This window comes from Gymnoscopelus microlampas (assembly GCF_963454915.1).
Source record: "Gymnoscopelus microlampas genome assembly, chromosome: 23".
Taxonomy (NCBI): Eukaryota; Metazoa; Chordata; class Actinopteri; order Myctophiformes; family Myctophidae; genus Gymnoscopelus; species Gymnoscopelus microlampas.
In genome coordinates, this window is record NC_139960.1 from 36,162,819 (window position 1) to 36,234,907 (window position 72,089).

The 72,089-nt window shown below is 41.6% G+C and overlaps 1 protein-coding gene across 2 annotated transcripts; it reads right to left on the bottom strand.

Annotated features, from left to right (window-relative positions):
- Positions 1-2,203: 2,203 nt before the first annotated feature.
- On the bottom strand, positions 2,204-15,814 carry LOC311039545 (mixed lineage kinase domain-like protein). 2 transcript variants are annotated; one of them, XM_084049489.1, is made up of 12 exons: positions 15,731-15,814; positions 15,598-15,654; positions 7,754-8,203; positions 7,391-7,495; positions 6,824-7,001; positions 6,242-6,342; positions 5,514-5,637; positions 4,974-5,058; positions 4,388-4,530; positions 4,163-4,212; positions 3,919-4,065; positions 2,204-3,201 (listed from the first exon to the last, which is right to left on the bottom strand). In XM_084049489.1, exons 3-12 carry the CDS (start codon positions 8,199-8,201, stop codon positions 3,152-3,154), a joined length of 1,431 nt encoding a protein of 476 aa, XP_083905615.1. In that variant the 5' UTR covers positions 8,202-8,203; positions 15,598-15,654; positions 15,731-15,814; the 3' UTR covers positions 2,204-3,151. The 2 variants fall into 2 exon arrangements, with proteins under 2 accessions (XP_083905615.1, XP_083905614.1); XM_084049488.1 differs by having other exon boundaries at positions 5,514-5,640.
- Positions 15,815-72,089: the final 56,275 nt, after the last annotated feature.

Genomic DNA, 72,089 nt, shown 5'->3' on the forward strand with positions numbered 1-72,089 from the left:
AAATGGTGGGAGATCTAAAGGTCAGAGGTCAAAAGTCAGAGTGTGAAAGTTGTTCAGCATGAGGAGATGCATGTCTGTCAAGGTCTTGCCTTAAGTCATTCGCGTCCCGAACCTGTGGGTCTGGGGTGCCTGGAGGCCGGGGTTTCTGCCGAGGGCAGGACCTGTGGCCTTGGGCAAGCGATTGGGTATGGGTTGTCACAAATTGGGGCTCCCCCGGGGGACGTGTATGTGTCCCATAGTAAGCAGTTGCTGTTAGCTACGCTATAATAACCCAGGGTTACGTATGTAACCCCGGTTTTATTAGTAGCGTAAGCAACTGCTTACATTTTGAACCCCCTCTGTGTGCGTTGAGCGTGCATAGTGGAAGGTTTCAGAGGAAGCACCCATGTGACGCAGCGGTACTTATACCGCTACCGGTTTCCGGTTTGCGTCACACGACCCTATCCAATGGACATTGGAGTTGTCGGGAGTCCTGTGTGTTGCTCTGTGCATCGCTAAGGGGCGATGATATCCCATAGTAAGCAGTTGCTTACGCTACTAATAAAACCGGGATTACATACGTAACCTTGGGTTTTCAATGATCTTGGATGATCTTCAAAATAGTGTTTGCACTTTCTCCCTTTTTGGTCCGTGCATCTACATAAACGTTCATATTTCAAATATAAAGTGCTTACCTCATGGACACGGATGTTACAATTATGTATGGGCCCTCAAAAGTACCCGTATCTTCCGTATTGTTCAATAAAAAGCATTTTTATTCGATTGGTGGTCATTTTCTCATAGAGTTATAATGTATCTGAGTGCAATACACCTCCCAACCGATAGGGCCATGTATTGAAAGCATATACGAAAATACGAAGAAAATGGCCAACGATCAGATTAAAATGCTTTTTATTGAACAAAACGGAAGATACGGGTACTTCTGAGGGCCCGTACATATTTTGTAACATCCGTAACCATAGGGTAATGGTTTATATTTGAAATCTGAAAGTTTAAGTAGATGTACGGGCAAAAATGGAAGAAAGTGCAAAAACCAGGTTGAAGTTCATCCATGACGGTCGTGACAGACGGCCGTCGTGTATCCATAGCTGCCCCTTATGCTGGAGTATGTTGGCCATAATAATCTGTTATTGTTTCTGATTATGAATTCATTAAGGATCCATTCTTTTATGCTTAGGCCTACCTGGAGGTTAATACTCTGAATTGTGTTTGTTTTTGTTTTTTTTGTTTTGTGTTAGTGTTTTATCATTTCTCAGAGTACTTCACCCATAAAATGACTTATTTTCTATCTATTACACACCCCATGAAGCCTTGAATTCATGGAGAGTTTTTTGTTTTTGTTACATTCCTAAGCCAATAATTTGATGACCGGCAGAGTCTCCAGTAGGAGTCTCCTACTGACCGATGACCCTGGCATCAAATTCTTGGCATAGGAATGCAACAAAAAACAAAAAAAGCACCATGAATTCAAGGCTTGGGTGTGTAATTGAAAATAATACTTTTTTGGGGTGAATGTTTCTTTTTTTCTAAATCAAACGTGTATACATTATCGTTGGAAAACCCTGGAAATGCTACATCTCAAGGGGTTATTATTATTCGTAATAAAGAATTTCAATCATCATCATCGTGTTCTCAATCTCGTCATCTTCTACCTACCCTGCTGTGTGTTCACCCCGCCCTCTAGTGGTTCTAAATTGTCATCGTAATAGTAATGTAAGCATTTGCACTAAGAATTGCTTTGTATATTTGTAGCAATTATAGCTGAACCTGCTTTGATGTACACAGTGGTTCAATGTGTCACATGTACTTACTGTACCTACATACTAATAATAATAATGATTATTGAACTGCTTAAACTGCTTAGGCCACAGTTGAGATTTAAAGCAAATTTCAGTATCCCTCTTCCAATGTAATAAAATGTGTATCACTTTTACTCTTTATTACTTTTGTTGAGGTGCGTGCGTGTTTGTGTGTGCGTCTTTGTGTTCAGAACTGAAGCCATTCAGTTGCATCTGCTTTGATCTACAAAGAGGCAACACACTATCAGGCTTATGTGGAGATGGACCCCTCACAACCTGCAGTTAGTTTTCTTAAAGTTTTCATCATAATTGCCTGTCAAAGCAAATAGGACCCTGGATGACAAGCTCTATTGATCCTTGTTTATAATGGTAAAGCTGTCAGAGAGCACTCACAACTCACGTGGTCATATTGCACCATTGTTTAATAACCAGGTTCATTTACACAATGATATCAACAACAGATATACAGCGAAGAGTCATGTTATACAGTACCTCCTAAACACACTGATACGACTACTTCTCATCCTTAAGCCCATGACCCACATCATTCCAACACACTTTGCTAGTTTGGGAGGCAGAGCAGAGGCAGCTCCACTGATCACGTCCAACCCAGATTTGGCTCTAACAAGGGTTTGAATTCGTTCTCCTGCTATGCCACCAAAATGTGGAATGCCCTACCAAAAGTGGTGAAGGAGTGTAAAACCCTACTCTCCTTCAAAACTGCCCTAAAAGAGTACCTACAAGTGGCTGCAATTGGAAACTGGCCCCTGCAAAAGTCCAAACCTAAATATCACTGGGATTGGTATTTAAGACAGTCAAAGTCAATACCCTCATACCTGTCTAACTACTTCTCCAAAGTGAGTGACACACCCACAGCCACAACACTAGAGGGAGCGACCATGATATGATCTGGTACCACACAAAGTTACAATGTGGAATGCCCTGACACCATCCAATAAAGGATGGGAAACACTGGTTTCTTTCAAAACTGGCCTGAGAATTCTTACATTTCAGACTAATAAAGTATTCAATCAATCAATCAATCAATCAATAATCATGTCCTGAACATAATAAACCCCTGCTCATTGTTCTCCATAAAAATCATATTATTAAATTGATGGTCAGCCACATCTAAACATCTATTTTGATGGGCCGTGTCCATGGAGAGAAAAGGCTTTATCTCCCACGTGTACAAAAAGGCAGGAATTGTAAACTTACACTAACATTAAGACTTCATATTTTTGGAGGTTGAACAGTGACAAGACTTTTAGGTCCTAAACTGTAACACATGGTACAATATACATCCATGCATAAACACCATGCTGTTCCTTCTTCTGAGAACACCTGCTGGCTTACTCCTCCTCCAACTGCTCCACCACCTGGCGCAGCTTGTCCACCAGCACTGTAGAATAGAGAGAAATATCATTTATTTTGTGGGAGGTTTACAACTACACCAAAAGGCATGAGTTGAAATGACCAAAGGGGTACAGCACCAGTGGCCAATGAGGTTAGGGTTAGAGGAACACAAGAACGCTCGCCCTGGGTCAAATCTGGCGACCTCGTAACAGTCACCATCAGGTATTCCTAAACGTAACCTCAGTAAAACAAATACAAGAATACAAGAACCGCTGAGGACGATCGGTCCGTGGAAAAAATGGGGGGGAGTGTTTTGGGGCGAGTGTTCCGGTTACCAGTTGGAGAGATAAAACCGGTGTTATTGATGTGAAACAATAAAATAAACTGTAATTTAATGCATTTTGAAACAGTTTGCATTTCCGGTCTGGAGTGAGTAGACAAACCGGGATGAGACTCTTCACCCCATTGGAATAGTTTGCCCAGTCTACTCTAAATAGTAATTGGACTGCTTTACAACGTATTTCACATTCACACATTGATACCAGAGGAAACCATGCAAGACACCAACCTACTCATTGGGAGCAGTTAGGGGTTCAGTGTCTTGCTCAAGGACACTTCGACACGTAGCCAGGAGGAGCCAGGGGTTGAACCTGGAACCTTCAGATTCCAAGACGCCCGCTCTACCTCCAGAGCCACTGCCGCCCCACAACTCTACACTGTCTTCCCTGGGATAACACTCAACCTGGGTCTAAAAGAAGCTTACCTCCAGCTGTTGGCCTTTGGAAAGGGTTGTACCCACGACAGGCATTGATCAGTTCTCTCAGCTTTTTAGGACAGTCCTCAGGAAGTGGTTCTAGCACTCGCTTCTCCGCACACACTCTCTTAAAGATGTGGAGATCTGTGGTACAATCTGTTATGAGAGACATGTGTTATAATACATACAAAGTGTAAAGAAAGTGTGCAAGAAAGGTACAGTCTGCGTTAACCACTGTTTTCAGGACACATACCGTCAAAGGGTTTCTTGCGCGTTGCGATTTCCCACAGGACCATTCCGAGACTGGGAAAAGAAAAGAAAAATACAGTGTGGTTTGGTTCATTAATTCATTTCAGTTATTGGCTCTAGGTCCAATTAGAATTAATTGGTTATCCTCTGAACTTTATTGTATTCATGCATTTTATTTGTTTGTATGTTTTATACTATGTTATTATTCTTATTACTGTAGAGGACTGACCTGTAAATCTCACATATCTTGCAGTATGGATGGTTGACACTGTCCAGCTCTTCAGGTGATCGGTAGCGCAGGCTGCACTTCTTTGGGCCCTTAGGGCTCCTTCTCAAGGACGTCTCTGTTTGTGCCAGCTCCAAACCACCCAGCTAGTGACAAAACAGACAGCCAACCAATGAATGATAATACTAAAATATAATAATTACCTTAGGAAATAGAGAAAAAGGTGTTGGTAGCAGTGACTGATGTCCATAAAACAATATTTTTGAAAAATGTGTTTGGAAGTGTTGCATTTGTTGCATTTTTAGCCTCCTTCTGGTTGTTTATGTTCAGTTAGCAAAACGTTTTTTTAATGGTAGTGGATAGAGAGAGAGGATATTTGTCCAGCCAAGCACAACAGCAACCAATGGGCGTGAAGAGACTTGACAAAGGGACAATTAGCCGAAAGAATAAGATTACAATTGTTACATTTGAAAGATTATATACATGCAGTGAGCTGTGAACAAAATCAATCAAGGCTAAATTAATCATTTTTAGTAATTTCATACCAACTTAATATAAAATATATGCTTTATATTTAACTCCGTCATACCTTAACTCTGTAGCCTTCAGCTACGATGAACTTGTCGCTGGTGATGCTCCCATGGACTTTCCCTTTTTGTTCTGCCTGATGTAATCTAAGAGGAAGCAATAGTAGTCAGTGTGTCATTTATCAGAATCAACTTGTAAGAGATTCAACAGAAGTCAAAAGCTTTATTAGAATGACATATCATCTCTGTCGGGTGGCTCATACTGTATGCCCAAAACAATTACTTTTCAGGATTCAAATTAAAAAATAGCAAAAGTAGCAGATCTACAAGCTCAAAATGTGCTATTTTCTTTTGTGTTTGACGCTCTCTAGTGTGATCAAATAGGGCATTAATACGGAAAAAACACAAAAAGTAAAAATATGGAGACAGGAGGTTTCTACCTGACAGCAACAATATGATTGTGCCAGTGCATGATTTGATCACCTAAATCACTAAAGATTTAGCACCAACATTCAAGTCAGATTTTTACTTATTGAACTCATTCTGAATCTAATTGGTTTGTTTTTCTCTTCTCTACCAAAGACTTTCCACTGAGAACTCACCTGTAGATGCCCTGTGCAGCATCCAAACACATGCGAGCCTTCCTGACCCAAGGTAGTTTACACTTCAAGTTGTCCAAAACCTCTCTCAGACTTCCCTTGGCACAGTACTCCATGACTATCTGTCCTGCTGGCAGGGAAAAGGAAATCTCATAGGACAGTGGTTCTAAACCTTTTTAGGCTGCGACCCCCAAAAAGAATCACAATTGAACTGGGGACCCCACCCTGATAAGCACTTGGAATTGTAGGAGTTGAGGCATTACATTTAGTCTGACTCGGTTCCCACAGATAAATATTGTGAAAATAACAGATCCACAAGCTCACAATGCCTCGCACAGCGAGGCGTTGTGAGCTTGTAGATCGTATTGTGAAAATAGCAGATCTACAATCTCACAATGCCTCGCAAAGTGAGGCGTTGTGAGGCAATTTTTGCCTCTTTCTTATATTACTTGACAATTTATCCAATGTTTGACCAGTTTTTAGTTTGTTGATGCATCGATGATTCATTTAATTTATTTTTTATTTTTTATTAAAAAGGTCTTAAAAGTCCTTAAATTGTCACTTTACTGTCATCTGGGGACCCCCTCAAAATCATGACCCTGGGGGTCCTGACCCACAGGTGGAGAACCACTGATAGGAGACAGGCACAAAGTAGAAAAATGAAAGCAGATGATGACGTGGTTTCAATAATGCTTCTCAACAAGTAAAGCACAATTATAAAAATGACTCACCACCGCCACCCTCAAAACAGACTCCAAACATCCGCAGTATGTGTGGCGATTCATAGTTCATCATGGTTGCGATCTCCCTCTCGAATATCTTCATCACCTCACTTTTATGGAAATAATACAATACATAGATTAACACCCAGCCAGACCCACTCTCTCCCCACACTGTACCTGATTGACAGTAATGTTAATCTATTTTGTTCATTTACAGCAGTGGTTCTCAAACTTTTTCATGCCAAGGACCCCCAAATTGATATGTATTTGGCCGCGGACCTCCTTCTGAAAATAATTTGTGCCAGGGACCCCAAGAAGAGAAGAAGTGTGTAAAAAAAAACATTATTCAAACTTTTCCAAACATCTCCGATATATTTCAAATCATTTAAAAAATGTCCAAAAATATTTATATCATTTATTTTAAGCCTAGAATCAAGCCATCCAGGCTCCTGGTGAATAATGACCATAAAACATTTTATTCTGTGAAAAATAAAGGGTATTTAAATGAGCAATTAACTTCACAGAATCATATATTGTATTATTATTATTATAGTATAACAATTTGATCAATTAAAAACGTGTGCCACAAACCCTGGTATAGTGATCTGTGGACAGAGGTATATTTTGATGGCCACAGGATATTTCATGTATTCTCCCTTGTAGACTTCACAGATGTCAGTTTTCATGATGGGCGTTTTGGGATGATCAAAGATCAGGTCCCTAGGGACGATCTTTCGGATGCCTTCAGGAATGATCTCAGTCTTCTGAACTGATGATGGCAAAACCACCAATGAGATTAAAGAAGAAAACAAAAACATCAGACAGCTGTCAGTGAAACTAAATCCCTTAAAAAAACATTGATAGCGCAGTCTAAAGTCACTGAGGGATACTGCTGTGAACATATGACATGACAAAACTGCATTCTATATTTACCACAGTGACTGGGGATTCGTTTTTCCTTAATTGTTTTATTCAAATTGAAAAAGTCGATATGCAAAGCATAATGTGAAATGTCTAACAAATAAATAACCCTTCCTCTGAAGTCTGGGATGGAAATCATCCAGATGTATTATGGGTGAAATACAAAGTGGTATAGTTCACAAACCATGCACTATATTGAATGATATGTGGCAACTGACCTTCAAGTTGTTTACTTACGCATTTCAATCATTTGTTTCATGTCTGGCTTAGCATCCGGTTTCAATGACATAGCATCCAGTTTCCCCTCCACAGTATCCTTTTGGTCCACCACATATTGTAGCACTGTGAAATACATCTGATATTAAAGCCAATCACACAATCAACATTAACTTCATAAAGGCATACCTACGTACAGCTTACATTTTAGACATTAGACACTGGTTCAGTAGAACCAGTGTCTACACTATTGACTATACAGTCAACACTGGTAGACTAATAATAATAAAAATAATAATAATCATTAGACCTATTCCAAATTGAAATTCAGTTTTCAGCTCCCATACAACGCAAAAAAGAAAGACAAGACCCCCCTCCTCTCACATTTCTTGGTCTCTTCATGATCCTTCTTCCTGGCTGCCTCGTACTCTTTCCGTTGAGAATCTGCATCAAACAGCTTAGGATCCATCTGCACCTGCAGATTCAGGGACAGCACCTGGAACGCGTTGATGAGACGGTCATTAAGGCTCTCAAACTCGTCCCCGTAGTTGTAGGTGTTCCAGAACCGCCAGATGATACTGTTTGTATCAGCGTTGTATATTTTGACGACATCCGCAGCAGACTTGAGTGTGAGCGTGAGCTCCTTGAGGGCCGTGTACATCTTGGAGTCGGGAGAGATCTGGGCCCTTTTTCCCTGGATGGCCCTCAGCACTGGCTCCAGCCCTTTCACACGGTCTTTCAGACGTGTGCATCGTGTCTTGTTGGCCTTGACCTCCTCGCAGAGAGCGTAGAGTGTAGTCGCTATGTCAAAGATGTCGTCTATGAAATCCATGACTGAAGGGAGAAAGGGGGACAGATAGGTTGAACTGCAATAGACTGAATCAAAATGTTACACGCACAAGCAACATTTTCACCATGTTTAAAAGGATCCCTGGCTAATAAGCCAAACATGCCTTACATGCGTTCCATAAATTCCATAGGGCTAGACCACACATGGGCAAATGATCATCAACTTGCGACGGGCATTGCCCATATTGAGTGAAAGATGAACAGTTTCTAAAATATTTAAAAGGGATAGTTCACCCCCAAAATGACTCGATCGATTAGTCCCCCCATGGAGACTTGAATTCATGGATATTTTTACGTTTTTATCGCGTTCCTAAGCCAATCATTTGATGACCGGCAGCGGTTCCGGTAGGGTGTCTTCTACCGGAACCGCCTACCGGTCTGCTGGTCATAAAATGATTGGCTTAGGAATGCGATCAAAACAAAAACATATCCATGAATTCAAGTCTCCATGGGGGGACTAATCGATAAAGAAAAAGTAATCTTTTGGGTGAACTATCCCTTAAAGGGGAATACCATTCATTTTCAACATTGAACTATGTCTTTAATACACCTTAGAGCTATTGTGTGGAAATAAGAAAAAAGTCATGATTGAGGTCATGTGATCAGTGACATACGCACAGTGTACTTTTGGCTCCGCCCTCTAGCCTCTCTGCACTCACTAGAATGGTGAATCTCACTTCCAGCTGAAGCAGTGCGCATGTAGTAGTTTATAATGGTATTATGGTTACATATCACATTTAGCAAGACATAGTACTTGTAGATAATAGATATCAATTGGCTGAAAATGCTCTAATAAGTCTTAACTTTATATTCAAGACACACTGTTTCAGCTTGAAGTCAGATTCCCCATTCCTATGAATGCAGCAGCATAGAGGGCGGAGCCAAAAGTAAACCGTGCGTATGTCACTGATCACATGACCTCAATCAATTCTCCAGTTCTAGAGGGGGGGGGGGACTTTTTTCTTATTTCCACACAACAGCTCTAAGGTGTATTAAAGACATAGTTCAATGTTGAAAATGAGCGGTATTCCCTTTAATGTGTTTTTTTCCCTTCTTATTAGCCAGGGATCCTTTTAAACATGTTCTTCAGGTACACCTTCAGGTACACCTTGGGAAAACTGAATCCATTCTCTTTGGGACCAAACATTCCCTCAGACAGATGGATGTAAATGATTTCAAGGTCAAAGTCGATGGCACAATTATCTCTAGCAAAGAAGAGATTACCTATTTGGGTTGTATTCTCGACAAATACCTGTCAGGTGAAAGCATGGGGACAAAGGTGCTCAAAATAGTAAACCAGAGAACCAAATTTATGGGCAGAGTTTCCTCTTTTGTCAACCCTCAGGCCCTCAGGACCCTCTCAGGGGCCCTGATTCAACCACATTTTGACTATGCTAGCACCTCCTGGTACTCCAACACCTCAGTGTCACTGAAGACTAAGCTTCAAACCTCCCAAAACAAACTGATTCGGCTACTCCTCGGATTGGGGCCCATGACCCACCTTTCTCCCACCCATTTTGCCAGCCTAGGCTGGCTCAGGGTGGAAGACAGGGTTAAACAACTAAAAATGGGAATGGCCTTCAAAATTGTAAATGAAAATTTGCCCGATATGCCCCCTATTCCCGCATATCTGAGTAAATACCTCCAAAAGGTTAGTGACACCCACAGTCACAATACCAGAGGGAGTGCAAACAACAATTTGGTACCACCCACCCATAAAACAAACATGGGCAAATTCTCCTTCTACAGCACTGCCACCCAGGTTTGGAATGGTCTAACCCCATCCCTCAAAAAATGCAGTTCGCTGGGCTCATTTAAAAGAGCCTTAAAAAATCACCTTTCAGGAGGCCAAAAGAGGAGGTAGTACCATTTTCCCGTTAGACAGCCGACCCCCCCCCCCCTGTTCTTGTACATATCTTTCCCCCCTTTTTTTATTCCATTGGTTGTACATAGTGTTGTATATATATATATATATATATATATATATATATATATATATATATATATATATATATATATATATATATATATATATATGTATATGTGTGTGTGTATATATATATATATATATATATATATATATATATATATATATATATATATATATATATATATATATATATATATTTTTTGCTGTTTTATTTTTTATTTCTTTGTGTAATGATATTCGAACTGTGGTGCCACTATATATGTCTATGAATTGAATACCAAGGCCCTCATTGGAAACAAGTCCGCAAGGACTTTTATGAACGGACCTGTCAGACAAAGTATTTTAAATGTAAATGTGTTGTTTTACATTCTTTTGCCTAATAAAATATTCAATCAATCAATCAATGTATTATGATGTCATAGTTATACACTAGTAAGGATACACATGCTGTCTAACTCGTCTAACTTCAATACTGCAACATGACAACAAAGCGTCTACTCTAACACCAAATGCTACCTCGTGTCCATCGTCACCTACACTTCTGCATGTATACACATTTGTCATTGCTACATGCACGCTCCTGAAGGGTGCTTTTTCCTAGTGTAAAGAACAATGAAATGGTGAAACTTGTGGTTTAGAGCGGCAGCTCCTAAACGGGTCAGCTTTGGCGAATGTGCTTTCAAAGGACTCTGCTGTGCAGTACTTTTAGTGTAGTCACAAATGGAGGTTCCGTGACCATCCTTTGCAGTGGCGTGCACAGACATTTTGAGGGGCAGGTGCTCAAGTAAATTATACTTTTTTTTGTTGACTTGGTCTGCTCTTTTTTCCCTCTACACCTATACCTCTTTGCCAAAAATAGCCGATCTACAAGCCCACAACGCCTCGCAGCGCGAGGCGTTGTGGGCTTGTAGATCTGCTATTTTTGGCTAAAGTTCTCCTCAGAAAAGGGATGCTAGGTTTCGAGTGGTTATGGTAAAAAGAAAAATCATATCACATAAAGATTTGGCGGACCCCCTGTAGTAACTCTGAGGACCCCCTAGGGGTCCCGGACCCCCTGTTGAAGACCCCTGCTGTAAACTGAAATATTTTTTTTTTCTTCTTTTTTCAAAAGGGCACTTCTGGTCAAGAGGGCAAAGGGCAGGTGCTCTAGCACCACCTAGAGTCTATCTGTGCACGTCCCTGATCCTTTGGCAAGGATGGTTTGACGATTGATTTGACCTCTATGGACCCTTTAAAAAAGATTTAGCCCCCAGGTCCCTCCCAAAAATCCCGGCATTTTTTGCTAGACAGCCAAATTCAAAATGGCGCCCGGCGCCATCTCTAACAATTAACTTTTGATCTGGATGACCTAGAATCATGTATGAAGGCACTTTTCCATACAAGTCAACCATGAGGATTCCAAATCTGACACAATTTTAATTGTAAGACCTCGTTTTGACTGCGAAATTCAAGATGGCCGACATCCAGTAGAGTAAAAACGTATACCCAGGGGGCAAAGGGGGGTATGCTGCATTTGCCCTGCCATAAAAGGTTGGCCACCAGAAATAATATCTATGACCCAGTAGGATCACAACCTATATGGACAACAAGGTCACCTTGCTGCTGGAAATCCAATATAGCCGCCTCAATATTATCAGAAAATAGCTTTGGCAATAACTTTTGAACCAGATGGGCTAGAAATAAAAACTTGGTGTCTATTTCATGGTTTCAGAGCATGAGAGACTCAATGGAATACTTATCTTTATGATTGGGTGTGTCTGGACCTTTCATTTGCATATTTCCAAGATGGACGCCACGCGAAAATGAGTTTTACTATGACTTTTACAGTGACAGCTGGCTGTTATGGCAAAAAGTCTGCTTTTTAAGTAATATGAACACATTTGGTCAGTTTGAGCTTTAATTTATATGTTGTCAATATGGCAGACCCACACCATGAGTCTGGTCAGAGTCGTGTAATCCGGGATGCAGAGATGGTAGTCAAGGCAGCAGTGGAGACTAACCCATTTACAGTGAGCACATCATCCATGATCAACATATCTACAGGACAGTGTGCTGATTCCACAGTCAAGGACGACTTGATGAGTGTGAAAGAACTGGGTCTGAAGACACTGTGTGAGTCACTGTCCAGTGAACAGAAGAAGACAAGCATAATGAAGCTTAACACTTTCTACACTCAAAACACAAAATCTAAAAAATCTAAGGGGAAAACCTCAGCACCTGGCAAGAGCAATGAAATTACTGCCCTCCTGCGCATGACCCAAATCATAGCCAGTGGTGGAGAACTCAACCTTGTTGACTTTATAGGCAACCACGAGTGCAGTGACTTCCCTCTTCCAGGAAGATGGCAGGATGAGAACAGGTACCAAGGCAGTTAAGGTCCTGAAAGAGGAGACCAAAGTTGCATGCATCCCTGACCTGCCTACAGAAGACATAAAAACAGCAGTAGTTATTGATGCCATGTATGCCATGCGCCATTGGTCGTTCCTGAAAGGTGAAGCATTTGGAACAATCGCTGAACGATACCAACGTCTGCTGTTGAATGATGTGCCTGCTGGCACAGAGATCATTCACTTCTGTTTTGACCGGTACAGTGGACCTAGTCTTAAGACAGCTGAGCAAGAACACAGATATGCTTGACCAAAACCTACCAAAGAATATGAAGTCAGTATGCATTACACAACTCCAGATCCTCAGGAGTTTTTTGCTGTGTCAGCTAACAAGGCAAACCTATTGAGTTTCCTCTGTGACGAATGGTGTGAAAATGAGAAACTTAAGTCGGCCCTTGGTCCAACACATCTTTACCTGGGTGGGGGGTTTAAAGAAGAGACAAGGAGTGTGGTGATCAAGGAGGGGTCTATTGAAGATGTCCCTGCACTAGAATCCACACAACAGGAGGCTGATACAAGAATAATACTCCACACCCTGTACAGTGTCCAGAATGACAAAGTTGACAGAGTTGTCATCCATGCCAATGACACAGACATCATCATCATGTGCCTTTACTATGCAGCAACCCATCTCAGATGCCTTCCAGAGCTGTGGGTGAGAACAGAGCAAAATTCATACCTTCCTATCCATCAAATGGTATCAGCACTGGGGCTCCCACAGTGTCGTGCCCTGCCCTTTATCCATAGTTTAAGTGGCAGAGATACTGTACCACCAGCTATCCCTTCTTCACTGGGAAGAAGGCATGGTTCAAGGCCATCATGCGTCTCGATCTCTGCACTTGAGGAGTTTGGTGAAAACTCTTATGATTCCCTCTCAGATGACGTCCATCAATAAGGCACGAGACCTCACAATTGCTGTATATAGATCCAAAGCGGACCACCAGGAGGATTTTGACCTGAGTAAGCTTAGAGTGTACAAGTTCCTCAATAATAGATCAACCCTCTTAAAGCTCCTCCCCCGACAGAGAATGCCTTTGACATGCACCTGAGAAGAGCTGTTCTAGCAACCATAATAGATAAATGTGCACATATCGCCAAGCCGGATATTCCTTCTTTCACAGAGTATGGATGGTCTCTCAGTGCTAGCAATGCAGTCCCCCTTGCATCTACCGAGCCAGCCTGGCCTGTGTCAATGAACAAGGCAATATCATGCAGCTGTATCAAAGGCTGCCAAAAAAAACTGTTCCCGTGCAAAGAAGGCAATTCCATGCTACTTAGGATGCCGTTGCCAGGGACTAGAGACATGATGCGGCAAGATCAGTGCAACACATGACAACAGTGACAGTGAATTGCATTGTACCATAGTATCATTGGCTTGGCACCATAGAGGTAAAAATGAACCTTTTGTAGGCAACCTCAACTCCGCCTTTACTCTATTTGTCACTAAGTAGTCTATCTTTTGTTATGTTACTTGAATGCATACCACTATGTTAATTTGTATAGCCCTAAAGTTGAAGTTTTTGGCAAGTCTTGGAGTGTGCATGTGTCTGTTTATATTGTATTTAATTTATTAAAATGATACATGAGATATATTGTGGGCTTTTTCTCCGATTTTTCTCTGCAATCATCCCCACAACTATAGATCTATAAATCAATAAATCTGAGGGAAAAGTTAATACCATACATTATTTATGACTGCAGCCATATTGACAACATATAAATTAAAGCTCAAACTGACCAAATGTGTTCATATTGCTTAAAAAGCAGACTTTTTGCCATAACAGCCAGCTGTCACTGTAAAAGTCATAGTAAAACTAATTTTCGCGTGGCGTCCATCTTGGAAATATGCAAATGAAAGGTCCAGACACACCCAATCATAAAGATAAGTATTCCATTGAGTTTCTCATGCTCTGAAACCATGAAATAGACACCAAGTTTTTATTTCTAGCCCATCTGGTTCAAAAGTTATTGCCAAAGCTATTTTCTGATAATATTGAGGCGGCCATATTGGATTTCCAGCAGCAAGTTGACCTTGTTGTCCATATAGGTTGTGATCCTACTGGGTCATAGATATTATTTCTGGTGGCCAACCTTTTATGGCAGGGCAAATGCAGCATACCCCCCTTTGCCCCCTGGGTATACGTTTTTACTCTACTGGATGTCGGCCATCTTGAATTTCGGAGTCAAAACGAGGTCTTACAATTAAAATTGTGTCAGATCTGGAATCCTCATGTTTGACTTGTATGGAAAAGTGCCTTCATACATGATTCTAGGTCATCCAGATCAAAAGTTAATTTTTAGAGATGGCGCCGGGCGCCATTTTGAATTTGGCTGTCTAGCAAAAAATGCCGGGATTTTTGGGAGGGACCTGGGGGCTAAATCTTTTTTAAAGGGTCCATAGAGGTCAAATCAATCGTCAAACCATCCTTGCCAAAGGATGGTCACGGAACCTCCATTTGTGACTCCACTATTTAGACATTCACATTCAAGCACCGAAGGCTGGTTTGTACTTAGTGCTTGTGCACCAGTGACGACAAGCTGTGAGCAAGTTTTTTTTTAAGGGTTATAGGTTTCTTCAGGTCATAATACCAGTACCACAACAATCTATGTTGTTTTTTCTCTTTCTTTTGTCTTTCTTCGGACTGCCCCCACGGGCTATAGTGTAATAACTGGCCCTACAAATACCCAACCTCTGAATCTCTGAAATCTAGACAAGACAAACTGGTCCTGTTGTCTCCCTGCTGTCAAACTATGTCAAAAATTACTTCTTAATAAACTGGATCATGATTCTATGTCTCTAGTAAAGCAGTTCATTTGAAAAGACTTAATACAATACTACACTTTTCATCTTTATGAATATCCTACAGCAGTAATACCTCTGGGTATCTTGTATTGTTGAATGCCACAGATGGCCCTGACTGAAAAATACTGTTAATGTAACTCAGAGAGTGTAAAAGGGAACTGACACTTATACAAAGCAAAATCCTCTACACTCTCACTGTTAAATGAACAGTGAGAGTTCATTTATATTGATACAGACACAGTGCACATATCATACTTACTGCAGCCAGACTCAGTGCTGTAGCAGGCCTACAGTCTGCTCTGTACTGTAGAGAGAACTGTGGAACTTAACAACTACTTAGCAACAAACTGATTTCAATAAAACACATTAAAGAACTTAAAGAGCTCATTTACCTGTAGTGAGTGTGGATGCAGGACGCCTGTTCACACCGAGGACACTGAACTGAAACTAGACTACAGCGTGTTTTTACAAGACTCTGCTCCTCCTATTTTCTCTACTTCCTCTCTGCCTGACAGTGCGCCCAGGAAGGAACAATGATTATTCTGATAAGTTTATATGGATACAAAAGCCTTGCCCTGGTAATCAAGACAAGACAGAGGGTGTCAATGCCTCTGAACCAAGGAACAAAAGGTTTATCAGAATGACTGTTGTGACTCACATCTCACCTTGACTCTCTAGTGTAGCACAATGGCCAGGAACTCTGAATTGATTGCATTACAGCTGAGCCCACACAAAGTTGGGTGACATCTCTGCCTAGCTTACAGTACTTGGTCAAACTCAGTTCTAAATACAAACCTTCAAGTGTTTTACCAATTAAATGGAATATCATGGAAATACATGTTCTCATGTTTGAAATGCTAATTTTAGTCCTGGATATACCATAATTATAACTCGTCGTTGTCTGTCAAAGAGCCCAGTTGGGGCAGCTAACAAACGCAGTGACTGGGCGCGTCCTCTCCATCGCTAACATCTTCTGCTATGCGCTCTGTGTGGGAGGCATGCGATAATCCGATGCCTTTTCTCCGACTATGTGGCATCCGCGTGCGGTTAGGGTTAGGGTGCGGGTTTGGTTCGGGTTTAGTATTGAAACGTCGGAGCGCTGCGCTGTCGGAGGAATGCGCTGTCGGACTAACGTACTGCACCCCATCCGTGGTCTTGTCAATACTTCAAAGCAAATGATCCACAGTGTGTATGTCAGTGGGGGGAAGGACCTTTCACCATCGATGGACTCAGGGCACTCCATGAAGTGTGTCCTTAAGGGTCCATTTGGTTATAAGAACAGAAGACATCATAATGCATCTTTCTGTGTTCTTAACTGTCATATTGGGCGATAAGGCTACACAACACGTCAATTCTCTGAAATGTCAGCCTACAAACCTCATATCCTGAATAAGGATTTTTGTCTCCGTGGGTAGAGCTACAGTGAAGGGGGAGGACACAGAGGGAGCTAATAACGAGCCAGAGGTTGGTACGTCTGGTGAACAAACGCATGTTACAAATGACAAACCACCAGTGGTGGAAGAAGTACTCACATTTTGTACTTAAGTAAAAGTACCAATACCACAATGTAGACATACAAAAGTCAGGTATAAAAAAATACTTGAGTAAAAGTACAAAAAGTATTTGCATTAAAATGTATTCAAGTACTGAAAGTAAAAGTACTGGATTCTTAATATATAGGACTAGTTGTTAAAGATCCCTAAATATTCAGCACAACAATTGAATGAGGTTGGAGATGTCCACTTGGGTGGGGTGGAATTTGGCAATAATCACTTGGTGCCACCAGTACGACACATCGTCAGTTGTGTTCCCCGACCTCATTGGGTGTTTCAGCCATTTATCACAATACACCCTCTGCCGAGGTTGGCCCACCACAGGCTGATCAGGCCTGGGTGTGTGTCGCACGGTGGCACCACGTGTTCTTTTAGCAGCCCATGATGCGTCCCTACGTTTCAGCCACAGCCACTGCTCCGTTCTGCTGCAGTGGCAAGTTCTTTGATTGCCTTCCGTTGGGCCTGTCCTCTGATCCCTACTTCCTTCAGGAGCCTTGTGGTGGAACTGGCTACAACAGGGGCGCTGGAAGTCATTTATTCGAAGGGGGGCTGGGCTGGGATGGTTATGTTCACATGGGAGGCATGCGTTAATCCGACAGACCTTTTCTCCGACTATGTGGCATCCGCGTGCGGTTAGGGTTAGGGTGCGGGTTTGGTTCGGGTTTAGTATTGAAACGTCGGAGCGCTGCGCTGTCGGAGAAATGCGCTGTCGGACTAACGTACTGCACCCTGTTCACATAACCATCTAATGCAAAATGTATTGTTAGACTTGTAACATTTAAGATATCCTCCAGCATATAGTGTTTTTTAAACACTACACATGTTTTAATGTAAACATTTCAAAAATGAAAACAGAAAATGTTTTCAAACATGTTTAAAAATAATTTCAGAATAATAGTAAAAAAAAGTCCTTACATTTAAGCGGATCTACAAGCTCACAGCGCAGCACATATAGCAACGCGTTGTGATCTTGTAGAGCTGCTATTTTCACTATTTCTAAAATAGGACTTGAGTGACTATATGTATTGTGTCTAATACTCACAGGCTTTTAAATCCAATTCCAACCACCAATTCCAACAGGCATTTGCAGTTATTTCACCCCCTCTATCTGCACACCTTCCTGTCAATGAGCTTGTAAATGTTTTAACAGTACCTGTACACAAATCCTCGACTCAATTTCCCCTTTTAAAACTAAATATGTAAAACCTAAGGCCCTTTTGTGGCAAAATGAAGAGACTAGAGATATAAAAAAGCTGTGCAGACAGGCAGAACGTAAGTGGAAGAAAGACAAGCTCAACTCCTCTTATATCATTCTGAGAGAGCTGATGTCCAGCTATCAGTCCGCCGTTATGAGGGCTAGAAGTGGTTATTTTTCGAAACTTATTGCTGACCACTCCCACAATCCCAGGATACTGTTTCAATCCATTGAATCTATTATAAACCCACCACCATCTCAGTCATTAGAAGCTTCTCCAAAAACATTTGAAGAATTTCTACAGCACTTTATGAATAAAATTGAGGTAATTAGACAGGGGTTGTCTCCGAGTCTGAGTGATCAGGTCGATAACCAGCAGCCACTTTTTCAACTCTCCTCCTTTGAACCCGTTGAATTGAAACACTCACGGAAACCATCTCTCACATGAAATCCTCATCTTGCCCACTAGATATTTTGCCTTATCTCTTTTATGAATTTTAATTCAATTTTTGAATCAGGTTTCCGGGCACAGCACAGCACTGAAACAGCACTTTTAAAGGTCACAAATGATCTTTTAATGGCTGCGGATGTCGGTCACTGCTCAGTTTTATTTTTACTAGACCTGAGCTTGGATTTTGACACGGTGGACCACCGTTTGTTATTGGACCGCCTGAAAAATTGGGTTGGCATTAATGACGTAGCGCTCGAGTGGTTTCGCTCATATCTGACTGGTAGAGAATTCTCGTAATTGGGGAGGCCTCCTCATCACGGGAGCGGTGACACCGGTGGCCTCATCCCGGCAGTGGTGGCCTAGTGGTTAGAGGGGCGGCCTTGATACCGGAAGGTCCCTAGTTCGATTCCCCAATTCATCACATCAATCATGAATCACCGCTGAATAGCCCTTGAGCAAGGCTTCCATGCAGGGTCTGGCTGTAAATAAGTAGTAAATTAGTCCAACACCCTGGGTAAACAACAAACTTTGCTTTACTTTGCTTTGCTTTGCCGGGCTCCCCTAAAATGTGGCGTTCCCCAGGGGTCAATTTTGGGTCCCTTACTTTTCACTACTTATATGCTTCCTATTGGCGATTTTATTCGCACACACGGTATACATTTTCACTGCTATGCGGATAACACCCATCTTTACATCCCCCTCAAACCCGGTGTCACTGGAAACATGTCCCACCTTCTGTCATGTCTGTCTGATATTAAACTCTGGATGTCCCAAAATTTTCTCCAGCTAAATGAAACAAAATCTTTTGGCCCTCAAAACGCCACCCACCCTTTCCACTCCAGACTTGGAACACTGTCCTCAAATGTAACCCTGGCTGCCCGTAACCTAGGCATGATGTTTGATTCCAACCTCTCCTTCAACCTACAGGTAACAAAAACTGTCCAATCATGTTACTTTCAATTAAGGAATATAGCCAAAATTAAATAATTTCTGTCAGTCGCGGACCTTGCAATAGTCATTCATGCCTTCATTTCGTCAAGATTAGACTACTGCAATTCCTTATACTCCGGCCTGAGCAAAAAAGTTTTATCCCGTCTACAACTAGTTCAAAACTCTGCCGCTAGGCTTTTAACTAATACTAGGAGGCGTGACAATATCACTCCTATATTGGCGGCTCTCCATTGGCTACCTGTCAGTGCAAGAAGCGATTTTAAGATTTTACTTATTACTTTCAAAGCCCTACATGGGCAGGCTCCCAAATATATCTGTGATATGTTGGAGCCCTAAAAGCCGGAGCGTAACTTAAGATCCTCAGGCAAGGCTCTGTTGGTCGCTCCTACAGCAAACCTTGTTACCCGGGGTGAGCGGGCTTTTTCAATCCGGGCCCCTGGGCTATGGAACGTCCTCCCCGAGAAGCTGAGGCCGGCACAATCGGTGGTTTCTTTTAAATCTCTCCTGAAAACACACTTGTATGCTAAATGTTTTTCTTAAGTTTATTTGTTTTTAATTTTTATTGCTGTATATTGTTGTTGTGTTATGTTGTTACTATTGCTTGGTTGCTTTTATTACTTGTTTTGACATGTCTGTAAAGCACTTTGGAACTTTGTTTAGAAAAGCGCTATACAAATGAAATCATTATCATTATTATCATTATCATTAATACGGTTGGGGACCACTGTACTGTAAGAAACAATAATAAAAATGTTTCAAAGTAAAAGAGCCGTACAGTCGTCATAGAAATGATGACGCACGACACACGTGTATGAGTCAGGAGATTTGTGATGCTATGACACAGTGACCTGTATCTTGCGTCATGACCCACATTTTACCAGTGGTGGAAGGATTCACATATTTTGCTTAAGTAAAAGTAGAATAACCACAATATAAAAATACTCTGTTACAAGTAAAAGGCCTGTGTTCAAAATGTTACTTGAGTAAAAGTATAAAAGTATTGGATTCAATACAGACAGGCAGACAGGCAGGTACGTGTACACACACACACACACACGCACGCACGCACGCATACACGCACACGCACACACACACACACACACACACACCCTACCCTGGAAAGGATAGAAAAGTTTGCAGTGCTAAAGTCATTATTCAAGGTGGAGAATACATACGCCCTGTTTCCAGATGAATCCCACTCCCTGAAATCACTGAAGAAACCAAATGAACGTATTTGCTGCACAAATCCAGGGGGCGGCTGTCAGAAACTGCAAGCTTCATCTCCCCCTCCGCTCCAAGAGGAGGCGCCACAATGGGGTTCAGTGGTACCTGTGGTGGTGACCTCACTTCCTCCCACTATAAAAGCAGGACTGGATTCCCGTTCTCCCCTTGTCCTTTGTCTCCAAACACATGCAGCCGGCCTGTGTGTGTGTGTGCGCCGTGTGCTGCTGATGTACTGATGTTTGCCATGCGTCTGTTAAAGCTGCTATAATGTAAGTTCCAGTGTTTGACTTCTAGTGATGTGGGTTATATTTAACCCATTGAGAAATGAAGCCGATTCTACATGTCTCCTGAATCTCAACAGTATTCTGAAAAACGTATGTTTCTATATCAGTGGTGCTCAATCCTTTTCATGTTTTTGGCCGCGGACCCCCATCAAAATATTTTGTTCCAGGGACCCCCCAGAGGCAAAGAGTTAAAAATGTTCGCTTTAAAAATATATATATTCAGAAGATTTGCACACATTTTCACGATCAAAAAAAAAATGCGGATCTACAAGCTCATAGCGCGGCACTCGGTGCCGCGCTATGAGCTTGTATATCGGCTATTTTTTAATAGCCCAAAGTGTAAAATAATGCTTTTTTAGCTCAAATCTAAAAATAACACAGTTCCAGGTCTTAATGGGTTAAGAATTGATGAACTTGAGTTATAAGGATATTTAGACGTGTTTAATATTATGAAGTAAATACTTGGCCAATTATTATTTTGCTGATTTACAATACCTTCATGTATAATATGATTTAAAGGCCATATTTGTGTTTCATATTTTATCTGGCATGATATTATAACTTGTTTCTTTGTCTTTGTTTAGAACCATGGCAATCATCATGAAACTCAATGTCGACACTATATCCGGCTAAATAAACTGGATATTTGATTGCAACCTTTGTTTCCTGGTGGTTTGTGGCTCCAGTTTGAACTTTAAATCCACACACACACACACACACACACACACACACACACACACACACACACACACACACACACACACACACACACACACACACACACACACACACACACACACACACACACAAAACGACTGATCTACAATTTGAGTAAATGTACTTTAAGAACTTAAAAGTAACTTAAGTGAGTTCAAATATTTAAAAGATGTTTCTGCCAATATAAAGTTATTTTAGAGCAGTCTTAGGCTAATACTAGCTTAATGAAATGAACTCATGAAAGGCACCACTCTCTTCACACTGGGTGTGATTTTTTTTAACTCATGTTGCTATAATCAGTGGTTCTCAAATATGTTTCATGTCAAGGACCCCCAAAATGACATGTATTTCTCCGTGGACCCCCTCATCTCAAAATATTTTGTTCCAGGGACCCCCAGAAGCAAAGATTTGAGTTAAAAATGTATATGTATCTTCAAGGATTTGCACAGATTTTCACGTATTATTTTGCAAAAATATCAGATCTACAAGCTCATAGCGCGGCACTCGGTGCCACGCTATGAGCTTGTAGATCTGCTATTTTTGCATAGCCAAAGAAATGTTAAAATGACACAGATGCGTTCCTGGATTGAATGGGTTCAAATGGAGGTTGATGGTGGTGGGTGCACTCGGTGCCGCGTTATGAGCTTGCTATTTTTTGAATAGCCAAAGAAATCGAAGGTGACACAGATGCGTTCCAGGTATAATGGGTTAAGTCTGTCTAAGGAGTTTTCCTTCATTTTTATGCAGTGAGTGAGTCTTTTTCTGCCAGTTTTCCAGTATATTCACTATAAATGTTGAGATAGAGCAGTGGTCCTTAAAGTGGGGTTCAGGGACCCTTAGGGTTCTTTGAGGGGGGTCCAAATGGATCCTTGCATCTCCTAAACCTGAGCATACATATAATGTAACCAAGCTTGGTTACATCTGTACATTCTCAGAGTTATGGGGGTCTTTGAAATTAAATAATGTGAGAACCATGGGATAGAGAGGAACATGCCTGCAGTGAGCAGGTATCAACATTTAACCTCTTGAATGAAATACATTTGCCTCTTTGTTCTTGTCCAATGTGTGAAGAGAAAAACAATTCAACCAAATACAATAGATGAAAAACATACCTAACATGTATCCCCCCTCATACTGTATGTGTGTGTATGTGTGTGTCATACTGTATGTGTGTGTATGTGTGTGTCATACTGTATGTGTGTGTATGTGTGTCATACTGTATGTGTGTGTATGTCATACTGTATGTGCGTGTCCAGCATTTTATTTTACATTGACAGCAAAACTGATTGATTTGATTTTCTGTATGACATACATTTAACAGAATCTACAAAGTTGCACACTGTATGCGAGAGATTCATTGCAAGAGATTGGACATGATTCACGTTGACACTTTGTAGCCTGTAATTTGTTAACAGATTATGTCATTGTGACACACACAAGACAAGAATATGATAAATAATCACTTACTTCCACAGTCCACACCCTCTTCTTCTGAAGAACCTGTAGAATGCGTTTCACTTTGCAGGTTGCAGATCCGCTCTGGGTCTACAGCAGATATTGCAGCAGATACGGAAACATTGAGTACATGTACATCAGTGGGTTCAATACCATTTTCGGGTTTCTGATCCAAACAGGGATGACATAGCTTCCACTACCACCATCAAAAGGATAAAGTGAAACTGGATAGGTCACACCCTTATAGGAACGACACAAATAACATCACGTCCTTGTCCTGAATACAAATTGTCACTTTATCGCCACATAATATTCACATTCTGTGTGACTCAAGTTTGCAAAATATGCACATAAGATATGTAAAAAAGAATGGGCTGATTGCCATGCCACTTGTATTCATACTCCCAGGAACATTGACTGACCCCATGACCCCTTTCCTCTAGCGCCAGCCTTATGCGCCAAATCTCCATGTTTTCTGTGATTTAAACACACTTAAGCTTTTTAATCATGACACTTTACTTCACTGTGAAGCTTTTGGGGCTCCTACGATGGCAATGTCAGTAGGTTCAAACCACATTGGTTTGGTTGGGTGAGAAGGAACAGCACTGCCTCAGCATTAGAGAGGGGTTAAAACTATTTTAAATGGCCTTTATATCTTTTAATGCCTTTATACCTTATATAAAGCACTTTGAATTGCTTGTGTTCTAAATAACCTCAAGGGACTATAGCTTCAAGGACCACTAGAGCAACCCATTCATTAAATTGTAACTAGAAAATGACTTCAGCCAGCCATAGACATAGCTCTGTTGTCTGGCTCTGATACCAACACCACTCAGTGCTTGATCAATAGACCCCTTAACAGACGACGTCACACTGATAAGAACCAGTATGCACGTGCAGGCCGCCACCAAATGAAACCCATTCTGTCAGGTCTCACTAGGACGCGCCTCACCAGCCAACACACAAGAGGAGGTTGAATGAACTGAAACCAGAGAAACCCTGAAACAATATGGAATATCCCTTAGGAATATGGCCTACCCCACAGAGCATTACATTTTGCTGTGTGCTATGAGTTTCCAGGGGGTTTGAGGAAAATGAGATGCTGCATCTCGAGGGGCTTATCCTCTAGTGAAACGTTAAAATAAATACATGAGTATGTGATGATGAGTTCTGTTCTGTGGATCATCATTGTCCTGTTGATCCTAAAATACACGTGGACATTCTTACCAAGAGTTCATTGCTATTGTAAAACGGTGGCTGAAACGATTATGATCTTAATGACTCTACTGAGTCTGGATTACTTGCTCTAACGAGCTGTCTGGATGACAGTGTGTGCTGCTTTTTAACCACTTAAACCAGGGGTCTTCAACAGGGGGTCCGGGGCCCCTAAAGGGTCCTCAGAGTTACTACAGGGGGTCCGCCAAATCTTATGTGTGTTTTTACATTAACCACTTGAACCTTAGCATCCCTTTTCTGAGGAGAACTTTAGCCAAAAATAGCAGATCTACAAGCTCACAACGCTTTTTTTGCCAAAGAGTTATAGGTGTAGAGGGAAAAAAGAGCAGCAAAAGTTTATATGAAACACAATTGCATTCAGGGCCCTGTTTCGTTCAACACTTTGCCAAAAATAAAACCGATCTACAAGCTAGAGACACGTTGTGAGCTTGTAGATCGGTTGTTTTTGTCAAACGTTTGCCCAACAATAGGGACACTAGGGTTCATGTGGTTAACAGTAGCACAGCAATTCCCAACCTGTGGGCCCCCAAATAATTGTCAAAACGACTCCTAGTGTTTTCATTGTGATACCAATAAATAGGAACTTGAAGTATTGATCCAAGCCGTAACTCCATCAATTGATTGATCATTAAAACGCTCTGAAAATGCACACGGCCCACCAGTAACCAAATGGCTGCCGTGTGCGGTGGTCCGATGCGGTGGTCCGATGGGTGGGCCACGAACGCTTTTCGAGATTTTCAAGTGGGCCCATATCCATAAAGAGGTTGGGAACCACTTCTGTAGCAGATTTCTAAATAAAACCCCATTTACTCCTGGGTTAACTCTGTAATGAAAGCCTATGAAAACTCATCGGAACCATTCCCGTTTATGAAGCCATTTTCTGTCTTTTCCACTAGAATGAATCCAGGTCTGTATCACCATGCAGCCCCAAGTGTGCTTACTGTTCAGACCTGAAATTATAGGTTTGTTATCAAAATAATCCTGTCCTGTTGAACTGCTGTGGTGCCTTCCCTAGTAGTTTTATATTATATCTCTGCTGTCCGGCAGAAACCTGTGGAGATATATATAGGAACCAATGTGTGTAGCTACGGGGGAACACATTAGGTGAGACACCCATTCATTTATACTTGTGATTCATTCCAGTTGTCAATAAAGCTACCTAAAAGGATACACGACCGTCTCATCTATATTAGTTATAAAGTATACTAATAGAGCCTGTTACATGGTGTCAGAAGTGCCGAGTCCCGTCACAGTGATTGTCGGAGGCCGTTAAGAAGAACGTTTGTTGAGTGCAGAAACGGACGTTTATATAGAAAGCCTGGTCGGCGTTGCTAAGCTGATATGCTAACTAGCAGTTAGAAACTGTAGTAGTAGTAGTATAGCAGATAGCTACCGAGTTGGGTAAAAAGAGACTGAGTGCTATTGAAGACAGCATCGCGTGGTCCTGCTTGCCTGGAAGAAGATTTTTTTTTGAAAAAGAAAACTTTTAAAAATCTAAAAGTAAAAAAACAAAAAAAACAAAAAAAAAAACGAGTTAAACAGCACAGAGAGAAGATGATGGATTCCCTGTTCTCCATAAGTCCACCAGAAAACTTTGATTTCTCAGACTTTCCAAGCTGGCCCAATTGGATCCGCAGGTTTGAGAGGTTCAGGGTTGCTGCTGGACTGGACCAAAAGGATGAAGACTATCAAGTAAATTCATTAGTTTACACCATGGGTGATAAAGCTGATGACATTCTGTGCACACTGGGCTTGAGTGATGCAGACAAAAAGGAATACAGTAAAGTAAAAGCAGCTTTTGATAAATATTTTGTTTGCAAACATAATGTGATCTATGAACGATGCAGATTTAACAAAAGATGCCAAGAACCAGGTGAATCGGCTGAATCGTTCATTTCTGCAGTTTATAAACTAGCAGAACACTGCCAATATGGTGCACTGCAGGAGGACATGATCAGAGACAGGTTGGTGGTCGGCATAAGACACCAGGGCCTGTCAGAGAGTCTGCAGATGGACAGTGAGTTAACGCTGGCAAAAACTGTCCTAAAAATGAGGCAACACGAAGAGATTAAGAAACAGCAGCCCACTGTACGTGAGACACGGGAGGCATGCGTTAATCCGACAGACCTTTTCTCCGACTATGTGGCATCCGCGTGCGGTTAGGGTTAGGGTGCGGGTTTGGTTCGGGTTTACTGTTTAATGTCGGAGCACTGAGACACATAGCCAAGACCAGAGAGAAGCTAATGTGGATATGATGAAGTTCAAGAAAAAGTTTCAAAAACAACCTCAAACAGGGAAAAATGCCCACTTCAAGGGTCAAAAGGACTATGAAAAAGGGCAGAAGAGCTGTGGTCGATGCGGCAAAGCACCACCACATTCCCTGAATGACTGTGCTGCAAGAGATGCAGAGTGCCGTAAATGCCACAAGAAAGGCCACTATGCAGCCCTCTGTAAAACAAGGCCAAGCAGCGTGGATGAAATCCAGGAACAGGAGGTAGAGACTGTTTTCTTGGGACAGGTGTCCGCAGGTGGACAGTCAAAAACGGGAGACATGCGTTAATCCGACAGACCTTTTCTCCGACTATGTGGCATCCGCGTGCGGTTAGGGTTAGGGTGCGGGTTTGGTTCGGGTTTACTGTTTAATGTCGGAGCACTGCGCTGTCGGTGGAATGCGCTGTCGGACTAACGTATTGCACCCGTCAAAAACATGGCAGAAGACACTGATGTTGAATGGCCAACAAACCACCTTTAAGCTGGACACAGGAGCGGACGTGACAGCCATTCCAGCTAAAGTCTACTCAAAGACGCAGCATGGCCCACTCACCACTGCAACAAAGAGACTGCTGGGACCGGGCGACAATGCTCTACAAGTGAGAGGTCAGTTCAATGGCATCATAAAATACAAAGAGCAGACAACTGAACAGCCAGTGTTTGTCATACAAAGATTAGCTACCCCACTACTTGGCCTGCCAGCAATTGAAGCACTGCAGTTAGCCTATACGGTTGACAGTATTCAGGAGCAGACAGCTGACATTAAAAGGCTGTATGCCAAAGTTTTCACAGGCCTGGGATGCCTGCAGGGCATGTACAAAATTAAGCTGACAGAGGATGCCAAGCCCTATGCATTGTCACTGCCCCGCCGTGTGCCCATACCCTTGATAGACAAAGTCAAAGAGGAGATCCAGAGAATGGAGACTCTGGGAGTGATTGCTCCCATCGATGAGCCCACAGAGTGGTGCGCAGGGATTGTTGTGGCACCAAAGCCAAACGGAAAGATCAGAATATGTGTAGATCTGACACACCTGAATCAATACGTCTGCCGCGAAAGACTCATTCTGCCGGCAGTTGATGAAACCCTCGCCAAGCTATCAGGAGCGAAAGTGTTTACAAAACTCGACGCCACAGCTGGCTTCTGGCAGGTGCCACTGCATCCAGAATCAGTTCCCCTGGCAACGTTCATCACACCGTTTGGGAGGTACTGTTTTCACAGATTGCCATTTGGGATTTCGTCAGCACCCGAGCACTTTCAGAAGAGACTGACACAGATGCTGTCAGGACTGGAAGGAACAGTGTGTCATGCAGATGATATCCTTGTCTTTGGGTCATCGCATGAACAACATGACCACAGGCTGAGCAAAGTGTTGGAGAGACTACAGAAGGAAGGGCTGACACTCAATGATGAAAAATGCCAGTTTGCTGTGGACCGTGTCAAGTTCCTAGGTCACATTGTCAGTGCCCAGGGGCTAGAAGCAGACCCAAGTAAAATTAAAGCCATCACAGACATGCCCACACCCACGGATATCGCTGGTGTTAGAAGATATTTGGGCATGGTGAATTATGTAGGGAAGTTCTCGCCACGTATTGCAGAGCTCTCACAGCCCATAAGGGAGCTGCTCAAAGCTGACAGCGACTGGGCGTGGGGGAGTATGCAGCAGCGGGCGTTCGAGGAGCTGCGTCGGGAGCTCAGCTCTGCCGCTGTCCTGGCACAATACTGCCCGAACAGAGTGACAAAAGTTGCAGCGGACGCTTCCTCATTTGGACTAGGAGCGGTCCTGTCTCAGAGGCAACCGTCAGGCGAATGGCGCCCAGCCGCCTTCATATCACGCAGCATGACAGATGCGGAGCGTAGATACGCGCAAATTGAAAAAGAGGCGCTGGCGCTGACCTGGGCGTGTGAGCGCTTTCAATCCTATTTAATAGGGATGGACTTTCTGATACAGACAGATCACAAACCCCTCATTTCCCTGCTGGGAAGCAGAGCCCTTGATGACTTGCCCCCTAGAATCCTGAGATTCAGACTGCGACTGCTTCGCTTCACGTACACGATTGAACATGTACCGGGAAAGAACCTGGTTACAGCAGACGCACTGTCCAGGGCTCCGATCCAAGCGCCGCCGACGGCGGAGGAAACGCAGCTGGAGAAGGATGTTGGTGCTTACGTCAACCAAGTGGTGGAGCACCTACCTGCGTCAGAAGGGAGGCTGGCTCAGATCAGAGCCACACAAGAGGCAGACAGTACCTGCAAAAGATTAAAGAATCTGGTGCAAACTGGATGGCCTAACAGAAAGGCTCTCCCACCAGAGCTTCAGCCATACTGGCAATATCGCCAGGATCTGCTTATTGCAGATGGACTGCTGATGAAAGGCGAACGACTTGTCATCCCGGACTCTATGCAAGAGGAGATGCTGAACAAAGTTCATGAAGGTCACCAGGGCATCACAAAGTGTATCGCTAGAGCACAACAATCCATATGGTGGCCAGGACTGTCAAAACGCATAAAGCATAAAGTGGGAAACTGTGCAATATGTGCCAAGGAGGCTCATAACTTCCCGGAACCACTGCTGACGACACTGTTACCGGACAGGCCGTGGCAGCGTGTCGGAGCAGATCTATTCCAGTGGAATGCAGCTATGTACCTAGTGGTGGTCGACTACTTCTCACACTACATAGAAGTAGCTCACCTCACTTCCACTACCTCAGCCCATGTAAAGGAGAAATTGAAGTCTATCTTTGCACGTCATGGGGTCGCAGAGGTTCTGGTCACAGACAATGGTCCGCAGTTTGCTGCAGCAGAGTTTGCAGACTTTGCCAGAGAATACGACTTCAAACATGTGACCAGCAGCCCCCGTTATCCTCAAGGTAATTCGGAGGCTGAAAGGGCTGTGGGAACAGTCAAATCTCTCCTGAAGAAGGGAGAGGATCCATACAAGGCCCTCATGGCTTACAGAGCCACACCCCTGGCACAAGGTGCATCTCCTGCACAGCTGCTGATGGGTCGAAACATCAGGACACCCCTGCCCGTCAGTCAGGAGAAGTTGGAGCCGAGGTGGCCTGACCTACAGTCTTTCAAAGAAAAGGATCAGCAGATGAAGGAGAAGCAAGCATCCTGTTTCAATCAAAGACACCGCACACAGCCGAGACAAGAGCTCAGACCAGGACAAAGAGTCTGGGTGAAGAACACCGAGCAGCCTGGGACCATCACAGGTCCAGCCCAGACACCAAGGTCCTACAACATCGAGCTGCCATCTGGAAGTCTTCGTAGAAACCGATCCCACATCAGGGTCATTCCAGAGACTTCTACAGTTACTAGATCAGGGCGCATGATTAAAAGACCAGTCAGAATGGACTTATAATAACCTGTGTCTTAGATAGAAAGCTGTTGATAAACAGGGCAGAATAACCCCTGCACAGCTTTGGGGACTCAGGCAGTCTAACCTGACCCCTAGATAGAAACAGTACATTTAAGTTAATTAATATGTGGTTTGTTTTAAAAGAAAAGAGACACTACAAGTAATGAATTTGCAAAGTTATATTGTGTGAAACATAAATGTTATTCTGAGGAATTCTTTAATAGTTGATTTCATACTGTACACTCCTGAGTTAAAGTAAAAGAAAATAATTGTGTTTGTGTAAGTACAGTAAAAGAAATGAACAGTGTTTGAAAAAAAGAAATGTTGTACTTCACTAAAAGAGGGAGATGTGGAGATATATATAGGAACCAATGTGTGTAGCTACGGGGGAACACATTAGGTGAGACACCCATTCATTACGGGGCCAGAGCTCTGCTCTGGAACCGTATTGTTATTGGCAGTATTCTGTCACTTCTTCTGCCACTTTTCGCAGTTCTGGCTGAACCGTGCAGTCGCTTTTTACGAAACTCGGCCATATGGTAGATGGTCATGAAAAACGATCAAGAAATAATTCTCACACTCATTCGTCAAAAGGTGGCGCTATAGCACTCAATTGAAAAATGCCAACTTTGAACAGGTACAACTCATGCCCTGTTTGACCTACAGCCATGAAACTTAGATACACGTATGCGTCTCCTCATGCTGAACAACTTTCACACTCTGACTTTTGACCTCTGACCTTTAGATCTCCCACCATTTTGAATTATATGAAAAACAGTCATTGGCTCCTAACTTCTGCATTTTTTCACTTATGGAAAATCCGTTGGAAATTTTTGTAGAAAGTGGTCCAAAGTTCAAGTGTGAAACGTTTCGTGCAGATTGCTCAAAAATCCCAGGAGGAGATAGATTTGAACTATTACAGTTTTATGAAAATTATTCATCTGTGCCTAAAACATACATGCAGACTCACATTTCTTTGAAACTTTGCAGAAATGTACAGGGTCATTCCAAATATCACTGAAACCAATCTTACTCCAATTGGCCAAAAGGGGGCGCTATAGCAATTTTTTGAAAAGGCAGACTTTAAACAGGCATAAGTCATGCCTCGTTTGGCCGAAAGTCGTGAAACTTGCTTACACATGTGCCTTGACTCATGAGGAACACACGTATCAATTTGACCATTAAGCTCCGCCCTTAGATTTTCCGCAATTTTGAGCAGTTTGAAAAATACTTGTTTTTGCCAGTTCTGGCTTAACCGTGCATACGCTTTTTACGAAACTCGGCCATATGGTAGATGCTCATGAAAAACTACCAAGAAATAATTCTCACACTCATTCGTCAAAGGGTGGCGCTATAGCACTCAATTGAAAGTGCCAACTTTGAACAGGTACAACTCATGCCCTGTTTGACCTACAACCATGAAACTTCGATACACACATGCGTCTCTTCATGCCCGACAACTTTCGTGGTCTGACTTTTGACCTCTGACCTTTAGATCGCCCACCATTTTGAATTATATGAAAAACAGTCATTGGCTCCTAACTTCTGCATTTTTTCACTTATGGAAAATCCGTTGGACATTTTTGTAGGCAGTGGTCCAAAGTTCATGTGTAAAATGTTTCGTGCAGATTGCTCAAAAATCCCAGGAGGAGATAGATTTTAACTATTACAGTTTTATGAAAATTATTCATCTGTGCCTAAAACATACATGCAGACTCACATTTCTTTGAAACTTGGCAGAAATGTACAGGGTCATTCCAAATATCACTGAAACCAATCTCACTCCAATTGGCCAAAAGGGGGCGCTATAGCAATTTTTTGAAAAGGCAGACTTTAAACAGGCATAAGTCATGCCTCGTTTGGCCGAAAGTCGTGAAACTTGCTTACACATGTGCCTTGACTCATGAGGAACACATCTATCGCTTTGACCAGTAAGCTCCGCCCTTAGATTGTCCGCAATTTTGAGCAGTTTGAAAAACACTTAAACCCAGGATTTTTCAGCTATTTGCGTGAAACTGTATCATCTGTGTGATCTCCTTTTTCACAGTTACTTATCTGTTGGGCCAATGGCGTAAAAATGGCTTAAATGGCTTAAATGAAGACCTCACAATCTCAGGGTCGCCAGTTCAAGCCTCACTTGATGCAGACTTAATTTAAGTTGAATTGCAAACAACATGACTGTATCATTGAATACATGTGCAACTGTTAAAGGTAATGATGAAATGCTTCTTGGAGAGAGTATGTTTTTGCAATGTATGACAAACTTCATTGTGAAAATAACCGATCTACAATCTCAAAACTTTTCAAATAGCAACATGTTTCTGAGCTTGTAGATCGGCTGCTTTCACTGGTTCACTTTTATCTTCAACAGATGACCTCAGCCTGGACAAAGCTATAGCCCTATAGGTAGTGTCTCAGCCTGTGAATCCAAAGGTCGAGAGTTTGATTCCTGTCAATGGCAATAGGTTGAGATGTCAATGGGTGAGGTTTTTCACCTGGGATTGCCCCCCTGCGTCCTATATATGACCACCTCAGCTGGGTTGGGCTGAAAAGAATATTCGCCTGTTGGAATCATTTGCTTTGTCTCAATTTCAATCTATTCCCTTTCCATGTCTTATTGTGCTATTATTGCACTTTGCTTTTTGTCTGTCTGTCTGTGGGTGGGTCATTCCACTTTTCAATTGCATTGCACAAAACATAACTGCATCAAATAATGCATGTGCAATTGTTAAAGATAACATGAAATGCTAATTTGAGAGTATTTCATGTTAAAGATAACATGAAATGCTTATTCAAAAGTATTGTTGTCAAAACTCTCTCTCTCTTCAATCTATTCCGTTTCCATGTCTCTCTCTCTCTCTATTCACTGGCCCCGTATTATCGCTGCTTGCAGCTATATTTTATACTTGTGATTCATTCCAGTTGTCAATAAAGCTACCTAAAATGATACACGACCGTCTCATCGGTGCCATGTCATTGTTCCGACGGCTCATTGTTCCGACGTATACTAACCCTATACCTAACCCTAACCCTAACCTTAACCGCACGCGGAAGCCACGTAGTCGGAGTAATGGAATGTCGGACTTATGGGCAGTCCCCGTCTCATCTATATTAGTTATAAAGTATACTAATAGAGCCTATTACAAAACCAGCTAACTTCAAAATGTTCATTATTCAGGAAATGACAAAAACAAAACAAAGAGTGGAGTTAGGAGGTTTTGTTGATCATTATTAAGAACATCTGAATGGACCTCCAAGCTCACAATGAGGTTGGAGGTCAAAAGGCGGTGGAGGCTGGAGTCAGCTAAACCAGCTAACTCCAGCTAACGTTAGTGACACCCACAGTCACGAAACTAGAGGGAGCGTAAACAACAATCTGGTACCACCCACCCATAAAACAAACATGGGCAAATTCTCCTTCTACAGCGCGGCCACCAAAGTATGGAATAGTCTAACCCCATCCCTCAAAAAATGCAGTTTGCTGGGCTCATTTAAAACAGCCCTAAAAACTCATCTTTCTGGAGGCCAAAAGAGGAGGTAGTACCAGTTTCCCGGTAGACAGTCGACCCCCCGTTTTTTTTGTACATATTTTTTGTTTTGTTTTCATGCTTTTTAGCTTTTTTTTTTTGTACATAATGTTATTCTTCTCTGTATTTTTATGTTGGTTTTTGAACTGTTTGGTTGCTTCTATATGTGTCTATGAAATGAATACCAAGGACCCCAAAAGAAACAAGTCCGCAAGGACTTTTTTGGACGGACCTTTTAGACAAAAGTATTATTAATGTAATTGTGATGTTTTACATTATTTTAGCCTAATGTTCAATAGCACGGATTTATGGAAAAACATGCAAAAGTGGAAAAATGGAGTTAGCAGGTTTCTGCCGGACTGTAACGATATAATCGTCTCTGTCGGGTGGAAACCTCTATGTCCAAAACTGTTACTTTTCAGGATTTACAGCATCACAAACACCATTGAGTCCTGTCTCTCGCTCAGGGCCCGGTGCTGAGAAAAGAACAGCTCGTAGTTGCACATATTTACTCTTCACAAAGTTCTGAGACAGCACAAAGATGGTCTTGTAGCTCCCCTCCACGCAGTTGACCATGTTGTCGATGATCCGGCGGCCGGGGACAAAGTCCCGCTCGTGCATGCAGAGACTGAAGTGCTCTCCCCGTTTGGTATAAGCTGGTAGTCCATCCAGTAGCTGTCCTTCTGACTGTAGGAGATGAAGGCGTGGTACTGTAAGTTGGCCCCTAGGAGGCGCTCTCTCTCGTTCTGACCCCGACGCTTAAAAATCAACCACACCCACAGCATACGCTGGTACCAAGCTCCACCAGCAGTGTGGAATAGCAGTCCCAGAGCAACACATACACACACAGTCAAGGGCATAAACACAGCCAACTGCATCATAGGATCACAGGACAATCTGCCTGGGTGAAAGTCTTTCAGGGCTCTTCCAGACAGCCTGGCTGGAGAGGCTACACTAGGCTACATGAACACCAACGCGCGTGCCGCCTGCACTCACACACATGCCTTGCGGCACTGACAGTGCTTCAGACCATAACAATAGTCCATTTTGTCTGAGATGTTTCTTGTCAAAAAAAGAACAAATATACAAACATATACCACACACTGTAGGCCTACAGTGGTAGTCACTACAACACTCACTTATACTGTACAGTATGTCACAGGAGCAATCCATATGCATTCAACAGTTACAGCATTATTCATTTCCACATCGGCAAAATAATCACTGAAAATCATTATTCCATATACCAACAGTCACACAAAAGTTAAATATCCAGTCCAGTGCTTTTCTATTCCCTACATACAACATACCATCACATCTTGTCAACAACATGTTTCCCTCAATACAAGAGTCACAAGGACTCCTAAAATAATGTCTTATTTTGTCATCAAATTAGCTTAGCAATAGTCAATATGCCAATACCAATATTCAACAAGAGTAGAATAACAGTAAGAATAGTAAACGTATACAGTAGTAGGCCTATGTCAAAAGCAACACAATGTGTGTTATTTCAGTAACATTAAAAGTTGACAAAGTCAACTCACTCAACTATAAGAGACTAGCAGGTTTTATGTTTGTGATGAGAGACCATAATACCACAACAAACCACATCTACTAGCACTGTCGCCAAGCAGCGAGATATATGTGTGGCGATATGAAACATATCTGGCCACATGCCATAGCCATGTTCTTAATGTTGAGTGTTTATTATCGACCCCACATTGTATGTTTTATTGTCCTATACAGTTCAAGCAACACTAGTTCATGCATATCATTCAGGGTGTCTCAATGGAGTTGTGTCTGGTTCTGAAGCTCAACTGCGTTTTATTTTGAAAGGGACTAACAGCAGGATGTGGTAATGTCTAGCCATTGTGAACCAGGCAGTCACATGAGAAGGAGACATTGTGCTGTACTGATGCATGTGTTGTATTTTTCTGCATTTCAGAAAAACTATATAAAAACAAAATATGTGACACCAGAAACAAGCCTTGTCATTCTGAGGATGCTACATATGCACCCTCCTGTTCCCAAGTTGATTCTTGGATTGTAGATCGGCTACTTTCGGACAGACTATAAATCCAGTTCAAGATGGTGGGTATTTTGAGCATGACACAGTGCAAGGCCATGGGGTCTGCGTCATAGTAACCTTGAGCATTGTCACCTTCACATTGGAGAGACACTGACGTAACCCAGTGACTCAGAGGTCAGGAGACTGGGGGGAGAAAGACGTTTTGAAATGATGTAATGGTTAGTGAGGATGACTAAGAGATAGGTGATAGAAGGAGTGAGGTGGGTTGTACTTTTTTTTTTTTTTTTTTTATACTTTATTTTTTCATATGGGCACCACAGTGAGTAGTCATATGACTACCAAGACAACACAGATTACAACAATTGGGATAACGCAGGGGAAAAAACAAGGCAAAACAAAACAAACAAAACGAAAACAGAAAAACAAAAACAAAAAAACAAATAAGGCACCAAACTAACTCTTAACAGAAAAAAAAGAGATAATACAAAAAACAAGGTACAGAGGCACATAGAAACTAACCCATGTTCAAGTTCATATTATTTTATTTTTTCTCCTGCTAAAAAGATCAGAGCAAAACGATCGTTAATTAAGTCAGTCCTTCATCAAGTGCCTGATAGTAGACCAGTACCATGTTAAAAGTGCTCCCCCATTTGGTTGTTGACTCTTCCTCTTATATTTCCAATAGTATCCTATATGCTTTTAGTTAGGCTGAGGTGCTAAGTTGTCATAGTTTACATTATAGTCACCCCCCCGTCCACACCCACACTTTCCATGTAGCGCTCCCATTTAGCCCACAGGGTAGTACTTTTACTAAGATTTCCTCTGATTTTATATGTTAACTGCTCCATTACTTTTATTTTTTCCATTAGATCCCTCCATTTCTGTAGAATCAGAATCATAAAACACGGGACGTGATGTTGATACTGTCCATTGTGCCAATAGATGGTGTGCACTCACATGAGATTTGCCTTGATGTTACGAGAGTGGCATGGGAGGTGTCTTTCTTAGACTGGGGTAAGATGTCAATTTTGGGACACATCCTCAGTAGTGTGCCTTTGAATCAGGGGGTGTTTCGGCCTTCAAACACTATACACCCTCATCAAAGGTGGCCAGCTACAGGGTGATCAAGCCTTAGCTTGTGTCCCATGCCCAATCATTAAGATTTGCCTAGTTGTTAAATGGCAGACATCCCAAGGGACTGTGCAAGGCAGGGGCGTCCTCTTCCCTGAGCCAACCCTACAGCTGACCGCATACCTCATATGCCCTCCTTAAGTTGGAGGGGTTTGAATTGGGTTCTCAGGTGGTGGGGGGGGGGGGTCATGTTCTTAGAGCCCAGCAAGGGTCCTTCCGTTTGATCCATATCCACTGGCTGCCTCTTTCAGCCGCTTCAGAAACTGCTCTGATGGTCTGCCGCAGAGCCTGTCCATGGATTCCAAGTTCCTTCAGCAATCTGATGGTGGAAGAAGCCACAAATCCTCTGCATCCCACTTCAACTGGACAGACTTTTGCGTTCCAGCCACGCTGAATTGCGTCTGCTGCCAGCTCTGTGTAGCGCAGTTTCTTGCGCTCATAGGCCTCCTCAACAGAGGACTCCCACGGGACTGTGAGTTCTATGATATACACAGACTTTCGTGAAGGGGACCAGAGTACCATGTCTGGCCTAAGGTTGGTGGAAGCGATCTCAGGTGGAAAGATTAGTTGCTGGCCAATATCGACCAGCATCTTCCAGTCCCGGGCCATGGCGAGGTGTCCAGTTTCTGGCTTTGCAGGAAGATGCTTGGGCTTTTTCTGTCCCTCCCGGATGAATGTTGTCGTTTTGATGGGATTACTTGTTCTTGGGGGTAAGGAGTTGGTTGCACTCCTCTTGATTTCAAGTGCTGCAGCCAGGCTCTTGAGGACCTGATTGTGCCTCCAGGTGTAGCGGCCTTGTGTGAGACTGGTCTTGCAACCCGACATGATATGTCTGAGAGTTGCTGGAGCTGGGCAGAGGGGGCAGGTTGGGTCCTCGCCATACCACTGATGTAGGTTTTTTGGTGACGGAAGCACATCATATATAGCTCTTATGATGAAGCTGATGTTGCTGGCTTCCATTTGCCATAACTCACTCCAGTTGATCTTTCTCCTTTCCAGGCCTTCCCACCTTGTCCATTGCCCCTGTTTAGCAAGAGAGACAGCCTTTGTACTTCTTGCAGTCTCCTCCTGTCTGTGCACCTCCTCGACCACCAGTTTCCTCCGCTCAGATGTTGATGCCTTACGCCAAGTTGGTTTGCTTGCTGCCAGGCCAAGGCCTCCTCTTCCATGCTGGGTATGTCCCACGATGTCTTGGTGTCTCAGGGCTGATGTAGCTTGCTGCACAGCATTGGTTGGTGTCCATTTCCGTCCAGTTAGTAGGGGAGGTGGAGCATTGCTGATGGTCTGGTCTTTGGAGTCCTTCAGTGTCATCTGAAGTCTTACCTTAGAGCACTTGTACTCCTCCGTTAGACTTGTGAGAGGTAGTTCAAGGACCCCTTTGCCGTAGAGGCCGATGTTACTTAGACATTGTGGGACACCGAGCCATTTCTTCGCATATGAAGTAATGGTTCGCTCCATCTTCTCCACAGTTGTTATTGGGACCTCATAGATGGTGAGTGGCCACATTACCCGGGGGAGAAGTCCAAACTGTAGGCACCAAAGCTTGAGCTTCCCAGGCAGTAGGGTCTTGTTGATGTTCTCAAGGCCATTGGCGATGTCCTGCCTCAATTGCTGCACTTGATCTTTATCCTTGAGGCTTGCGTTGTACCATCTACCCAGGCTTTTGACAGGTTGCTCAGACACCGTTGGTATCGGGTCATCTCCAATGCAGAACTTCACATCTTTAAGCTGTCCCTTGACTATGGAGATGCTTCGAGATTTGCTTGGCTTGATTTTCATCCGGGCCCATTTGATGTTCTCCTGCAGTTTTGCAAGTAGCCGCTTGGTGCATGCTGCAGTATTGGTCAGTGTAGTCATGTCATCCATGTATGCTCGGATAGGTGGGAGACGGAGCCCGTCCTTAGTTCGCTCGCCGCCCACCACCCATCTCGAGGCCCTGATGATGACTTCCATGGCCATAGTGAAGGCCAGAGGTGAGATTGTACAGCCTGCCATTATGCCCACTTCCAAGCGCTGCCATGATGTAGTGAAGTCAGGTGTTGTGAAACACAATTGCAGGTCTTGGAAGTAGGCCTTTACCAGCGTAGTGATGGGTTCTGGTACGTGGAAAAAGTTGAAAGATTCCCAGAGGAGTTCATGGGGAACTGAGCCAAAGGCATTGGCCAGGTCGAGGAAGATGACATAGAGGTCTCTCTTGTCCTTCTTAGCTGCTTGGATCTGGTGCCAAATCATACTAGTATGCTCCAGGCAACCAGAGAACCCAGGAATGCCTGCTTTCTGTACAGATGTATCAATGTACTTATTCCTTTCCAGGTAAGTGGACAGCCTCTGTGCTATTATACTGAAAAAGATTTTCCCCTCGACGTTGAGAAGGCTGATTGGCCGGAATTGACTGATGTCTGTCGCATCCTTCTCTTTTGGAATTAGTACACCACCAGCCCTTCGCCATGCCTTAGGTATGATTTCCTTCTGCCACACTATCCTCATGAGCCTCCAAAGAAAGCGTAGCACATCCGGGGCGTTCTTGTAGAGCTTGTATGGTACTCCATTAGGCCCAGGAGCCGATGCCGCTCTTGCTCGCCGGACTACATTCTCTACTTCCTTCCATTTTGGAGGGTCAGTGTCCAGGTTGAATTCCGGAGGTTGAATAGGTGGGATGTCATGTGGGATGATCATCTGCTCATGCCTTTTCGTGTCCTGGTGGACCTTTTCCAGATATTCTTCCAGTTCCTGCTTTGGTGTTTTCAGGATTCCACTCTTGTCCTTAGCGAAGAGGTCTTTGACAAACTTAAAGGGGTTTTTATAGAACCGTGTTCTTGAGTGTTCCTTCTTCTTACGAAGTTTCCTTAAGTTCTCTGCTCTTCGCAAGGTTGCCAGCCGACATTTGATGTCTGCTTGGAGTAGCATGAGACCTTCTCTCTCTGCATCAGAGGCTTTCTTCCACTGCTTTCTCAGCTGCCTTCTCTCTCTGACAAGTCTCTCGATCTCTTGCTGCCTCCTAGATTTGGCTGGCGCTGGTGGTGCCTTTCCACTTCTCCTTTTGTTTACTCCAAAGCGCTCTTCTCCGTAGTGGTAGATAATGTCTCCCATCCTTTCAAGCTTTTTCTCTACGGTGCCTACCTGTTGTTCCAGGATTTTTGTCAGGTCGTTATTGATTGTTTCCCACTCTTTCTTTTCAACAGCTTTGGGCCATTTCACACTTGGTCTGTGACCTTTGATCTTTTCCTCCTTTGGAGGTCTCTGTGGTTGGATGAGTTCGTCCACCGGCAAATCTGTGCTTGTGTTAGCCTCCTCAATGACAGGGGTGCTGATGCTCTGCGAACTTTGGTTTGTGTCCCGTCGCTGTGCTTCATTCGACTGATTTGACTGGTTGCTTCGTAAGAAGTACCGGTCAATGCGAGGTCCCTGTCTCTTCTCTCCCAAGCACCTTTTCCTCCCTTGGTGGATCTTTAATCCCCTTGCCGATGTAACTTTCTCCCAACCACAGCTGCACACCTGAAGTGTGTGTCCTGCTGCTGCTGTGGTTGTCTCATGTGCTGTGTTCTTCTTAGTCGTAGTCGTTTCCGTTCCTGGGTCTGTAACCGTGTGATCAATCGTTGAGCCATCTTCCGCCCCAGCTCTCGCAGGCTCTAGGGGTATTTTCCTTTGTTGACTTTCTGTAGCACTTAGCGGGTGTCTCCAACATACTGAAGCAGCGTTGGAGACTGCCAACATGGGTAGCTAGCCCATGACAGCCCCAGTGGGGTCTATTTCCTCCAGTCAGCTGTCTCTCCAAGCTGTCACACAGACTTTCCTATGTTGTCAGCTGTCCTTTCACAGCGGTCACTGGACGAGTCCAGATAATCAGAATCATAAAACACGGGACGTGATGTTGATACTGTCCATTGTGCCAATAGATGGTGTGCACTCACATGAGATTTGATTTAGGGCTTAGTTTCTGAAGCCAGTTTTTAGTTATAAGTTTGAGGGCCGTTAGTCTTAATATTTTAGTAAGGTACTTGTCTTCAGTTCTGTCTATCCCCTTTGGTATTTTACCCAACAGGATATATTCATGACTGATAGTTACCTTAATTTTCAGAACTCGTGTTATTTCCGTACCAATATTGTCCCAGTACTTTTTCAAGACAGGACAAAACCAGAAGATATGACTGTAGTTGGCATGATTTTCTCCACAGTCTCTCCAACATTTTGGTGTTGCTGATCTTTTAAATTTTGCTAATTGGACTGGTGTAAGAAAATATCTCATTTGGCATTTCCATGCATATTCTCGCCAGAACTGAGATGCTGTTGTCTTGTGTAAGGATATGCTTATATTTCCCCATTCAATTTCAGACACGGTTAAATCTAGTTCTTCTTGCCATCTTATTTTTTCTCTCAATTCTTCTGGTTTGTTCTGCCTATCCAAGATGTTATATAAAGCCGAGATTTGGTGTTTGACACTCTCACACTTATAATTTTTAACCAGGAACTGTGTCATGGGATGAAAATCTGTAATACTTTTCTTCTGTCTGGTGCTTTTCTCGATATAGCTTCTAACTTGCAAATATCTAAAAAAATGAGAGTGTGGTAGATCGTAGTCTCTTTTAAGTGACTCGAAGCTTATGATTCCTTTATGATCTATAAATTGCCCAAATATCCTCAATCCCTTTTGATTCCAAGTCTTGAAAGTATGGTCATCTTTATTTGGAGCGAAGTCAGGATCTTCCTTTATTTCTCTTAGTAGCAGCATTTCATTATGAATCTTAAGGTCATTCCTGACTCTGTCCCAAACTGTAAGTGTATTTCTAAGCCATATGTTTTCTATATTTTGTTTTGGGATTTTTGTAAGGAAAGGGAGGAGCTTCTCCATATCTTTACATTCAGCTAATTCTATAGACCTCCATTTCACCTGTATCTCCTCATTTAGCCATGTTTGTATTGTCTGTATTTGGGCTGCATAGTAATAATTCTGCAAGCTAGGGAGAGCCAGCCCCCCCTTCCTTTTTGCTAATTTTAGTGTTTTCATCTTGACCCTTGGTTTTTTACTATCCCAGATAAATTTAAGAAGCATTCGGTCCCAGCTCTTGAAAACAGTTGGTCTCACATACAGGGGAAGTGCATTAAACAGAAATAGAAATCTGGGAAGTACATTCATTCTTATAGTATCGACCCTTCCCATTAGTGACAAAGGGACTAAGCTCCATCTGTTCAAGTCTTGTTTTATTTTAGTTTCTAACTTATCATAGTTAAATTTATACAAAAGATGCATGTTCCTAGGTACTTCTATTCCAAGATATTTAACTTTTTCTCTGTCCCATTTCCATGGGTATTCCTTTTTAAACTCTGCGGGTACAGGTGTTCCCAAACTGATTTCTTCACATTTTTGCGTGTTCAATTTGTATCCTGATACTGTGCTATATTCTTTAATGCTCTTCATTAGTGCTGGGAGAGTGCTGTCTAATTTTGTCAAGTAGAGGATAACATCATCTGCGTATAAGGCTAGTTTGTTCTGTAGACCTCCAGTTTCTACCCCCTCTATTTCCTTGTTTCTCCTAATACTTGCTGCTAATGGTTCAATACATAAAGTGTAGATTAGTGGAGAAAGCAGGTCCCCTTGTTTTGTGCCTCTTCTAATATCCAACGGGCTTGATAGTGTTCCATTTACTCTGACCTGAGCTTTTGATGTACTGTACATAGTCTGCAGCCATGAGATAAAAATGTTGCTAAAGCCGAAGCTTCTACAGGTCTCAAAAATAAAGGTCCAAGACACTCTATCGAAAGCTTTTTCTGCGTCGAGAGTAAGTATAAGAGCCTGTTTATCTTTTTTTTGTATATGCTGTATTATATTCAGTGTACGTCTAACATTATCTGATAGTTGTCTGTTTGTGATAAATCCTGTCTGGTCTAGATTTATAATGTCGGGCATGACTTTTGCTAGCCTGTTTGCTATTATACTGCTCAGCAGTTTTTGATCCACATTTAGTAGAGTTATAGGCCTATATCCTTCGACCTGCGATGGGTCTTTACCCTCCTTGTGTATTACTGTTATTATCGAATTGCTCCATGTATCTGCCCATATCCCATGTGTTAAGGCCCAGTTGAAAGCATTGTATAGAATAGGAGCAAGTTGTACTTTAAACTCTTTGAAAAATTCTCCTGTGAAGCCATTACTGCCTGGGCTCTTGTCTGTCTTTAATCTCTGGATCCCTTTAGATATTTCATCCATACTGATTGACTCGGTGAGGCTTTCATCCTGTGATTCAGTCACTTGTGGCAAATGTAAACGTTGCAAATAGTCTCTTAACTGTTCTTGGGTTTTCTCTTCTTCTTTGTTATACAGCCGTTTGTAGTATTCAGCGAATTCTTCTGCGATCTCTTGTTTACCTGTTACCAACTTATTTGTAACATTATTCTTAATACATACAATATTCGATTTTGTCTGTTGTTTTTTCAATTTGTAAGAGAGTATTTTTAATGATTTTGATCCTCCATCGTAATATTTTTGTTTAATGAAGACCAGATGTCGTTCCACCCTCTCAGTCAACAGACCATCTAATTCATTTCTTGTTTTTTTTTAATTCTATCATATCCTTTCGCTCCCCTTTTGCTTTATGCTGTCGTTCTAAGTTCTTTATTTTTAGCTCCAGATTTACCACTTTTTTCTCCCTTTCCTTTTTCTTCCGTGATGAAAAGCAGATAATTTCTCCTCTTGTGACAGCTTTCAGGCCTTCCCAAATGATTACTGGGTTGACTTCTCCTGTATCATTAATTTCTAAATAATCTTCGATTACCGTTTTTATTTTAATTTTAAAATCTGTCATTTGTAGTAAAGAATTGTTAAGTCTCCACAAAGTTCTATTTTTTTCTCTTCCAATGTCTATTGTTAATGATATTGTACTAATGGGTTGTACTATTGACCTGCTATTTTCAAATCGCCGAAATGTATATAGGGCCTACGTGGGTAATGTATGTTCTGTTATAATAATACAACTCTACAAAGTAACAAGTAACTAAAGTTTTCAAATAAGTGTAGTGGAGTAAAAGTAAAATATTTGCCTCTAAGATGTAGTTGAGTAGAAGTAAAAGTACTGAACATTGGAAGTACTCCTGTAAAGTAAAAGTACCTCAAAATTGTACTTAAGTACAGTACTTAATGTACCAGTTACTTCACACCACTGCATTCAGCCATATAGAATAGCCTACCAATTGTGTCATGTTATGAGCTAAATGTGTAGAGCTTGATACAGGCTGCTGAGAATACAATGCTTAGTAACATAATACATAGGAACAAACAAATAACTCAATATTATATCAGTTGTGTGGACTGTGGACTGTTTGTTGTGTTATCTAGGTCTGTGAGTCTCAACTCTACTTTTAAGGACACACACAGCTTCAGTGCATAATGTATTGATTAGACCACAGACCTGAGAGCTGCTAAATGATTAACTTTTAATCATAGCTGTTCTAAAGCATTCCTGAGAACCCCATGTGTTGAGAAGAATCAGTGTTGTGTAACTTACTTTGACTGTAGCAGCAATGGGCTTGGGGTCCATATTTGATGAAGATAACATGACGCAAACATCAATGAATCTCTCCTTCTCAGGAATCTCACAACTCTCCTCTCTCACGTTGCTGCTCTGTTTACAACTGCACTGAGGATGGGGGCGGGGCGGAAAGCCAAACAAGCCATTCACGCCTTGATCCTTAAAAAAAAAAACTTTGATTACTGACATTTATATAGTACCTTTATTAGAAGAATAAACCCCTTCAGATGCACCATCTCATTTTCGAGGGGGTCCGTAGCACAAATGAACAGGACATACAATATACAAACAATACGACATTCATGCAGACAGACAAGACAAGAGCTCTCCCAAAGCTAGTAGCAAAATTCATATGGAGACAAAACCCATTATTACAGGAAAACCATAATACAGATACAGACATGCACATGCAGTAACATAGAGCAGCAGGCTAAATCAGAGTACAGACATTAAATATTAAGCAAAACAGTATATACATGCTCATGCAGCTTAGAAAATAAGCTATCTCCAATGGTGTTCTATCTGAAAAGTTAAAAGATAAGGAAAGGGAATTTGGTCTTATAGAAAAGAGCATACTGACGGACTTTTTTTTGTTCAGCAACAATTTGATGAGATGGAACCATCTCTGAACAGAATCGAAGTCAGTTTGCACTGCTAATAAAGTTACAATCTTTGGAACATGACCGATCAAGCCAGTTCCGATTAAAGTCACCAAGAATTAAGGCTTCATTTGAATGCTCCAAGGAGTTGATAGTGGACAGAATACATTTTATGGAGTCAGAGGGAGCTTCAGGAGGTCTGTAAATATATCCTATAGTCAGATGTTTATTTTCATGGAAACATATTTAAATCAATAAAGATTCAAAATGCATAGGTTTCTCCTTTGGTGTAATAATCTCAGAAGACAAATTTGAGGAAACATAAGTGCACTCCTCCTGCCCTAGAGTCCCAATAATAGCCGTAGCAGCAGGTTTCCTCACCCGTCCTACGGAGCTCCCCGCTCCGTTTACGATTGCAGCCGAAGCACCGGTCTTCTTCACCCGTCCAGCTGACATGGGAGGCCGTTGACCTGGTCCAGCCAACTCGGTCGCTGGTCCATGTCGATTGTTGATTGTCGTTAACTAACAATATCTCTGACAATACTGTTCATCTGGAAAATTAGATATTTTTCAGAGCTGATAGGTACGGGAGCTGTGAGTACCATCAAAATAATTAAGACCAAGTTAGTAAGTGTGTGTGCCACCAAATTTCACCCTGACCTGGACCCCTCTATATTATCTGACTATCTTAAAAGTCAACTTGGATGTGATGTCTCTTGTCACAAGATTGAGACAAAGAACAGTAGATTTGGCTCATTTAAAGTCACAGCAGAATGCAATGAGGTCAGTGAAATGTACAGTCCTGATATCTGGCCAGAGGGTGCACTAGTACGGCGCTACTTTGAGCCACGCAAGTCTGGAGTTATGGGATCCAATATTCGTGCTGTTGTGGGGTCTCTACCTCAAAATCTCACGTACCTGTCATGAAGACATTTAATGTTGATTGGGCCATAGCGATAGAAATAACCTGTGATGGCAAGTCATTTATACTTATGAATGTTTACATGCCATATGAGTCAGTACAATCTGAAGATGAATTTCTGAATAGACTAGCATTTATGCAGTCCTTCATTCAGGTCAATGACTCCACATGTGTGTTTGCTATTGGTGATTTTAATGCTGATATATCAGATAACAATGCTATGTTTTCTAAGCACCTGTCTCAGTTCTGTAAAGATTCAAATGTAACCCTTTCGAGTAAATTTATGTTGCCTGACAATACTTTTACTTTTATTAGTGATGCATGGCACACAACGTCATGGAATTCGAAAATGGCCCCTGTCCTTAACCTACCCCAAGTCCTAACCTACCCCCCCCCCTTTCATCTTCTTCTCTTGTACATATGTTTCACTCTTCACCAGTAACCTGTAACCTGATTGTATGACATTCTGTATAGTAGTGTGTATGTGTCTGTCTCTTATATGTCATCATGCTTTGTGTGCATGGGGATCTCATCTTAAACAAGCTCAGTGCTTAATGAGACTTCCAGTTTAGTAGACCTTGTATTGTGAATTTGTACTTCCATGTACTGATGTTCCCATGTCTTACTAAATAAAGTACATCAATCAATCATGGCTTGAGCATTGTTTAAGCACAGCTGATGCTCATGCCTGTATAGACAACATAGTGGTGTGTTATGGGCTGGCCATTTCAGATCATATGCCTATGGTAATGAATATTAATATTGTCAATCTCCCCACCTCTATCAACATTGATCCTGGCATTAACTCAGGGAGGATAAACTGGTCAAAATGAACCAGTGAGGATATTGACTGTTACACTGCTACTACTGATAACCTGCTTGATAACACTGACCTGCCTAACACTGTACTAATAACCTGAACTGCAAAAATGTGCAGCATGGCATCCAAATTTGTGTCATGTCTGATAGCATTGTGATTGCCTCTGGTAGGCAGCTATGTACTGTATAAAAGGGAAAAGAAAGGTGCACAACATTAAGCCTGGTTGGCATACGTTTGTGGCTGAGTATCATGTGGCTGCCAGGGCAGCATTCAAACGCTGGAATGAATCCGGTAGGCCCGACAAGGTTCAGTGTTTGAGGATAAGAAACTCACCAATGCTACATTTAAATGTGCTGTTAGATCTGTAAAAAGACAGGAGAACACTCTGAGAGCAGACTCTCTGGCTACTAAGCTACAGAGTAAAGAGCTTTATGATTTTTGGAAAGAGGTCAAAGTAATGAACAATTGTAAAACATCTCTACCCTCCAACATAGAGTGAAAGTGTATTGATCAGTCTGATGAGGTGGTTGTTAGACAACAACAAGGCATGTGGCATGGATCACATCACAGCAGAACACCTCAAATTTGCAAGCAACCAAATCTGCCCTTTACTGGCCTTGTGCTTCACAGGTCTGATGGGTCATGGTGTCCTCCCAGAAGCAATCACCTCTGTACAATTAATACCTGTCCTTATAGACAAGGCAGGTAAACTAAACAGCATTGACAATAGACCTATCGCTCTGGCCAGCATCCTCTTCAAAGTTTTGGAGAGAATCCTGCTTGTGCGTCTGGTAGTGTTTGTCCTGACTGCAGATAACCAGTTTGGATTTAAAAAGAAACACGGCACAGACTTATGCATCTTTGCACTTAAAGAACTGATTGCCAGCTACAGTAGCCACAATTCCACAGTTTTCCTCTGCTTCATTGATGCATCTCGAGCATTTGACAGGATTAACCACTTCAAACTGTTTCAGAAACTGCTTGATAGAGGCACACCTAGACACATTGGCCCTCATTTATCAACGCGGTACAGCCCAAATAATGGGCGTACGGCGAGATCACCGCACCTTTCGGCAGAGACAGAGATCTAGACACATAATCCACCCCTAAATGTATATATACACTAATAAATAATCCCTGTAAAAATATAACATTTTATAAAGTAATTTAAACAAACTGCTTTAACAGTCATTCAGATAAGATTGTAGATCTGGCTGCATTGAAAATAGCAAATCTACCAGCTCACAAGCCAGCGTCGCATCGCAACGCGTTGTGAGCTTGTAGATCTGCTATTTTCAAAATATACAGTGCTTTTGCGTCGGGAGTCCCGCGGTCGGGACTCCCGACCATCTTTTCATGGAAAGTGAGGTCTACAAACTTACAGTAGCTTGTCCTATGGTTTGGAGTTATGTCATAGGGAGTTATATAGGCTACAACCTGGCTGGGTTAAGGATATAAACCTGACGCTCCTTATAACGTGGGCGGCACGGGATCACTGCAGTCTGCAGATCGCGCGAGTCTCATGGGGAATATAGCCTACTACAACGCGCACTGCTCGGTATGGGGTAAATAAATATACAAACGTATTCCATTCATGGCGATGTAATTGGTATCATAATATGTCATTCATGTAGGTTACAAGCCTACGTGACAATTAGATTGTACCGCTACGGTACGGAGTGTGTGTGTGTGTGTGTCTGTGTGTGTGTGTGTGTGTGTGTGTGTGTGTGTGTGTGTGAGAGAGAGGGGCGTGTGCGTGTGTGGCGAGACGAGGCGATTGGGGGAAACTATTTCTTATTGGCTTCTCATGTCTTTGGTCGTATTCTGGTTCGTCTTCATGTCGTAAAATCGGGGCGTTTTGAGAATATTTAAGGGCGTGTTATTTAAATGACGCTCGGTTTCAGCCGTGACATTTATCAACGCTGGGACCAAGTGTACGCTCGGATCAGCTGTGTAGGATGTGTTGATGAATGTGACTTCGACGTTGGTGTACGGCCGAATATATGGAAAAATATACGCCGGTTTATACGCTGCGTTGATAAATGAGGGCCAATGTACGTAGACTGGTGTTTTGGTATGCAAATCAGAAAATGCAAGTCAAATGGTGTAATGTAATATCTGCCCAGTTCTCTGTTAGCAATGGGGTACGCCAAGGGGGGATTTTATCCCCTGTTTTATTTAATGTTTGTATGAATGATCTATCTGTTGGATTAAATAAGTGCAATACGGGCTGCCTGGTAACTCTATCATCAATCACCTGATGTACGCTGTGATCTGGTCGTGCTAGGTCCTTACAATGGAGGGTTACAGCAGCTATTGAGAGTCTGCTCAAAGTATGGCATTGATCATGACATTATTTATAATGCAAAAAAAAGTAGTGTCATGATTGTGAGAAGCCATGAGGACAAGAAATTGGCTTTCCCAGACTTCTACCTAAGTGACAGTCGGTTATCTTTGTGCCAGGAAATTAAGTATCTGGGACACATTTTTACCGACAATCTCCAAGATGATAGAGATATCTCTAGGCAGTGCCGTATACTTTAGGCCCAGGCCAACATGCTGCTTCAAAGGTTCAGTATGTGTTCTGATCCTGTTAAGTGTGTGCTTTTTAAAGCATTTTGCACTATGTATACAGCCTTCTTAAGGCGCTCATACAAGAAGGGTAGTATGCGGAGGCTAAGGTGGCATACAATGATGCCCTGAGGATTTTACTTAAGGTCCCTAAATGGCATAGTGCCAGTCACTCATTTGTGACCTGTGGTATCCACACTTACGAGGCTCTCTTAAGACACTCCGTGTATGGTTTCATGTCCCGACTGGATGAGTCCCGGAACAGTATTATTGAGGATATATTTAATCCTGGGAAAAGCTGCATGTCTCCGGTACTCGTCCAGGCTGCGGAAACACTGGAGAGCCGGCCTATATGTCCTTGTATGGTATGGTTGTTTTATGTGCTGTTTTTATTTATTTTATTTGTATAGTCTATTGTATTTGTATGCTGTTCTTTTATATATGCTCTATGGACCCCCTGAGTGTCTGGAATAAAGTTTGAATTGAATTAACCATGTCTCAGATACTGTAATACACAAGCCCTTAATAGATCAATTTTAAGGAATAGGCTTCTATAAAGAAAACATCACATGGATGCACCTGGGACGTATAATCAGTGTTGTAGCCTGGGGTCATCGGGTGTTTCGGGTCTCGCAACAACGCACACCCTCGCCCAGGTGACCCAGCCGGGGTTGATCAAGCCCCGACTTACGTCCCAGTAGCTACCCACGGTCAGTCCTCTCAGGGAAAGACAGGGCCACTCAGTCCGCTTCTCCGGAACTACTCTGCCGGGACTCGGGGAGGCTCTGGCACGTGGAGGGACTAGGCTCTGTGGGTTGTCTCCTGGTCGGGCTCCTCCTTCGTCTCACCAGGTCCAGGACCTGAGCGCTTCTGATGTTCACATGTCTAACATGTTGACCTTTCATGGTATTAATCATAAACAAGTAAGGCTAAAGGAATGTCCATCATGAATATACATGAGAAGAAACATTGGACAGGGCTGAAGGTAGAGAGAGCAGCAAACGGGAGATTAGCACACATACACAGACACATACACATACACAGACAAACACACACACACGGTCGCGCACACACAAAACGAGAATAAAGACAGAAAATGAAGACATAGCGAAGCAAAACAATGTGGAGCAGCAGAGCTCAGTCTGCAAATAAAATATTTCAGGGGATACAACTGGAACAATAAAACCCTTTATATACTGCCGTTATATACTGTACATCAGTACAGCCATTGTACAGTTTACAAAACCAATTGAATTTTTTACATGAATGCGATCAATTTTAACATTATTATTGAGAGTAAAATGGTTAAATAAATAAAGGGATTTTTTTTGTGTGAACGCTTGTGCACGCGTGAAAACCCCCCCCAAAAAACACTTCCGATCCCTCACACAGCAGCACTCACATATCAGCACTCACACACCAGGTCTCGTCTGCCAGTCCGTAGCTGGGTGCTCCTCGAAAAAACTGTTTATGGATAAAACTTTGCTGTCAGCGGCGGACTGGGAACAGAAAGTGGCCCGGGCGTTTTGTGACCGGACCGGCCCACCACCGTTCGGGGTGACTCAGTAATTATGATTTTATGAATGAATGAATTCTTATTTTTTTCCCCTCAAAAGGTTATGTCAGGTGTGGCAAAGGAACCCAAAGTTCTGCTTGTGGTGAGGCAGACTGTAGGGAAAAAACTCATCTGTAAATAAATCTATATTAAGTTTTTATCACCTGAAGACGGACTGCCTCAGGACTTGTTTCCCTAAAGTCTGCCTCACCACAAGCAGAACTTTGTTCCTTTGGTTCTATGCAGTGGTGGAAAAAGTACTCACATTAAGTAGTAAAAGGTCCGGAATTCAAAATATACTTGACTAAAAGTGCAAATGGTATCAAAATGTCCTCCTTAAAGTACCAAAAGTAGAAAGTACTCAGTATATGCAGAATGTCCCATTTCACAAGTTTTCAAATTGTATGAAATGTATAAAAATCCTTTGAAAATAGCAGATCTACAAGCTCACAATGTGTCGCATCGTGACACAGTGTGAGCTTGTAGATCAGCTATTTAAATGGCCCAAATGTACTGTATATAGGGCTGAAGTGGTTCATGTATGTTTCGTAAAAATAATCAAAATCTACAAAGTAACTAGTAACTAAAGTTTTCAAATAATTGTAGTGGAGTAAAAGTACAATATTAGCCTCTGAGATGTAGTGGAGTAGAAGTAAAAGTACTGAAGATTGGAAATAATCTGGTAGAGTAAAAATACCTCAAAACTGTACTTACGTACAGTGCTTGAGTAAATGCACTTAGTTACTTTACACCATGGTATACCTGTTCACCTTTTTTTGAGCCACTGTGATTGAACCCAGGAAGCCCTTCCTTTTGCTGTAACCCATTTAGACACGGAACCTATACGTAACTATGCCTTTCAATCCCGCATAATCAAGAGTTTTAGCCTGCATAATGCACGCACGCACGCACGCACGCACGCACGCACGCACACACACACACACACACACACACACACACACACACACACACACACACACACACACACAGTTAGCCAATAGCCATCAGATTATCATCAGAGTCTGAATGTGGTCAAAGATGATCCATTTATCTTTTTCTTTGTTGGCATGCTGTCAGGTAAACACAGATAGCTTTAGTTTGACAGGATAATGTGCATTTAAAATGCTAATTAATGGACTTTACTCCAAAGACCTTTCATTTATCAAATAAGCTTAACTGTAGGCCTAAAGCTGATCACTGTATTCCTGTACTTATTTTCTTATTTTCCTTTTACCATGTGGGTTCTGTACAGCATTATAAAAACAAATAATAATAAAAAACACTGTGTTTTTATTACCTAAAGTGTCATTAAATTAAAATACAGGCACCTCTACATTACCACAGCATGTCAATGTCAGTTTGGCTGCAACCGTCACCGTCTGCTATTTTCAAACATTTTAGTACTTTTACTTTTGGTACTTTAAGCACATTTTGATACCAACACTTTTGTAAACATTGTACACCCGTTCAAATGGGGTAAAATACACTCACAGTTACATAGCGGTTGAGGAGAACTCCTAACTCCTATAGACCAGAGCTAGGATATATAACTCTATGGGATATGCACATACAATTCAACAGGCTAAATATGAGTAGGCCTACTTCTTCTACCACTGAATATGACAATGACAATCAGCAGCCTGGTCTGAGCATTGTTGACCCAACCACAGTACCATTCACCACAGACTGAAATGAACAGTGGTGGACAAAGTATTTTTACTTAAGTAAAAGTATCAATACTACAATGTACAGTAGAAACACTCTGTTACAAGTAAAAGTCCAGAATTCCAAATTCCAAATTGGTTGAAATCTGTAAACTAAATTGAAATCAAATGTACTGTTCGGCATGGAGGTACAGTTGACTGCAGTTAGAAACAGAATTTAAAACAGTTTGGAACAAAATATAAAATTAAAGTTTTAGCCCTGTATGTCACAAGGTATTGGGGGGTCCATGAATGGCTCACATTCACCACCTAAAAGCTCTAAAATGAAACACACAAGACAAAGCACATTAGAAATTATAAATCAAATTTAAATCAAATATTCACCATATTTCCTCCTCTTGACACTCACAAAAGTGTGTGTCAGAGAATGAATTAGCTGAAAACAATTAGCTAGAAAAACAAAAATGAAACAGAAAACCAAGGAGAAAAAAATAAAAAAATAAAAAATAATACAATTAAAATGTTTAAAATTGACCCTGTAACTACGTTGTTGTGTACATACAGTACACGGAATCACTTCCATTGTGTAATAATTTAGCAGTGAAAATGAGGGGCAGCGTGTCACCTATACAGATTTATTACACAGCTTGGTTGAATGCTCGATTCTGATTGGTCAGTCATCGGTCATTATTTCTGGATAATGATCGATGAGCTCTATAACGGACCGCTGTGTAATCAGAGACTCAGAACACCTGCTCATGTCAACCTGTGCTGCTTGGTTATATGCTTTATCCAACATGACAGCCATGTAAACAAACAAACAATGTCATTTACAACTAAACGTTGCTCTCAAGAATGTTTTTGAAAACATTTGAAGTGAGAAATAGACGATGCAATAACCGAGAAGTCATTCTATTTGATCCACTGCGCTTCCTTGTTTATCGTGGCACAACAACGGGGAATACCAAAACGCTCGCCCCAAAACACAGTCGCCCCGGGGCAAATCCGGCGGTATTACAGGCAAATCGGCAGTAAATAGAATGGGGGGCGAGTGTGTTTTGGGGCGAGTTTTTTTCCATTTCGTCATTTGTTTTTGCGAGGCGAACTTGTCCGCCCAGCCCAATACTTATGGAATACTTTCATTGCCGTAAGCAAGGAAATACTTTGTTTTGTTGTTACTTTTGGGTAAATGTATTTATGTATTTATTAAGTAGCCGTGTAATAAGCGGGATAATGCATGGGGAGGTAGTCATTATTGAAATTTAAAGCCCTTCAGGGCGATTAACCACCTCGGCTGCGCCTCGGTGGTTAATCGCCCTGTCGGGCTTTAAATTTCAATAATGACTACCTCCCCATGCATTATCCCTTGCATAATATAAAGCAAAAATACTGAGCATACAGGCACCCACACTATTGCATTTTACATATATTTTTGTCTAAAAAAATGTGTTCCTTTCCTGAAGATTAAAAAGCATTTCTCTTATTTCAATTGAATTTTCAAATTTGCCATTTCATTTGAATTATGGCATCTACTACCTTCATAAACCTGTAGGTAGAATGAGTCCAGATTTATATATAGCCAGATATATATCTGGCTATATATAAATCAATATATTGTTTTGCACTTTGAGCAATGCTGGGATTTCGTTCCGTGTGTGTGTGTGTGTGTGTGTGTGTGTGTGTGTGTGTGTGTGTGTGTGTGTGTGTGTGTGTGTGTGTGTGTGTGTGTGTGTGTGTGTGTGTGTGTGAGAATTATATTAATTCTAGAATGCCATCGATATCCTTCACTTTAGAGTTTAGTAGAGAATCAGTGTCGTTCTTGGACATGTACAGAGAGATGTAGATACGATTTCTACTTGTGTCTACAGAAAACAAACTGATAGAAACAATTATTTACATTTTTCTAGTTATCACCCTTCAGGGTTAAAGAGAAGCTTACCTTACAGTCAACTATTGAGGATGAAAATAATCTGTAGTACTGACAGTGCTTTCGAAAGACAAGCGAAGGACTTGTGCGATCGTTTCAAAACTAAAGGTTACAGTGACAAAGTGCTGAGTGTTAATGTACAGAGAGCTGGAGAGAAAGAGAGGTCTAGCTTATTAACTCCTAAGCCTGCTCGTGCAGGGGAGTCCAAGATAGTTTTGTCCACAACCTATTCCCCCTTTGTGCATTGACATTAAGAATTCTGTGAGAAAATATTGGTATGTGTTATCGAGTGATCCTAATGTGGGTCATGTTTTCAAGGAGCCCCATCTTTGAGCACAAACGTGCCAAAAATGTTAGGGACTCTTTAGTGAGGGCAGACTGTCATGTTCCACCTCAACATTTTATGTCCAATTTGCCTACGGGCAACTTCCTGTGTTTTAACTGTGTTCATTGCAATGCAATGATCAGAGGTAATCATGTATTACATCCACATTCAGGAAAACAAATTGATGTTAAAAGCATCGTTACCTATAAAACTAAGTTTGTGGTCTATCTGCTAAAATGCCCTTGTGGCCTTTGTTATGTGGGTAAAACCAAAAGAGAACTTAAAGATAGAATTTCAGAACATAAAAGTAATGTTAGGAACAAGGATGAAAAATGGCCTGTGGCTAGACATTTTAATGCGGTGGGACATGAAGTCTGTTCTTTAAGGTTTCAGGGTATCGTGAAAAATTCTATTACAACAAGAGGCATGGTGGATACACTCTCTCCAAACAGAACACCCTAAAGGTCTAAATGAAGAACTTTTACTTGTTTCTTATAGAATGTATTGTGTTTAAAACAGACAGAGTATACCACTATAGAGTAAAATGGGTTATCTTTTCAGAGCAATGAATTGATGATGTGACAAATAAGTGGTTAATGCCTCTCATTGTGAGTGACACTATGTATACTTCGGTATTTAAAAAAATAAAAATGTTTTGCAGTCTTTTTTTTTTTTACAAATGTGTAATTCTTTAATGGAATCTGAGTCTGTCTTTATGAAGGGGTACTGAGGGACTCGCACAGACAGAGGTTTAAAACACATGTTTACTATACTGCTAAACACATGATTGTGTTTTTTCTATGTATTTTTCTGTATTTTCTCTTTTTTATGGTGACCCTCTTGATAAAAAGTGACGTTCTCATTTTGTTGTTGCGTGGCACCAAGGTCTCTTTATAAGTGACACAAAAACAGTGTTTTGTCATTATACGCTGAGGAAGGCCTGTGGGCCGAAACGTCCGGTTGACGCTGCTGCTGGGGAGCTATGACCTAAAATAAATAAGAGCCTAAATGCACTTAAGTGAGTGCTGGTATTCTTTTCTGTGTCAATGAGGCCCCTTTGAATTGAATTGAATTGATTTGAACTGAGAGAGAGATAACTCTTTGATCAAGCTGATTGTCAGAGAACTGTAAATGACTGAATCAGCTGAAAAGGTTTTTGATCAGGCTGTTTATCAAAGAACTGTAAATGATTGAATGAAAGAGACAGAGCACGTACAGTATAAATAGTACATCATGAACCTCAGTTCATACATTGAGGCTTGAGGACTCGACCGAACGGGTGAGCTGTTATAATTACTACAAAAGTTACTTTTGAGAAGCTGTTAGTTTCTTCTACCCAGCCGCTGTTGGATATCCTACTCAAGATAAGTCAAGTAAGTAAGAAGAATTGTGTTGGCCTTTTCCTTTTGCCATTTAAGTGAGTGTGTGTGTATATATATATATATATATATATATATATATATATATATATATATATATATATATATAATACACCTTGTGTTACAATGTAGTCAATGATGAATGGCAACATCGTATGCTAGCTAAGCCGCTCTAAGTGAACTTGTATTTCATTCAATAGCTACAGTATTTAATGTAAGTAAATGTAGAGCTTCACTGTAGGCTTTGCTTCATATTGTTTTTGGTCTGAAATACAAACTAAACATTGTCGCTACAATAGACGGGTCTCTTGTCTCATGCCTTTGGCAATATTGTACTATTGTACAATATTGTAAAAAAAAAAGTTACTTTTTAGATTTATTATTACAGATCTTCAAGCTCACAGTGTCGTGATGTGTTAGTGTCAGTGTGCTTGTTATCAAGCACACTGACAATGCATACTGAACACACACACACACACACACGCGCACACACACACACACACACACACACACACACACACACACACACACACACACACACACACACACACACACACACACACACACACACACACTGTGGGAGGAGCTTCATTAGTTTGGTTGTATCTCTCTATCAATGTGTCTCCGCCCAGCTGCGCTCTTAATATAAGCAGGTAATAGAAACACATTTTAGTATCCAGCCTTCCTGACACTGTGTGTGTGACTGACTGCAACTACAACACATTCAACAGAATCAACAATTACATTTGAATGTCATTTAATCCATTGCAATTACATTTATATTTCTACAGACAAAGACGTTGGATTCATCAGGACTTGTGACAGGTAAGGACTATAGACACGATCACACTGAACTGAACTTGATTTAATTTAATTTAATTTAATGGAATTGAATTGAATTTAATCTAATTCAATCTAATTTAATGGAATTTAATTTAATTTAATTTAATTTAATTTAATTTAATTTAATTTAATTTAATTTAATTTAATTTAATTTAATTTAATTTAATTTAAAGGGTAAGACCACTTTGGTAGAGGTTCGGGTTGTGTAGTTACCTTGCCAAGATGTAACCCCAAAGGTGGGCAAGAAATAAAGAATAATTGCTCCATTGATTAGAAATTGATAATTCAAAATATGCTCCTCATTGACTTACATTGTACGGTAAAACAGCTCTCAAAGTCACTCTTTTAGCACATAAATGAACCCAAACATAGCTGATTCAGGCAATATAGAGCATCACCAAACCCAGTACTGTTTTTTTTTAAATAAAAATGTCAACTTCCTGTTGATTTTACTATTTTAAGATCTGGATCCGGATCCGCGGATCCAGTCCAGGTTTTCTACTCATTAAAAATGGCAAAATCAACAGGAAGTTGACATTTTTATAAAACAAAAAAAACAGTACTGGGTTAGGTGATGTTCTATATTGTCTGGATCAACTTTGTTTGCGTTCGTTTATGTGCTAAAAGAGTGACTTTGAGAGTAATGTAATGTAACAATGTAATTCAATGAGGAGCATATTTTGAATTATCAATTTCTAATCAATGGAGCAATTATTTTTTATTTCTTGCCCACCTTTGGAGTTACATCATGGCAAGGTAACTACACAACCCAAACCTCTACCAAAGTGGTCTTGCCCTTTAATTTAATTTAATTTAATTTAATTTAATTTCTGTTTTGAACAGATTTAAATATGTAATTTCACAGACAATATCGTTATTTATTGTAAGAAACAACCTTGTTTGAAACTCCTATTTGAGGAAAACGCACCACATAGGCTGGCAACTTCCTGGATCTCACTAAGGAAGGTTTTGAAAGGAAAAGACGTTCATTCGGCCTGTTCTCTAGATATATTGACATGACACTCATGGGTGGCAAAACTGGCACAGGAAGTTTGATGAAATACAGTGCAGTGGATGGAGCCGGCTGGACCAGCTCATGAAAAAACATTATTTATGAAGGACTGCGACCTTTGTCATATAATGGGTTCAAGAATATAAAAGAAGACACATAACAGGTTGTTTTCTAATCACTTGCTTCTCGATGTGCAAAGCACATCATTTTATTGAGGCATCTAAACAGCAGCAGGTATCGTTTCTGTCTCAGACGTATCGCGAGATTTGGCTGCCAGACAGGAAATGGTGGACAGTCCCGCGATACTTTAGCGGTTCAGAAACATACTTTGTGCTCTTTAGATACCTCTATAAAATGATACAGTGTACACACATGGAAAAGCAACACAGCAGAAAACAATATGTGATGTGTCTTCTTTTATATTCCTGAACCCATTATATGACAAAGGTCGCAGTCGTTCATAAATAGTGTTTGTTCATGAGCTGGTCCAGCCGGCTCCCTCCACTGCAATGTATTTCATCAAACTTCCGGTGTCAGGCTTGCCACCCATGAGTGTCATGTGAATATGCAAGGGATAATGCATGGGGAGGTAGTCATTATTGAAATTTAAAGCCCGACAGGGCGATTAACCACCGAGGCGCGTGGTTAAAGTACCTTCCCATGCATTATCCCGCTTATTACACGGCTACTTAATAAATACATAAATACATTTACCCAAAAGTAACAACAAAACAAAGTATTTCCTTGCTTACGGCAATGAAAGTATTCCATAATATATTGGGCTGGGCGGACAAGTTCGCCTCGCAAAAACAAATGACGAAATGGAAAAAAACTCGCCCCAAAACACACTCGCCCCCCATTCTATTTACTGCCGATTTGCCTGTAATACCGCCGGATTTGCCCCGGGGCGACTATGTTTTGGGGCGAGCGTTTTGGTATTCCCCCGTTGTTGCGCCACGATAAACAAGGAAGTGTAGTGGATCAAATAGAATGACTTTTCGGTTATTGCATCGTCTATTTCTCACTTCAAATGTTTTCAAAAACATTCTTGAGAGCAACGTTTAGTTGTAAATGACATTGGTTGTTTGTTTACATGGCTGTCATGTTGGATAAAGCATAAAATCAAGCAGCGCAGGTTGATATGAGCAGGTGTTCTGAGTCTCTGATTAGACAGCGGTCCGTTATTGAGCTCATCGGTCATTATCCAGAAATAATGACCGATGACTGACCAATCAGAATCGAGCATTCAACCAAGCCGTGTAATAAATCTAGAGAACGGACGGACGGAACGTCTGCATTTGTATCCATATTTTGAAAAGCCAAACCAGATCCCAAATGAGTATCCAGGGAATTTGGTCAATTCATATGCCTTTTTTGCAAAATGGTGAAATTATTGTACATTTGAGGCATTTTCTGCATTATTGATCATACATCGTAGAGAGGGTAAACCTATCGTACAAATATGATTATTATCATACATCTGCCACATCTGCCAGCACTGATGGAGTTACATTGTACAATACATGTATGCATGAGGTGGAAGAATTAATCAGATTTATTTTACTAAAGCAAAAGCAGCAATACTGTTATTTCGTCACCTTGCTAAACTAATGGCCTAAGTCATTTTTTGAGGAAAATATTATTTTTGCCTAAGTCAGCTCCTCATGACACTGGCCACCTCTGGTAAAATCGTCCATCTCCTAATTGAAAAGGATCATGCTGTTCACTCCCCTTTTAGTATAATGGCCTAACTCCCTAGTGTGACTTAGGCCAAAATAGGCCTTTTTTTTGGCCTAAGTCACATGGTTTTGTGACTTAAGCCAAATTATTTACTGATTTAGGCCATTTAGATTTTTTTTGTTTGTTTGTTTTGGCCTAAGTCAGATTTAAATCTATTTAAACCTATTTAAATCTCTTATGTTACATAACTGACAGACAGTGTTATTTCTATTTAAATAGTCATAATTTGTTATAAACAATGAAATGATTAAGACATTTTGGATCAGTTTTTTATTTTTCCTGAAAAAAATGACTTAGGCCATTAGTTTAGCAAGGCGACGCAAAAAGTGCAGTATTCAAAGTTTGACTTGAGTAAAAGTACAAAAGTACTTTTACAGTCCTGCAGTAGGAGATCTATACAACACTATATAACATAATAATACCAACTCCAAGGACCACATTACAGGAGCACATTATAGGAACACATTACAGGAGCACATTATAGGAACACATTATAGGACCACATTATAGGAACACATTATAGGAGCACATTATAGGAACACATTATAGGAACACATTACAGGACCACATTATAGGAACACATTATAGGACCACATTATAGGAGCACAATTGAAACATGTCCCTGAAACAGGACTCTTTTGTGTTATCCTTTTAGCCTTAATGTCTTTCTGTACCACGTGCAGTTTACATTTCTGACCAATTAAGTATTCAAGGTAAATTGTCAAAATACAACAAGTGGCCGCACACACTGTTATAACAAATGCCTTCTTCAGGGTATCGTTTGCTGAAATGTTGGTCTTTTTTACTCTGCGTCCTAAATACATTTTTGCACTTTTGTTATATCAGTGTGTGCGGCCACTTTTTGTCATTTGACAATTTACCTTGAGATGATTCTGCTGTGAGCCAGCACCACTACAAGGACCTGGTGCGTATCATCTTTGTGCACAATTAAGTAATCAATCAATCAATCAATCAATCAATGAATCAATCAAATAAACTAAAAAACTCTCACAGTGTAATCTCTGATGAGCTTACTGATGATCCAGGTTCAAAGAGAATGTTTTAAATATGGTTTTGCTCTTGTTAAGATTGGTCTCCTATTAACTTCAAATATTGGATTATTGGCTTGGGAATGCGACAAACAAACAATACAATCTCCATGAATTCAAGGCTTCATGGTGTGAGTAATAAGGAAGTATTCTTTTAATAGGCAAACCTTTTCCGAAAACAGCGGATCTCACTGCAGCTTGTTCATTCATTCATGTTTTTTTTATTGTTGGATGAATGAGCTGTCATTAACAACCCCCCCCCCCCTCTCTTCAGTGAACAATGGCACAGTCCAGCTTCCCTGCAGATCTAGCAGTGATTGGTGCAGAGAGTATGGACAAGAGCTGGACGATCATTGGTGGAGGAGGATTTGGTCAAGTCTTCAAGACCAGACATCATCAGTGGGGATGGGATGTGGCCGTTAAAATAATATGTCATGATGACAGGTAATTAAGTGGAAAAGTTACTGAGTGCTGTTGAAGATTCATAAGATAAACACTTATATTAAAATATGATGTCTTAATGACGGTTAGGTGGAAAAGTTACTATGTGCTGATGAGGATTTAAAGGATAAATATTGACATTTAAATTTGAGAGAGAGAGAGAGAGAGAGAGAGAGAGAGAGAGAGAGAGGTCTCATCATGTATCATCTTCAGATCGTTCTCAGATAAGGAGTTGCTTCGTGAGACTGAACTGATGCGACGTGGAGGGTGCGACTATGTCACGAGGGTCCTGGGGATCTACAGGGGTCGTGTAAACCAGGCCCCCATGGAATACGTGGGTCTGGTCATGGATCTGATGGAGAGAGGATCCCTCGACTCCTTGCTTCAGGTCAGCTTTTTTACTCTTTACCGATTCAATGATTAATATAATAATAATCTTACAGTAAAGGCATAGCATCTCATACATACGTTATGTCTGTAATTCACGTATCTCCAGAACTGTTCCACCGACTGGCTTCACATTGGACACACGTAGACGCACATGTCATTGTTTATATACTTATTGTATAAATACATGAATATACAATATGTATAATTAATATTCAGTGTTTTCCCTTTTTAGGGCAGGTGATATAGGCTTTAGAATTTTGAGGGTAAAATGCCATATTTAAATTTAAATTGTGTTTATTTAGATATAACGGTTAAATTTAAACCACCTGATAAATACAATAGGCTAAAAGCCAAAATCAATCAATATGAGTATTGACAAAAAACTGTAAACCTTGTTCTGGATCACAAACAGAACCAGGATATGAGCCTTCATTAGCATTTGTGTGATTGTGAATTCAATGTTTCTGTTTTACCCCCTCACCAGAAAAAACTAAAGCACCTGCCACCCTGGTCCCTGGTCTTTCGACTGGCTCACCAAGTGGCTCTGGGCATGAACTACCTTCACAGTCTCAAACCTGCTCTCATCCACAAGGACTTGAAGCCTGACAATGTACTGCTGGACACAGGCCTAAATGTCAAGGTGAGTCCCATGCAGGCACTTTTTTTCGGGGATGAGGTCAAGGCAATATGTGACATTTGTGTTGAAAATATATTCCCTGCGTAAGCTTGGCGTACAGTCTATGATGCTACGTTTGTGATGTTTTCTTGGCCAATCCAATCCGCATTTGTGACGCCAGCCTACCGTCCAACTATAAGCCAATTGTAATATACAAGTCATATGTTTCACTGATCACAGCAATGGTCACTGAGTTATGGCCATTTGAAGTGTTAACACTTCTGTACCACTACTGTAGTGTCCTGTGTTTGTGCAATTTAGTTTTTTTTGGAGTGGCTATTCTCATGGCAGACCAATCATTGAACAGTGGTTGTGCCTTGAGAATGTGTGGCCTCTTGGCCTCTCGCCAAGTTTGGTGCGGATGGTAGTAACGATGGACGAGATAACCAGAAGTCCCCAGGTACGAATAGGGATGTTGATTCCAATGACATGCCTATGGCCTATTTCCTCTTGTTCTCCTCTCTTATTCATCTAGATCACTGACTTTGGCCTCGCCAAGTTTGCCAACAGTAACACAGTCACGCATCTGAAGGGGGCGATGACGCTCTTCTTCGCACCTCCAGAGTCCTGGAGTTCAAAGCCAGCCACCTGTGCCTATGATGTTTACAGGTATTCATCATTCCCTGTGCCATTTTCTGTGTGACTGGATTCAACATGTCAGCTGTGTGTCCCATGTGTGATATGTGGATATCTAGGCTAATTGCTGATCAATGTCTCTTTTTATTTTAGTTACGCAATACTGGTGTGGACCATTTTAAGTGAGTAATTATTTCTTGTCTTCTTTAATTTGTCTTTCTTTCTCCTTCGTTGTCTTTTTTCTCTCCATCAATCTCTGTGTCTACCAAGACGTTTTTCTTTTCTCCGTCTGAAAATGCCAATGCGCTTGCCTAAAAACACCTCCAAACGCCCGAGTTGATAATATGATCAGTGGGGATGGAGCAGATGATGTTATATTATAACATCATCTGAGCAAAATAAATGCTCAGCGACTCTAGGGTCTGTTGCTGAGGTGCACCCATTGTAAACACTTCAAGACATACAGGTGAATAAGATAAAAATGCCTTGGTGGACACAGCTCCCCTAGCCTGGGATCCAGCCTGCTTCACTACGTTCGGCGGATTTTTTTTTCTCACTTGGTTTCTCAGTCTGGAAGGGCTCCTATTTGACTGGTTTTGCAGAACTGCACTGGAACTATGTTACGTAGGCAACGTCGTTGCTGATTGGATGTTGTTCAAACGAATTACGAATCACAATGATCACACTGGTGTTTTTGTCCCGCCCCGCACCAGAGACCAATCAAAAGCCACAGCTTGTTTTCAGCCGTATGGCATGTCCCGCCTCCCTTGGAGATAGGAGGCTTTCCAGACTAAGAAACGAAGTGAAAAAAAAGATCCGCCGAACGTAGTGAAGCACACTGGATCTCAGGCTACAGCCCCCCTAATAAGAATAATTACAAACACATTAGCTGACAAGTACCCGTTCTCCTATGTATTACAATTCCCATCCCCTACAATCATCTATCTTCCCCTCCACTCTCTCAGATCCTGGCCACAAATATGTACAGTTTGATGTCTGCGGGGGAGAAAGGCCGTCCCTAGCGGAAGTCAACAGATTGAAGGCCCCAGGGCTGGAGGAGCTGGTACAACTCATGGTGAGGTGCTGGAACCAAATTCCAGAGCAAAGACCCTGTTTTAAAGGTGAGGAGACTGCCCTGTAACAACCATCTCTTGTTAGTTTCATACCTCACACATGTAGAGATGCTGGTGAACTGATCACCAATGGGAGAAAAATGAAATGGCGCTGGACATAACATAATAATAGAGTAGAAAAGAGTAGAAACCATGTGATCGCTGAAAGTAATATAGAAAATATACTCAGTATGGATAGCATGTGTGTTCAAATATAAAAACTAGTGTGGGAAAAACAGAGAGCTGAGCTCAATTTCTGTTAAAACTAAAACTAGTTTAGCAACAAATCTGAGTATGTACAAGAAGTTAGACATAAGGTAGGTCTACATAGCAGTATGTACATGCGGTTAGACATAAGGTAGGTCTACTGTACATAGCAGTATGTACATGAGTTTAGACATAAGGTAGGTCTACATAGGGGGGGCATACGTAAGTCCGACATCCCATTTCTCCAACTACGTGGCATCCGCGTGCGGTTAGGGTTAGGGTTCGGGTTTGGTATGGGGTTAGTATAGTAAACGTCGGAGGCATGCGCTGTCGGAGGAACGGTCTGTCGGACTAACGTATTGCACCCCTACATAGCAGCAGTATGTACATGAGGTTAGACATAAGGTAGGTCTACATAGCAGCAGTATGTACATGAGGTTAGACATAAGGTAGGTCTACATAGCAGCAGTATGTACATGAGGTTAGACATAAGGTGAATAGCTAAAGTATAAAAGGTCATAATTATTCTGATGCTATATTAACACATTTTGCTGGGTACCCCCTGGAACCCCCTGAAGTACCCCCACTTTGAGAACCAAGGGATTAGACAAAAGGTGCAAAAATGAAATAGTATCAAGTGTAGCCATAGCTCTAGGAACTGACTGCAATCTGTCTGTGTTGTTCCTAGATTGCATTGCTGTGACAGAAGGCCTGTATGAGAAGCACAAACGTGGGATTTGTGATGCCGTCTACCAAGTGCAAAGGGAGCTGGTAAAGAATACATGATGCATTCTAAACACATTCACTCACTTTAAAGCAATAGAATCAATACACAATGCATTCTAAGGCAATTCACTCATTTTAGAACAATAGAATACATGATGCATTCTAAACTCATTGACTCACTTTAAAACAATGATCTTACCCTTTCCTATGTCTGTCTGTCTGTCTGTCTGTCTGTCTGTCTGTCTGTCTAAATGTTTTTTTCATTGCTTTCTCTGTCTTATCTGCTCCCTCTTTCAAGACATAATGTTGTTCAATAGATCTCATACTGTACAATACCATACTGTAGATGTTATTGTGAAATAACATGACTGTGTTCAACAGGATGGTCCTGGCCCCTCGACGGATCCACCAAAAGGTGAGATTTTATTGTCCTTTTTATTTTATCATTATTATTATTATTATTAGGACGCCAAGCACATAGTGTGTAGGACCCCTATTGTTTTTGTTAGTTTCATTATTCTTCAGTTGTTTATTACGAAACTCAGCAATATGGTAGAGGGTCATGGAAAACGGCCAAGATACAAAACTCACAACCATTGGCCAAAGGATATAGCACTCAATTGAAAAAGGCAAACTTTGAAGAGGCATAGGTCATGACCATTTGACCGACAGCCAAGAAACCTTATCACACATTATGCGTCTCCTCATGAGGAACAACCTTGACCTCTGACCTTTGGATCTCCCTCCATTTTTTATTATATGAAAAACTGTTAAAATCTATCTCCTCCTGGGGGTTTGAGCCGTAGTTTTAGACCAATATCTAAAAACCCTGTTGAAAGTTAAAGTTTTTACGTGAAAAGATGAAGCCTCTATGAGCTAATGAATATTGCAGTTTTATGAAAATTGTTCTTCTGCCTCCAACTACATGTATGTAGTGTCATATTGTTTCCAAACTTTGCAGTATGGTAGAGGGTCATGCCAATAAGCACTGAAACATAACTCACTCCAATTGGCCAAAGGGGGGGCGCTATAGCAATCGTTGAACATGCAAACTTTGAACAGGCATAAGTCATGCCTCGTTTGGCCTACAGCGGTAACTGTGTTTATATAAACAAAAAATCACATCAGTAACTCTGTTTACATAAACAACAAATCACATCATAAACTGTGTTTGTATAAACAACAAATGACATCATAAACTGTGTTTACATAAACAACAAATCAAATCATAAACTGTGTTTACATAAACAACAAATCACATCATAAACTGTGTTTACATAAACAACAAATCAAATCATAAACTGTGTTTACATAAACAACAAATCACATCATGAACTGTGTTTATATAAACAACAAATCACATCAGTAACTGTGTTTACATAAACAACAAATCACATCAGTAACTGTGTTTACATAAACAACAATAACTTTTGGTTTGTTTGGAAATACACACTGGGAATCGGCTTCATTAACATATTGATTGATTGATTGAAATTTTTATTAGGCAAAAGAATGTAAAACGACACAGTTACATTTATAATGCTTTTGTCTAAAAGGTCCGGCCAAAAAAGTCCTTGCGGACTTGTTTCCGTTGGGGTCCTTGCTCTGGCAGTGATGTCACAGTGCTCTGGCAGTCTAGCATGCATTGGCAGTCTAGCATGCATTGGCAGTCTAGCATGCTTTGGCAGTCTAGCATGCATTGGCAGTCTAGCAAGCATTGAGCCTCGTCTAGCAGACATTAAGCTATTATTTGTTCCACTAGTGTTGTTTTCATCAGTGTTGGGAGTCAACAAAATGGACCCCCCAGCTTAAGAGTAGTGCATATTCAGTGTACCTGGGGCGAAGTGCACTGCATTAACAAACAGCAACTTCTTGTGTTTACAGAGCCTCCAGTCAATGACTCACTACCATCAGTGCCTCCAGTCAATGACTCACTACCATCAGCGCGTGAGTACATGGTGAACAGTAAACTGCTTTTTACACAAACCCTCCTCTCCTCTCCTCTCCTCTCCTCTCCTTTCCCCTCCACCTGGGGACCCCACAAAAGGATCATATTTGAACTGGAGACCCCACAAAATGATCATATTTGAAGTGGGGACCCCCCACCCTGACAAGCACTTAGAATCTTAGGAGTTGAGGCATTACATTTAGTTTGACTCGGTTCCACAGATAAATATTGTGAAAATAGCAGATCTACAAGTCCACAACGCCTCACAATGATCGGCTATTTTCACAATTTTAGGTATTAAAAAGGTATTACAATTCCTTAAATTGTCACTTCACTGTCATCTGGGGACCCCCCCCCAAATCATGTGGGGACCCCCCAAAATCATGTGGGGACCCCCCCCAAAATCATGTGGGGACCCCCCTGTTAATTAATAATAAATAATAACTACATTGGATCAATTTATTTTTCCTGTAAAGTAACAGTCTGGACTTACAAGGTTTCTACCTGACAGACTATGTGTTGGAAGAAGTACTCAGATTGTTTACATAGGTAAAAGTATTAATACCACAATGTAGAAATACTCTGTTAGGGCGCGCTCTCACCAAAAGTTGGCTGGCCGCTGTTAAACGCAGGTTGTGCGCGGCCACAGTTTTTTGCAGCCAGCGGATTCTAAAAAAACGCTGTGACGCACCTGTCACTCACATTCAAGACCGTCCCCGTAGCCCGCACCGCCACTAGACACTAGCCAAAAAATGTCTTTGCACTTTCACACTTGGGGTTCGTACATCTACATACACATTCAGATTTAAAATATAAAGTACTTACCCCATGGCCACGGATGTTACAACCATGTACGGGCCCTCATAAGTATCCGTATCTTCCGTATTGTTCAATAAAAAGCATTTTAATCCAATCAGTGGTAATTTTCTCCGTATGCTTTCAACTGCGCGACCCTAGCGGTTGAGAGGTGTATTGCACTGTTGGTACATTATAACTCTATGGGAAAATGGCCACCAATCGAATTAAAATGCTTTTTATTGAACAATACGGAAGATCAGCCTGGAGGCAGGACCTGGAGGCAGGAGCTGATTTTCCCCCTCTGTCCAATCGGGTGAGTCGAAGGCGGACCGTCCCAAGACTCAGGAAGCAACATGGTGCTAGCAAGCATTGAGCCTCGTCTAGCAGACATTAAGCTATTATTTGTTCCACTAGTGTTGTTTTCATCAGTGTTGGGAGTCAACAAAATGGACCCCCCAGCTTAAGAGTAGTGCATATTCAGTGTACCTGGGGCGAAGTGCACTGCATTAACAAACAGCAACTTCTTGTGTTTACAGAGCCTCCAGTCAATGACTCACTACCATCAGTGCCTCCAGTCAATGACTCACTACCATCAGCGCGTGAGTATATGGTGAACAGTAAACTGCTTTTTACACAAACCCTCCTCTCCTCTCCTCTCCTCTCCTTTCCCCTCCACCTGGGGACCCCACAAAAGGATCATATTTGAACTGGAGACCCCACAAAATGATCATATTTGAAGTGGGGACCCCCCACCCTGACAAGCACTTAGAATCTTAGGAGTTGAGGCATTACATTTAGTTTGACTCGGTTCCACAGATAAATATTGTGAAAATAGCAGATCTACAAGTCCACAACGCCTCACAATGATCGGCTATTTTCACAATGTTAGGTATTAAAAAGGTATTAAAATTCCTTAAATTGTCACTTCACTGTCATCTGGGGACCCCCCCCCCCCAAAATCATGTGGGGACCCCCCCCCAAAATCATGTGGGGACCCCCCTGTTAATTAATAATAAATAATAACTACATTGGATCAATTTATTTTTCCTGTAAAGTAACAGTCTGGACTTACAAGGTTTCTACCTGACAGACTATGCGTTGGAAGAAGTACTCAGATTGTTTACATAGGTAAAAGTATTAATACCACAATGTAGAAATACTCTGTTAGGGCGCGCTCTCACCAAAAGTTGGCTGGCCGCTGTTAAACGCAGGTTGTGCGCGGCCACAGTTTTTTGCAGCCAGCGGATTCTAAAAAAACGCTGTGACGCACCTGTCACTCACATTCAAGACCGTCCCCGTAGCCCGCACCGCCACTAGACACTAGCCACTAGACAAAAAATGTCTTTGCACTTTCACACTTGGGGTTCGTACATCTACATACACATTCAGATTTAAAATATAAAGTACTTACCCCATGGCCACGGATGTTCCAACCATGTACGGGCCCTCATAAGTATCCGTATCTTCCGTATTGTTCAATAAAAAGCATTTTAATCCAATCAGTGGTAATTTTCTCCGTATGCTTTCAACTGCGCGACCCTAGCGGTTGAGAGGTGTATTGCACTGTTGGTACATTATAACTCTATGGGAAAATGGCCACCAATCGAATTAAAATGCTTTTTATTGAACAATACGGAAGATCAGCCTGGAGGCAGGACCTGGAGGCAGGAGCTGATTTTCCCCCTCTGTCCAATCGGGTGAGTCGAAGGCGGACCGTCCCAAGACTCAGGAAGCAACATGGTGCTCTCAGTGGACCAACTGGTTGTAGCTGTTGCATCTCACCCAGTACTTTATGATTTGACCATGAAAGAGTTCCATATGACATTAAATAACTGGCCTGGTTACAAGTCAGTGCGGTCGCAAAGGCTTCAAGTTAGTGTAATAATATATCTAGTGTAATAATATTACTCTAACTATATATTTCATAGCCTTGTCAGTTAAAAATAGTCTTCACTTTTGCACTTGGGGTTCGTACATCTACATACACATTCAGATTTAAAATATAAAGTGCTTAACCCATGGCCACGGATTTTACAATCATGTACGGGCCCTCAGAAGTACTCGTATCTTCCGTATTGTTCAATAAAAAGCATTTTAATCCAATTTGTGGCCATTTTCCCATAGAGTTATAATGTACCAACAGTGCAATACACCTTTCAACCGCTAGGGTCGCGCAGTTGAAAGCATACGGAGAAAATGACCACTGATTGGATTAAAATGCTTTTTATTGAACAATACGGAAGATACGGATACTTATGAGGGCCCGTACATGATTGTAACATCCGTGGCCATGGGGTAAGTACTTTATATTTTAAATCTGAATGTGTATGTAGATGTACGAACCCCAAGTGTGAAAGTGCAAAGACATTTTTTTGTCTAGTAGCTAGCGTCTAGTGGTGGTGCGGGCTACGGGGACGGTCTTGAATGTGAGTGACAGGTGCGTCACAGCGTTCTTTTTTAGAATCCGCTGGCTGCAAAAAACTGTGGCCGCGCACAACCTGCGTTTAACAGCGGCCAGCCAACTTTTGGTGAGAGCGCGCCCTTAGGGCGCGCTACCACCGCACTTTTATTTTACCTCTGGGGCAGAATCTGCCAATGCTTTGTCAACGTAAATGCGTGGATTCCTGGTCTTGTGGATTTTTTCCAAGAACCCACGCATTTGCATTGACAAAGCATTGGCAGATTCTGCCCCAGAGGTAAAATAAAAGTGCAGCGGGAGCGTGCCCCTAAGGTAAAAGTCCTGTATTTAACAATTTACTTGAGTAGAAGTGGAACTATTGGCATCAGAATACAAAAAAATAGTTTATTTTACTACTTTTTACTTCTACTCCACTACATCTCAGAGGCAGTATTATACTTTTTAATTCACTATAATTATTAATATAGTTACTTTACATTCAGATTATTGTTACAAGACATGTATTTACCACTTCAACCCTATTTCATACTTCAGCTAATCTAAAATAGCTGATCTACAAGCTCACAATGCATCACATTGTGAGCATGTAGATCTGCTTTATTCAAAATATTTGGACATATTTGACATTTTGAAAACTTCTGGAAAAATAGATGTTGTGAAATGAGTACTTTTACTTTTAATACTTTAAGTATATGTTGATTACTTTCACTCAAAGAAAAATACTGTGTAATTTTTAAGATTTATTTGGGCTATTCAAAAATAGCAGATCTACAAGCTCATAGCGTGGCACCGAGTGCGGCGCTATGAGCTTGTAGATCTGCTATTTTTGAAAAATCTAAATTTGTGCAAATCTTTGAATATATATATATATATATATATATATATATATATATATATATATATATATATATATATATATATATATATTATTAAAGCAAACATTTGTAACTCAAATCTTGGCTTCAGGGGATTCTACAAAAAAAAAATTGTAGATCTACAAGCTCATAGCGCGGCACTCGTGCCTCGCTATGAGCTTGTAGATCTGCAATTTTTGAATAGCCAAAGACATCTAAAATGACACAGATGCGTTCCTGGCTTTAATGGGTTGAAAGGATTAAAAGGGGGGGGATATCATGGTAGGTTTTTCTCTCTGTTTGTTGTGAGGATTTTCCAGTTGCAATGATAACATGCCTGTTCTGTTATATGCCCCCCCCCCCCCCCCCCCCCTCACACAGACAGACACACACACACACACACACACGCACGCACGCACGCACACGCACGCGCACGCACACGCACACACACACACACACACACACACACACACACAGGCTAAATGACCTCACTCACTGTGTCTTCATTATAATGTGCTGTGGCAAAAGGATTACCCTACCAACGTAGGCTTCCATTGCCTACGTTGCATTAGCTAGCATGCTAGCTGATAGAAGGGTCTTTCTCTCTGTGTGTGTGTGTGTGTGTGTGTGTGTGTGTGTGTGTGTGTGTGTGTGCGTGCGTGCGTGCGTGCGTGCGTGCGTGCGTGCGTGCGTGCGTGCGTGTGTGTGTCACTCAGTGATTGATGTGTTTAATGTTTATTGTGTTATTTTCTCATCAGATTTCTCTCATCTCAAACTGAACACAAACACAGCACACAAGACCCTCTCTCTGTCTGAGAACAACATGGTGGTGACACGTGTATGGGGAGAGGATCAGCATCATCCTGATCATCCTGACAGGTTTGATTACTGGGATCAGGTTCTGTGTAGAGAGGGTCTTACTGGACCCTGTTACTGGGAGGTAGAGAGGAATGGAGATGTTTCTATAGCAGTGACTTATGGAGGAATCAGTAGGAAAGGACGTGGTGATGACAGTCTGCTTGGATACAATGATAAGTCCTGGAGTCTGTACTGTGATGATAACAGTTACATTGTCAGACACAATAGTAAGGAGACTGTCCTCCCTGTCCGTCCCTCTGGCTCCAACAGAGTAGCAGTGTATCTGGACTGTCCTTTAGGGACTCTCTCCTTTTATGAGGTCTGCTCAGACTCACTGACTCACCTGTACACCTTCACCTTCACCAACACATTCTCTGAACCGCTCTATGCTGGGTTCTGGTTATCCTTCTCCTCCTCAGTACGTCTGTGTGAGC

Excerpts from the sequence above, each read along its gene's own strand:
- LOC311039545 (XM_084049488.1), bottom strand. The coding sequence starts at position 8,201 with ATGGATTTCATAGACGACATCTTTGACATAGCGACTACACTCTACGCT. Across the intron at positions 5,641-6,241 it reads CTGTTTTGAGGGTGGCGGTG|CAGGACAGATAGTCATGGAG; the intron begins GTGAGTCATTTT and ends TTTCCCTGCCAG. Across the intron at positions 5,059-5,513 it reads GCTGCACAGGGCATCTACAG|ATTACATCAGGCAGAACAAA; the intron begins GTGAGTTCTCAG and ends GCTTCCTCTTAG.